This window comes from Schistocerca piceifrons, chromosome 3 (assembly GCF_021461385.2).
Source record: "Schistocerca piceifrons isolate TAMUIC-IGC-003096 chromosome 3, iqSchPice1.1, whole genome shotgun sequence".
NCBI lineage: Eukaryota > Metazoa > Arthropoda > Insecta > Orthoptera > Acrididae > Schistocerca > Schistocerca piceifrons.
The window spans coordinates 710,212,985-710,285,073 of record NC_060140.1 but is presented as its reverse complement, the minus strand read 5'-3'; the positions used below and the strand labels follow the sequence as shown (position 1 = coordinate 710,285,073).

General features: G+C 45.6%; 1 protein-coding gene across 1 annotated transcript; it reads right to left on the bottom strand.

The window, feature by feature from the left end:
* Positions 1-38,360: 38,360 nt before the first annotated feature.
* LOC124788982 (spore wall protein 2-like) lies at positions 38,361-60,955 on the bottom strand. Its single transcript, XM_047256270.1, has 3 exons — positions 60,898-60,955; positions 53,767-54,708; positions 38,361-38,398 (listed from the first exon to the last, which is right to left on the bottom strand). Exons 1-3 carry the CDS (start codon positions 60,953-60,955, stop codon positions 38,361-38,363), a joined length of 1,038 nt encoding a protein of 345 aa, XP_047112226.1.
* Between the last annotated feature and the right edge of the window lie 11,134 nt (positions 60,956-72,089).

The following is a 72,089-nucleotide window of genomic DNA, read 5'->3' as shown; positions in this document are numbered from 1 at the left end:
ATGTGAACAGCGCGTAGCGTTGCGCAGTTGGAGGTCAGCCGCCAGCAGTGGTGGATGTGAGGAGAGAGATGGCAGAGTTTTGAGAGCGGATGAACTGGACGTGTGTCCACCAGAAAAAGGAAACTTGTAAAGATGGATGTCATGAAGACTTTTGAACATTATTAAGGTAAATACACTGTTTGTTCCCTATGAGAATCTTTCATTTGTTAACTATGCCTATCAGTAGTTAGTGGCTTCAGTAGTTAGAACCTATTACTTAGCTGGCAGTATTGACGCTCGCTGTATTGCAGTAGTTCGAGTAACGAAGATTTTTGTGAGGCGAGTGATTCATGAAAGGTACAGGTTATTGTTAGTCAGGGCAATTCTTTTGTAGGTATTATTGAAAGTCAGATGGCGTTGCGCTAAAAATATTGTGTGTCAGTTTAGTGATGATCAGAATAAGTAAAGAGAGAAATGTCTGAGTACGTTCAGTTCTGCTCAGCTGTCTCTATATCAAATAACTTAGAAGTTTACCAGCACAGTCATTCATAATTTTTCTAAGGGGACGTTTCATATGTCGACTTTTAGCTGAGGATACCTCACCGGAATCTTCTGAATCTTTCTTGAGGTTTGTGTATTTAGTGCAGTTACTGTTTATTGCTAGCGCGTAATTGTAGAGAGAATCTCTTTTGTAGTTGTAGTTTTTCATTGCTGTACAGTAAAACAGTTGTGGCATGCATGTAGATTTGCACCAAATATTTCGCAGCTGTGCTTGCAATTAATTAAATATTATTTTCCGTGCTATTTTAATGTGTTTTCTTATTTTACTCTTCAAATTCTGCTTTTCTGTGTTATCGTGTGAAATATTGCGACAATTGTGGCGTGTGAAAAACGTAATACTAGGCTCCAAAGTAAACTGAGAAATGACACTGAAGACGAGAGTAGTGTGTTAGCGCCACCGTGTAATGAATTAACTACTGTTCAACATAGTAATTTGGTAATTGTGCATAGGGGAATGGACCAGGCAATAAATAATCGTGTAGACAGTGAAACAGCTAGTGAACAGGGTAGTATTATCGATCGATCAGTCGGCAACAGCTCATATCAGGAACCCGAAATGACAGGACACAATCTTGCAAATACCGTAGATAAACGTTTTGCGTCCTCACCTTTTTCTCAATTAAGTAAAGACACATTTTCTGCTTTTCAAAATGCGAATTTTTCCGGTGCAAATGCACTGCCAGAAAGCATAGAGGAACAGATTCCAGACACCAATACATTATTATTGCAATTAATGCAACACATGAAACAAAATCAAAAACAAATAGAACAAAATCAGAGACAAACACAGCAACAGCTTCAAAAGTTAGACACAATGGAACGCAATCAAAAACAGTCATATCAATAAATGGAACAAAATCAGAAACAAATAGAAGCACTTCAACAAACACGTGAAGATTTAACTACTGAGATACATAACATGGAATCGAAATGTCAAAAAGTCTGTAATGACGTAAAAACACAAATTTGTTAGCATTTTCAACCAATTTTTTCGCGGCATGAAGATGCATTAGAGAATCAGAAAGCAGCCATAAAAGAACTGCAAACCATTGTTCATGAAAATCACGATACCTTGCGGGTTAAAATTGCATCTACCGATTCGATTACGCAACATGCAAAAACTCAGGAAAACTTAAAGGACACAGTAGATACTCTGAAATTTGGTTCAGAAAGACATATGGATGAAATAAAGTTCATTATCAGAGAAAGTAGTCGAAGTTTCAGAACAGGTAAATAATTTATCTAGGAAGGTAGATGATAATCTGAATGACGCAAGACCGGTAGTCTTTAATGACACAGAAGAGTACGAACAAATTAGGAAATTCAAACAAAATCAGAATCAAATTAATACGCAACACAAAAGAGAAATCCGGGAAGTACAAGATCAGTTGGCACAAGTAATACAAGAATTACATACTTCAGAGGAGACTCGCGCTCCAACACGGGAAGAAGGACATAGAAATACGGAAAAGCCACAAAATAATAACACAGAGCATTTTGGAAATTTTGAAAGAAATTGGCAAGGTGTACCGAATTTTGAGATGGAACCGCAGACACGACGTAACAATGACCGATATGCGACTCGCCGTCACGATGACTTTGACTATAAGCTGTTCATTACTACACGTAAGTTCAAAACATTTAAAAATGCCGGCAACGACATTCATCCACAAGCATGGCTCCATCAATTCTCTCATTGTTTTCCTCCCAACTGGTTATTAGAGCACAGATTAGAATGTGTGTGGGGCTCATCGGAGAATGAACCAGCTGTAAGAATTCGATGGGTCATTCACGATCGTCAGAGTGAAGGAGAATTTTAGCATGCCTTCCTCTCTCCATATTGGTCTCAAGCTACTCAAGACCGAGTAAAACATAGCATCACAACGATGAAACACTTTGAACAATCTGAATTTTCCAGTCTTGTCAAATATTTTGAATATACACTCCTGGAAATTGAAATAAGAACACCGTGAATTCATTGTCCCAGGAAGGGGAAACTTTATTGACACATTCCTGGGGTCAGATACATCACATGATCACACTGACAGAACCACAGGCACATAGACACAGGCAACAGAGCATGCACAATGTCGGCACTAGTACAGTGTATATCCACCTTTCGCAGCAATGCAGGCTGCTATTCTCCCATGGAGACGATCGTAGAGATGCAGGATGTAGTCCTGTGGAACGGCTTGCCATGCCATTTCCACCTGGCGCCTCAGTTGGACCAGCGTTCGAGCTGGACGTGCAGACCGCGTGAGACGACGCTTCGTCCAGTCCCAAACATGCTCAATGGGGGACAGATCCGGAGATCTTGCTGGCCAGGGTAGTTGACTTACACCTTCTAGAGCACGTTGGGTGGCACGGGATACATGCGGACGTGCATTGTCCTGTTGGAACAGCAAGTTCCCTTGCCAGTCTAGGAATGGTAGAACGATGGGTTCGATGACGGTTTGGATGTACCGTGCACTATTCAGTGTCCCCTCGACGATCACCAGTGGTGTACGGCCAGTGTAGGAGATCGCTCCCCACACCATGATGCCGGGTGTTGGCCCTGTGTGCCTCGGTCGTATGCAGTCCTGATTGTGGCGCTCACCTGCACGGCGCCAAACACGCATACGACCATCATTGGCACCAAGGCAGAAGCGACTCTCATCGCTGAAGACGACACGTCTCCATTCGTCCCTCCATTCACGCCTGTCGCGACACCACTGGAGGCGGGCTGCACGATGTTGGGGCGTGAGCGGAAGACGGCCTAACGGTGTGCGGGACCGTAGCCCAGCTTCATGGAGACGGTTGCGAATGGTCCTCGCCGATACCCCAGGAGCAACAGTGTCCCTAATTTGCTGGGAAGTGGCGGTGCGGTCCCCTACGGCACTGCGTAGGATCCTACGGTCTTGGCGTGTATCCGTGCGTCGCTGCGGTCCGGTCCCAGGTCGACGGGCACGTGCACCTTCCGCCGACCACTGGCGACAACATCGATGTACTGTGGAGACCTCACGCCCCACGTGTTGAGCAATTCGGCGGTATGTCCACCCGGCCTCCCGCATGCCCACTATACGCCCTCGCTCAAAGTCCGTCAACTGCACATGCGGTTCACGTCCACGCTGTCGCGTCATGCTACCAGTGTTAAAGACAGCGATGGAGCTCCGTATGCCACGGCAAACTGGCTGACACTGACGGCGGCGGTGCACAAATGCTGCGCTGCTAGCGCCATTCGACGGCCAACACCGCGGCTCCTGGTGTGTCCGCTGTACCGTGCGTGTGATCATTGCTTGTACAGCCCTCTCGCAGTGTCCGGAGCAAGTATGGTGGGTCTGACACACCGGTGTCAATGTGTTCTTTTTTCCATTTCCAGGAGTGTATGTTGCACAAGAATCAGTACCTGTCAAACCCATACAGCCCCTTAGAACTCATCCGCATTTGCTTAATCAAATTGCCTGCACACTTACGACATATTATTTTGTCAGTACTTCCCACCGAGAAAGTGTTTTCAAGTAGCACAATACATTCCAAAAGTATTGTATGTGCTCAGCGTTACTTGTGCAGCCGGTCACTCTCCTACAAGCTCAATATCATTATGCATCCAGTAGAGGTCACTTGAAGATACGACTAGCTTTATATTACTTTTCGCGTTCCTTTTATGGCGTATAAAATATAAATGGAAGCTGATCATTCTGCTATGTTCAGCGTGAAATAATTTAATATCTTTCTTTCTTTCTTTCTTTCACTACCGCCTTTATCCCGCATTGTGCGCACGGTCGGCAGGCTTAAGTATGGAATTGGCATGGTTAATTTTAAGGGGTGGCCAGATGCCCTTCCTGCTGCCCTCCCATACCCCCCAGGAGGGAAGTAGTGTACCCCATCTGTCTGCGTCTAGCGTAAATCGGAAATAGTGTGAATCTGTTGCAAATGTCTGCGAGTCGTGTAACGGAGGCATGACGTGGGGACCAGCCCGGTATTCATCTAGTAGGATGTGGAAAACCACCTAAAAACACATCCAGTCTGGCCAGCACACCGGCCGTCGTCGGTAATCCGCCGGGCGGATTCGATCCGGGGTCGGCGCGCCTACCCGAGTCCAGGAAGCAGCGCGTTAGCGCTCTCGGGCTACCCTGGCAGCTAATGTAATATCAGTCTGGAAACTGTGTAAAATTGTACATAGCTTGTGTCCGAAATACCTAAAGATTGTAAAATATATAAGCGTAAGGATGATGGTGTACTTCCAAGAATGCTCACTTAAGTACAGTGGTCTGCAACCTGACGAAGTCTTTAAATAAGTGAGCAGATGTGTGTGTGCCAAAATCCTCTACATTCCAGACGCTACATTCTTTTTATTGCCAAGGACAATTATGTTCCCCATCAATTATAGCGAACTGGAAAGCTACATTATAATTTTTTTTGTTTCAAAACACTTATTTTGTTGCCAATAATTACATTAGAATATTTTGAGTAAAGATTCGATCGGTGATAGTCAACCTGGACCTCACTGCCCACTAGTGAGCGTTCTAGCTTTCATAGCAGGCGGCAGGCGATGATTACTTTAAAAACATTTTCATTTTCATTGGATTTTCGTAAAATTTTAACATAGTATTTGGTAAGCAGTTATTTATTTTAACCTGCTGTGACTCTGCTTTATAAACGTTGTATAGTTACTTCCCTTCTTTTCATGTCACTATTACTGTGGAACCGGTGGGAGGTTCGAAAATTTTATTACTTTGTGGATGTTAGGTAAAAAAAGAATGACTATCCCTATTTTTGTTATTACAAAATGACATCTTGCCAATAATATTCCACTCATTAGCGAAGTAGGTAGCAAATTTTTCTCTAATGTCCTTTGCTGCAGTACTCACATTCAGAATTCGTCTCCCAATTGCGAAAGATGTCTGTGCTCACTCCATCTCTACCTGTTGTGATACTGCCAGTTGTAATGTTTCAGTGTCTGCCAATTCTTGCGGGTAATTTGCGGATTATCGTGGATAATGTAGTTGCGCAGAAGACAAGCCGTTGTGAAAATGTTCTCCTTACGTGGTTACAACATGTCTTTATGGACTATTCCAAATTTACAAACTAGGATACCAAACACATTCTCTACTACTCTGAATGCCCTTGCCAGTCGATGATTAAAAACAAGTTTCGTGTTGTCCAGTCCATCCATACCGTAGTGCTCCATGAAATTTGTCTGCAATGGAAATGCACCGTCGCTTACAAAAACGAACTTCTCTGCACCTTGTGGTGTGAAATCGGTCAGGAATATTTGTTTTCATTCTGAAACAGATCCTCAACCTCGCTGTGGTGAACGACACCACGACTTGAAATTCTGCTATTGATCCCAGAATCAACAGACAAACCTGTAATGAGCATCAACTACAGCCCTTAATACTCCATTGAAGCAATCCTTGTAACTGCGGTAAACGGAACCTGCGTTCATTGGTTTTCTGATTCTTTTATATTTACCATATACAACAACGATTAAGTTGTGAAAATTCCATCCGATGCCCAACTCATAAGCAACATCCCTCCGTTGGTCATCTGTTTTTGGTTCCTGAAACAAAATTAATAGTTACTAATGCAACACACCTGTATATTAGTGAAATTCCTTTCTTATCTCTTTCTACAGGTATTTGAATTAGGCGAAGATTTGGTAAAAATTCCATCACCATCACCAGGCTGCAGGAGCCATGCCATTACATGGTAAACCAATGAAGAGACCAGGAAGCAACAAAACTCTTTGATAACATTAACGAGGTCTACGAGTTCCTACGGGAAACACAGGAGGCAATGTATTTTGTGTGGAGCTTAAAACTAAAGTATTGTGAAGACTATGCACAAAATCATGTATCAGATATACTACATTCATGGAAATTGAAATAAGAACACCGTGAATTCATTGTCCCAGGAAGGGGAAACTTTATTGACACATTCCTGGGGTCAGATACATCACATGATCACACTGACAGAACCACAGGCACATAGACACAGGCAACAGAGCATGCACAATGTCGGCACTAGTACAGTGTATATCCACCTTTCGCAGCAATGCAGGCAGCTATTCTCCCATGGAGACGATCGTAGAGATGCTGGGTGTAGTCCTGTGGAACGGCTTGCCATGCCATTTCCACCTGGCGCCTCAGTTGGACCAGCGTTCGTGCTGGACGTGCAGACCGCGTGAGACGACGCTTCATCCAGTCCCAAACATGCTCAATGGGGGACAGATCCGGAGATCTTGCTGGCCAGGGTAGTTGACTTACACCTTCTAGAGCACGTTGGGTGGCACAGGATACATGCGGACGTGCACTGTCCTGTTGGAACAGCAAGTTCCCTTGCCGGTCTAGGAATGGTAGAACGATGGGTTCGATGACGGTTTGGATGTACCGTGCACTATTCAGTGTCCCCTCGACGATCACCAGTGGTGTACGGCCAGTGTAGGAGATCTCTCCCCACACCATGATGCCGGGTGTTGGCCCTGTGTGCCTCGGTCGCATGTAGTCCTGATTGTGGCGCTCACCTGCACGGCGCCAAACACGCATACGACCATCATTGGCACCAAGGCAGAAGCGACTCTCATCGCTGAAGACGACACGTCTCCATTCGTCCCTCCATTCACGCCTGTCGCGACACCACTGGAGGCGGGCTGCACGATGTTGGGGCGTGAGCGGAAGACGGCCTAACGGTGTGCGGGACCGTAGCCCAGCTTCATGGAGACGGTTGCGAATGGTCCTCGCCGATACCCCAGGAGCAACAGTGTCCCTAATTTGCTGGGAAGTGGCGGTGCGGTCCCCTACGGCACTGCGTAGGATCCTACGGTCTTGGCGTGCATCCGTGCGTAGCTGCGGTCCGGTCCCAGGTCGACGGGCACGTGCACCTTCCGCCGACCACTGGCGACAACATCGATGTACTGTGGAGACCTCACGCCCCTCGTGTTGAGCAATTCGGCGGTACGTCCACCCGGCCTCCCGCATGCCCACTATACGCCCTCGCTCAAAGTCCGTCAACTGCACATACGGTTCATGTCCACGCTGTCGCGGCATGCTACCAGTGTTAAAGACTGCGAGGGAGCTCCGTATGCCACGGCAAACTGGCTGACACTGACGGCGGCGGTGCACAAATGCTGCACAGCTAGCGCCATGCGACGGCCAACACCGCGGTTCCTGGTGTGTCCGCTGTGCCGTGCGTGTGATCATTGCTTGTACAGCCCTCTCGCAGTGTCCGGAGCAAGTTTGGTGGGTCTGACACACCGGTGTCAATGTGTTCTTTTTTCCATTTCCAGGAGTGTAGTAGCAGGGCAAATTTCCACTCTGCGGAGGATTTACACTTCCCCAGAACGGACGAGCTCAGGACATAAAATGATGTTCAGTATTCTATGTTACGTAGTTGTTCAACGTCCAGAACATGTTCAGTATCTCAATATGTGCCAGTCATAGTTGTCTACGCATTCTGGCGCATACTGCAACACAAATTTCTTACATTCTTTTGTTTGTGTCACCAGTTTAGCGAGTGGTTTGAGGCCACAAATTCCTCTCTATTGCCAAACATCATCTCAGAGTAGCACTTGCAACCTACGTTCTCAACTATTTGCTGGATGTATTCCAATCCTTGTCTACCTCTATATTTTTAACCTTCTACAGCCCCCTGTAATACCATGGAAGTCGTTCCCTTATGTTTTGACGGATGCACTACCACCATGTCCCTTTTCCTGTGTTTTCCACATATTCCTTTCTACCCCGATTCTGTGCAGAACATCCTCATTCCTTACCTTATCAGTCCATCTGATTTTCAACATTCGTCCGTAGCGCCTCATCTCAAATGCTTCGATCCTCTGGTGTCCCGGTTTCCCCGCAGTCCATGGTTCACTACCACACAATGCTGTGTTCCAAACGTACATACTCAGCAATTTCTTACTCAAATGAAGCTTATGTTTGATACCACTAGACTTCTCTTGGCCAGGAATGCCCTTTTTTCCAAGTACTACTGTACTTTTAATGTTCTCCTTGCTCCATCCATCATTGGTTATTTTGCTGCCTAGGTAGAAGAATAGTACCAGAATTCCTCAACTTCGTCTACCTCGTCGCCATCAGTCGTAAGTTTATCGTTAATCTCATTTCTGCTGTTTCTCTTTACTTTCGCCTTTCTTCGATTTACTCTCAGCCCATACTCTGTACACATTCGACTGTTCATTCCACTCAGCAGATCACGTAATTCTTTTCACTTTCACTCTGGATAACGTCATCAGCGAATCTTGTCACACTGGCCTTCTTTCACCTTGAATTTTAGTTTCAATCGTGATCATTTCTTTTCATCATTGCTTCTTCGATGTGTAGGTTGAACAGTAGAGGAGAAGTACAATACCCCTGTCATACACCATTTATAATCCGAGCCCTTCATTCTTTGTCTTCCACTCCTATTATCCCCTCTTGGTTCTTGTACATGTTTTATATCCATCTCTCCCTACAACTTAGCACGATTTTCCACAGAATTTCGAACGTCTTGCACCATTTCAGATTGTCGAACGCTTTTCCAGATCGACAAATCCTATGAAAGTTCCTCGATTTTTTTTTAGTCTTGCTTCCATTATTAACCGCAACGTCAGAATTGCCTCTCTCGTGCCTTTACTTTTCCTAAAGCCAAACTGAACATCATCAAGCGCATCCTCAATTTTCTTTTCCATTCTTCCGTGTATTATTCTTGTAAGCAACTTGGTTGCATGAGCTGTTAAGCTGATTGTGCGATAATTATTGCGCTCTTCAGCTCTTCCAGTCTTCCGAACTGCATGGATGATATTTTTCCGGAATGTCTCCAGACGCATACCCTCTTCATACCTACGGGAATAGTAGTTTTGTTACCACTTCTCCCTATAACTGTAGAAATTCTGATGGAACGTTCTCTATCCTTTCTGCCTTATTTGATATCAAGTTTTCCAAGGCTCTTTTAAATTCTGATTCTAATACTACATCCCGTATGTCTTCCATATCGACTCCTGTTTTGCCAGCCGCGGTGGTCTAGCGGTTCTAGGCGCTCAGTCCGGAACCGCGCGACTGCTACGGTCGCAGGTTCGAATCCTGCCTCGGGCATGGATGTGTGTGATGTCCTTAGGTTAGTTAGGTTTAAGTAGTTCTAAGTTCTAGGGGACTGATGACCCCAAATGTTAAGTCCCATAGTGCTCAGAGCCATTTTTTTGACTCCTGTTTGATCTATCACATCAGACAAATATATGCCCTCATATAGGTCTTCGGTGTACTCTTTCTACTGCTGTCCGCTCTATCTCTTCTGCATTTAACCGTGGAATTCCGTTTGCACTATTAATGTTGCTACCCTTACGTTTAATTTCACCCAAGAGAGCTTTGAATTTCCCCTATGCTGAGTCAGTCCTTCCAATAATCATTCCTTTTCGAATTATTCGCATTTTTCATGCAGGCATTTCATCTTAGCTTCCCTGCTCTTGCTATTTATTTCATTCCAAAGCATCTTGTAATTCTCTATTTCTGAATTTCTCTGAACATTCACGTACTTCTTGCATCGGTCGTTTGAAGTATTTCTTCTGTTACCCATGGTTTCTTCGCAGTTACTTTCTTTGTAACAATGTTTTTCTTTCTAACTTCTGTTATTGCGCATTTTAGAGAGGTACTTTCCTCTTCAACTGTACTGCCTACAGCGCTATTCCTTATTGCTCTATCTATAGCCCTAGAGAGCTTCAAGCGTACCTCGTAATTCCTTAGCGCTTCCGTATCCCATGTCTTTGCGTACTTACTCTTCCTCACTAATCGCTTAAACTTCAGCCTAATCTTCATCATTACTAGATTGTGATCTGTCTATATCTGCTACTGGGTACGCCTTACAATCCAGTATCTGATTTCGGAATCTGTCTGACCATGGTATAATCTAACTGAAATCTTCCCGTATTACCCGGCCTTTTCTAAGTGTACCTCCTCCACTTCTGATTCTTCAGCAGAGTATTCGTTATTAATAGCTGAAATTTATTACAGAACTCAATTAGTCTTTCTCCTCTCTCACTCCTCCTCCTAAGCCCATATTCTCCTGTAGCTTTTTCTTCTACTCCTTCCCCTACAACTGCATTCTAGTCCCCCATAACTATTAGATTTTTTATCCCACTTTATTTACTGTATTATCCTATCTCTTCATCTGCAGCTTGCGACGTTGGCATGTACACATGAACTATCGTTATCGGTGTTGGTTTGTTGTTGATTCTGATAAGAATAACCCAATAACTGAACTGTTCATAGTAACACACACTCTGCCCCGCCTTCCTATTTGTAAAGAATCCTATGGCCTTTATACTATTTTCTGTCGATGTTATCCTATACTCTTCTAACCAGAAACCTTGTCTTCCCATTTCACTTCATTGACACCCACTAAACCTACACTGAGACTTTGCATTTACGTTTTCAGATTTTTTGACCTCCCTACCACGTTCAAACTTAAACATTTCACGCCCCACGCATAGAACATTATCTTTTCGTTGGTTATTCAATCTTTTTCTCATGGTCACTTCTCCTTTGGCAGTCTCCTCCAGGAGATCCGAATGGCGTACTATTTCAGTACCTTTCGTCAATTGAGCGATCATCCTGACACTTTCAATTACAGCCCCCAAATCCTGTAAATATAGGTTGTGTGTCTTTAATGCAGTGGTTTCCAGAGCCTTCTGTATCCTCATGCCGTTGATCATTGTTTATTCTTCAGTCTTTTGCGACAGGTTCCCACCCCAATGGGCAAGAGTGTACCCTGAACCTCTGTCCGCTGCTTCGTCCTTTTTGACAATGCGTTTGGCCGAATGACTTCTTAGGCCGAACGTCTTCTGCCGCCAATGTTGATTATCAATCAAAATTTAAGCGGTGACAAGTTCGAACCCTGAACCGAGGGTGTTTTCATTACTATTCAAAGCCGCTACTCCTACACCACGGGTACCTTAATAGAGAACAAACTGCCACGCTTAGGAATATTTTCTATTCATAGCACCTGAAGACCCACGATGTATTTTGTGTTGTATAAACTCAGTTCATGAAGTGTGCTATGACATCCAAGATTCGTGTACAGTGTGTCCCACGGGGAATGGTCAGTGTTCAAGAATATGACAGAAACGATCATTCGAAGCAATGAAGTGTAATGAACATGGGCTCTAAAATTCATACCTTAAAAGTTGTGAGTAGTTGTTCAGTAAGAGAGATGTTTCACAGTAGCGACGATGAAGGCATGTATTTTAAAACCTTCATTTACCTGACTGTTTTGCTTCGAATGATCATCACTCTTATCTCCCTGATTATTGACCATTCCTTCTGGAACAGCCTGCGGTTAGTACTAGTTTTCACCGTTGAAAGGAATATGATTTTTTTCTAAAAATTTTAGTTAGTTCCATCCTATTGTGTCGTCGTGCCTTCATAACGAAAGGAAAATTCAGCAGAGAAGTTGTTTATGAGAAGATGTGTTTCTCAATGTACCGTAGAATACAAGTGACATAACTTTTAATTAACGTTGTTAAATATAAACAGCACCCTGCTGTTTGAGAGTGAGAGTCAGCTTGCAGCAGAGTACTATGTTACATTTAGAGGGTTTACATCTTTGAAAAACTCTGCAGAAGCAGAAACCTGACTGGACTGCATTACCGCCAGCGACAGGTTCATTACCATTAATACTACAACTATGAGATCACTGCGTCCAAGCAGAAGATGAAAGAGTCGGGGAGGAGGCGCCTTTAGGGGGGAAGGGTAAGCGTTGGGGCATACACAACTTTTGCTGCCGGTGAGGGAGAACAGCCGGAGCCGGAGTTGGAGGAGGTGACGGCAGTGAGCTGCAGTGGGAGCACCCAGACTGTGGATTGGTTGGTTGGTTTGGGGCATAAAGGGACCGAAATACAGGGTCATCAGTCTCTTTTTCCTGACGCAAGCAAGGCTCAAGGTACAAAACCACGTAACACCACACCTAAACAGAAAACGAATGGAACTAACGAATACGGGAAAAACATACAAGGAAAAGTAGAAGACGGTATTAAAAACATAGAGCGTTTGGTCTGGGCTGGCTGATCACAATAATAAGAGGAAGAGTCACTCTGCAACAGATTAAAATCTCCATCCCAAAAAGACGAGGAGGGATGAACACATGCAGGGAAAAGACGACCACCAAGACAAACAAATGTAAAGAAAGTGCGACAGAGTTAAAATGGAGGGACGGTGGCGACCTCAGAGAGAAGGCTAAATGCCCACCCTAGATTGTACGATGAAATCCCCCTCACGAATAACATGTAAAACTGAATCTGCTGTTGAGGCATTGTCCCCCAACACCGAAGGTAAGGTGCTGGGAAGGTTAAAAGTCCGCCGCAAAAGCGGTTAAAAGTGGGCAGTCCAGCAAGATATGGACGACAGTCATATGCGAGCCACAGTGACAGAGGTGTGGGTCCTCGCGACGGAGGAGGTAGCCACGTGTTAGCCACGTGTGGCCAATGTGGAGTCGGCAGAGAATCACAGGCTCCCTGCGAGAGGCCCCTATGGAGGTCTTCCACACATTCTTAGTCTCCAGAAGGGCTCGCAATTTGTTGTTCGTACTGAGATTAAGCCATTCCGTCTCCCAAAGCTGAAAAACCTTGCGGCGTAATAATGACAGGGATGCCGATCTCCAGAAGCGTTTTCCGTGTAGCCTGTTTGGCCTGCCTGTCGGCAAGTTCACTTCTTGGGATACCGACGTGGCCTGGGGTCCACACAAACACCACGGAACGACTGGACCGTTCCAGGGCATATATGGACTCCTGGATGGTCGCTACCAAAGGATGGCGGCGATAGCACTGATCGATAGCTTGTAGGCTGTTCAAGGAGTCAGTACAGAGAAGAGACGACTCGCCAGGGCATGAGCAGATGCGCTCAAGAACATGAGAAATAGCCGCCAGCTCTGCAGTGAAAACACTGCAGCCATCTGGCAAGTAGTGCTGTTCAATATGTCCTCCATGAACATACGAGACGATCAGCCATCGAGCCGTCAGTGTAAACCACTTCATGGTCCCGGTACATGTAAAGAATCGAGAGGATGTGACAGCAGATAACTGTGGGGTTAACTGAGTCCTTAGGACCATGTGAAAGGTCGAGGCGAAGCTTCGGCCTAAGTCTACACCTTGGAGATGTACGTGAATGGACCTCGAGTATAGGTGGTAAACGCAAGTACGCCACTTCAGACAGAAGAAATTGTACGCGAACCCCTATCTCAAGCCCTCAGCTGGCCGTCCAATGCGGGATATGAACCGCCGTGGACGAGGAAAAGGAGACGGTAATTCAGATGCTCGGGAGAACTATGTACGTATGCAACGTAACTGGCGAGCCGTTGTGCACGCCTAACGTTCAATGGATGGACTCCGACATCCACCAGGACGCTGGTCACCAGACTCGTCCTAAAAGCTCCTGTAGCCAGTCGAACGCCACAGTGGTGCACTGGATCGAGTAAACGCAACGCTAAGGGCGCCGCCGAACCATAAATCAGACTCCCATATCCAAGGCGGGATTGAACAAGGACTATGTAGAGCTGCAGCAGCGTAGAGCTCCAGTTGGTGTTGCTCAGGCAGCCGAGGGCATTGACGTGCTGCCAGCACTTACGCTTCAGCTGACGAAGATGAGAAAGCCATATCAATTGGGCGTCGAAAACCAATCCTAAGACTCGATATGTCTCCACTAATTAGTGGATAGTCATTAAGTTCTGGTTCCTGGTGAACGGTACGATGCAGACAGAAATACGTGGCACACGACCTCGCGGCTGAAAACTGGAAGCCGTGGGCTAGAGCCCGTGACTGTGCCTTGTGGATGGCTCCCTGTAGGTGCCGCTCGACAACACCAGTACTGGAGGAGCGGTACGAAATGCAGAAGTCGTCTGCATACAGAGAAGGTGAAACTGACGGCCCGACAGCTGCTACTAGAACGTTAATGGCCACTAAAAATAGAGATACAATCAACATAGAGCCCTATGGGACCCCATTCTACTGGATATGGGGAACTATGGGAAGAACCAACTTGGACACGACACTACCCTGCGATAGGAAATTTTCGATAAATATCGGGAGCGGGCCCCAGAGACCCCGCTCATATAATTTGTCAAGTATGTGATGTCGTCAGGTCGTGTTGTAAGCTATTCGAAAGTCAAAAAAGATGGCCACCAGGTGTTGGCGTCTGGAAAAGTCTGTTCAGATGGTACAATCGAGGGTAACTAGATTATCAATGGTGGATCGACCCTGGTGAAAACCGCCCTGGTATGGAGCCAGTAGGCCACATGACTCCAGGACCCAACACAACCGCTGACTTACCATACATTCTAACCGCTTACAAAGAACGTTGGTGAGGCTGATGGGCCAATAGCTATCTACATCAACCGGATTTTTACTCGGGACACTGGAATGATGGTGCCCTCCCACCACTGCGATGGAAAGACGCCATCGCACCAGATCCAGTTGAAGATGACGAGGAGATGTCGCTTGTAGGCGGACGAGTGATGTTTAATTATCTGACTGTGGATCCGATCTGGCCCAGGAGCTGTGTCGGACGCTGAGGAGCTCCCACTCTGTAAGTGGAGCATTGTAGGGTTCATTGCAACGTTCAGTGAACGAGAGTGCTTTCCTTTCCATCTGCCATTTGAGGGTGCGAAATGCTGGGGAATAGTTCTCTGATGCCGAGGCCCGAGCACAGTGCTCAGCAAAGTGCTCAGCAAAGTGCTCAGCAAAGTGCTCGTCAATTGCGTTTCCGTCGGTAGATACCACGCCATTGATGTAAATGCAAGTAACGCCAGTCAGGGTCTGGCACCCACAAACACGTCTGATCTTCGTCCTTCTTGGGAAAGTGACGTATGACACCCAATGGTCGAGATGTACCTCTATCAACACGCCTGTTTCCGTCTTTTTATAAGCTGGCGAACGTAGGCAAGGAGCCGTTAAAAAGTCATTAGATGCTCTAGGAAAGGGTGCCGCTTATGTCGCTGTAGAGCTCGCCGACGCTCTTTAACGGCCTCAGCGATATCCGGCGACCACCAAGGTACTTTCGCTGGGGGCACCCTAAAGAACAATGGATCCTGCTTTCCGCCGCAGAAACGATTGTTCTATTGACCTGCTCAACCACCACATTGATGGTACCATGTGGGGGAGATTCGACACTAACAGCACGGGTGAAAGCTTCAAGTGTGCCTTGTTTAAAGCCCATCTTGGTAGTCGTCTAGGGGAATGACGCTGGGGAGTGACAGGAAGAAGGGTGGGTGGGTTGGTTGGTTGGAGAAGGGACCAAACTATACGGTCATCAATCCCTCCGACCTGAGATGAACTAAAACTGATAAAATCCCACATTAAGAGTGGGAATTGTCACTACTGGGTGCATTATTCTCTTTGATAACACTGGTATGAAAATAAAGTTCTCAGGGTCTCATATTATCGATATTATTCTGGGTTCGAATCTGTCAATCTGACAGTTATACATATATATCTATAATAGAAAAGATTGTACCAAGAAATATTTCAAGTTTGACACATATAGAATATTATGCAGTACACAAACTAATCACTACTAAAATGTTCCTCCTGACTGAACTCCGTCACAATTTAACACTACAAATAATTGTACTAATCAGGTTATCTGTCCAGACATTTAGAGCATGTTTAAGCTAACACTAATTAAAAGAAGACATAACACAAATATTCATAAACAAAAGAGAAAGTCAATCATATTCTTATAACTAAATACTTCTACACTAGTACATTATCTCTACAGATCACACATCATTAATGTTCATTCATTTTCAAGAGAATGGTGTCCCGTTTTTTACACATAACACTTAGGACTATTAGTCATTTACTGTAGGAATATTTTCACATCCTTACGCGGATACAATCCCCCTACTCTCCCTGAATGGGATCTGCTAAGAGATAGCTACACTCATGTGGCACACTTACTAATCGAAAAGGTCCATTGTACACCAATTGCCACTTGCTATTCTGTTTCAAGGATGCCAAGGACTTAGGATGATTGCGTAAGAGCACCAAGTCCCCAACACTAAGTTTTTGATTATTCGTCACGTGTCGATTATATTTTTCTTTCCTTTTCTGAGCGCAACTGGTAAGGTTGCACCCTGCTTTCCTTATCTTCTCTTCCTTAGGCTCAGGAATGACTGGGACCTTAGGCAAAGGTGCCAGCCACTCATTCAGAACTCTATTATTATTCATTATAATCTCGTTTGGTGGATACCCCGTAGAAGCATGCGGGGTTGCGTTGTGAATTTCCAAAAACTTAGGTATCAGATCTGGCCATCTTATGTGCTTACATGCAATGTATAACCTGAAAAATTTATTTAACTCTCCAAATGTTCTCTCTACTAAACTTGCTTGTGGGTGGAAACGGGATATTAGTATGTGCTTTATATCTTTTTCATGTAAATAGTTCTTCCAGGTATGACCTGTAAAATAGGAAGCATTATCCGACATTATCGCTTCAGGCTTACCCACCTGTGTAAAATATTCTTTCCCTAACCATTTAACTATTCCACGAGCGGTGGCTGATTTAAGGCAGCATATTTTTAAGTATTTAGAGAAAAGGTCATATACCGCTAAAATGTACTTTAATCCACCCCTGGCTCGAGGGCAGGGTCCTGCTATGTCTATAGATACTAACTGAAGTGGCCGATGAGGCACTATAGGATGCAGTTCAAACCTTGTGGACTTATTTTGAAACTTAGCTTTTTGGCACAGAGGACAAGTCCTGATAATGGGGCGAGTCTGCTGGCTTATACCTTTAAAGTAACAGTATCTGGATAAAATCCTTATTGTTTTGCCTATCCCAGCGTGACCCAATGCTAAATGCGTGTGCCACACTACAGCTGGGATAGCCTGTTGCGGTATACACACGACTCCATGGTCATTTGACACACCTGTTTTATAATACAGAATATTATCTACTATTTTGAAATTCTGAACACTTTTAAGATTGGTTCCTTCTTTAATTTTGCTAATGACATCTCGCCAAATCGGATCAGTTTCCTGCAATATAGACATATTCTTACACATATGTAAAAAGTCCCTCCTATGTACCTTATCTTGTACTAAGAGTATTCGATATTCCTCCGATTGTTCCAAAATCTTTGACACTGAGGATTGCCCTAGTGGGAACCTCGACAAGGCGTCAGCTACAACATTATCTTGTCCTTTTAGGTACATAATCTTAATTTTATATTCCTGCAATGCTAACCTCCATCTTAGCAAGCGGGTATGGTATAATTTGCAAGACATTAAATAGCTCTGAGCCTGGTGGTCACTGAATACTTTGATTTCTTTGCCATAAATGTAATAATTGAATTTCTTTACCGCCCAAACCACTGCAAGAGCCTCTAACTCGGTAGCGGAATATGCTCTCTCACAGCTGTTTAGTGTGCGGCTGGCAAATCCGATTACATTGATTGTTGTGGGGTCGTTTCTCCTGTCCCACTGAAACAAACAAGCGCCCAGACCGTATGAACACGAATCTGTCGCTATGCAAAAATCTTCTGTCATGTCTGGGTGTCGCAGTATGTTTGCATTCACCAAGGCGTTTTTGATAGCGTCAAATGCGCGTTGACATTCTTCTGTCTACACCCAGTGCGCATTGTTACGCAACAGGCTCAAAGTTCTCGGGCTAGGAAACCCACGAATTGCGTCAAGTTTTTTGCTGTCAGGTTTGATGCCTTGTGGTGTTGTTATGTGACCTAGAAATTTAATCTGATTACGTCCAAATTTGGATTTGTCAAGATTCGCTGTTACTCCCGCTTGCTTAAACCTTTCTAAGACTCTACCCAGTAGTTCTACGTGCTCCTCACAGGTAGCAGTAGCAATCACCAGATCGTCTACATACACTGTTACCCTTTGCAGCAAATCCGGACCTAAAACCGCGTCGAGGGCTGTTATGAAAACTCCTGCACTTACATTTAGGCCAAAAGGTAGTATCCTAAATTGGTAGCTCCTTCCCCTAAATATTAATGCAGTATATTTCCTCGATTCGGGTGTGATCAGGATTTGCCAGAATGAACTTTTCATATCAACAGATGTCAAATATTGCACTCCATGGAATTTTTGAATTTGCTCATCTAAGTTTTCCGGATGAGTCCTGACAGGTACAATAATTTCGTTTATGTCTCTCGCATCTAATACTAACCGTATCTGTCCATCTGCTTTTGCTACCGCCACCAAGGGACTACTTTAAGGGGACAAAGACGGTTCTATTATTCCCCACTCGATCAGTTTTCTAATTTCTTTAGCTACTATTTCCTTCTTGGACCAAGGAATGGAGTATGAGGCTCGGCAGTAGGTTTTGTGAGGCTTCACCTCGATATTGTATTGGTATCCCTTAACAATTCCTGGTCGTTCTGAAAATACATCTGCATAGTTAGATAATAACTGTACCAAATCCTGCCGTTGCGTTGAGTTCAAATTTTCGGACTGTGATACTTTGTTCACAAGTGCGTCCACATTTGCTTTTAATTGATCACTTTGTACGTCTGGATAATAGAGACTTTGTACTAGAGAATGATTGTCTAAATGTAGTATCCACTGATTCCTACATTGTATGTTAATAGCATTACAATTAGGCACAAGTACCTCTTCAGATCTGAGCATGGACAATTCTATCCTCCTACCCGCGTTCATCAAACTTAATTTTCCCCGAGAAAGGTCGATTACTGCGTCCCTTTCTCTCAAAAAATCTACCCCCAAAATGCAGGCTACCTTTAAACCCTTTACTACCAGGAATGAGCACGCTATGGCTTCTCCCCCTATATACATCTCTACCTCTATTCCCGTTTTGTACATAATCTTGTCTCCTATTGTTACCTCCGCCGTTTCCATTATTTGGGGGAGGCGTGTTATTTCGACCATTTCTGTAACCGTTTCCGTTACTTCTAGCCTGTTCAGAGGCTGCCTTAACATCCTCCTGAATCAGGTCAATTGAGTCCAGAACAGACAAGAAATGTTCCAGGTCGTTCTCCGGTACGTGTATAAGTTTTTCCCTTACGTGTATCGGCAAGTGTGATTTCAAAAGTCTGATCAAATCCCGGGATGAAATCTACTCGTCCCAGTAACGAGTCTTATTAATGTATTTCTCAAAATATTTTCGCAAATTGCCTAATCGTGGAGAATACGGCTCTGGATTATATACCTCTTTCCGTAATCTCTCCTGAATACATGTTGACCAATATTTGGCCAAGAACGCCTTTTCAAATTGCTCATATGTGTCGCAACTGTCAGCTGCTTCGGTTGCCCATAATGCAGCATCTCCTTGTATGTAAGACATAACGAACTGTATTTTCTGTGTATGACTCCAAACGCTAGGCAAAATGTTTCTAAATCCCTTGATAAACACTACAGGATGAACAGATTTCTTCTCCGTTGTAAAGATCTGAAACTGTCGGTTTCTAATCAGGCTTTCTTCAATCACTATTTTGGAGTGACATTTGTTTGTTTCGCTAACATTGCTTGCCTGTTCTGTCTCGCAGTCGCAATTTTTCACTGCTGTACTTATATGTCTATCATTGTTGGACCTGGCTGGCGTGACACACGCCTGTGCATCGCTGTGCAGCAAGCTGCTTTCCAGCTCCGCAAGACGACGGTTGACATTCCGGAATGTCAGTGTGCACCGCCTTTTTTAGGTCGTACATTTCCGCATTGGAGTCCACGTCTTGGGCCTCAATCGCGACGTGCACCTTCTCGTCTAATTTTTTTATACATGCGTTTTCAATTTTGTGCACTTATTCGGACATTTTCTGATCAATTACTTGACTTGTGTCAATTTCTAATTGTTCTTTCCTGTTAGCCAGTACACTAATTTCATCTAAGATACTGGCGTTAGCCACTTGGATACTATCTACTCATTCGCTCAGTTCTTGCACCGCTTTGGGTATGGTTTCATAGTTTTGTCTCAAACTAACAATCTCACTTTGCATAGCTTCCAAAGATTGCATTAACTGCAAGTCTCTCTCATGCAGGCGTCGATCACGCTCTACTTGTTTAGCATCACGTTCTCTATCGCGTTCTGCTTGCATACGTGCAAATTCAGCTTGGAAATTGAGCATGCGCTCGAACATAACCCTTAATGACTGCATTTCTGACACCTCACCACTCTCTGGTCCGTGTCTAGTGCTTGTGGGTGGCACAGTATTTCTACTATCAACTGAATCACTGACTGGCAGTGGCAACATTTCTTGCCCTTTTGCCCCCAGATTCTCACATTGTACTTCCTGAACTACGCCACTAACATTACTTTGTGCCTCACTTTCTACCTCGGTATCACTACTTGCTAACTGTTGTTCATTATCCATGTTTATATCTTTCTGACTACGCAATCTAACCACAGTCAACAAAAGAAACAAAATCTGAACTAAATATCCTAACACTCAGGTTTCACTGACATAATCACACAAGAAATGGTCATTTATTGAAACACACTTATTATATACTACAATGACTAACTACTCAAATGTCCTGTTATTTTAAAAAAAAGAACACTAACAACAAGCACACCACTAATGATCCGAGAACACTGCACTGAGGCTATTTTACTACCCACAGGACAACTACACTGTAGCTTTACCTTATGGTGATCTATCTTGGGTGCAGCTGCCCCCTGGTATTGTGGTAGGTAATTAATTTTTCGATATAATGAGCTCTCTTCTTCAGCTTGCCTCTGGGTATATAGTGTTCTCATGCAAAAAATCATATACAGGTATTATCACACAATATTGGTTAGGCAATACATACAATACATGAAAAAAATATTAGTTGTTCTCCAACAAAGTTCGACTACAATAATTCCCTAGTTATCTCATGGGTATTTTGTGGCCACTGCATATTCGTGCCCCACATTGGGCGCCAATTTAATGAAATTTCATTAAAGAAGAAAAATAAAATAATCATAATCATAATCAACAGTTACCTTTTCTTTAAATATTTGTTTTTTAGTTAATTTAGTTAATTTGCCTTTCTTTCCTTCTGTACGTACGAACTTTGTTGTAGGACCTCTTATTTACGTGTGGTAATAAAAATTCATTTACACTGAATTAAGTACATTTAAAATTACGTGAATTCATATTAACTGATTAAGAATAGTTGAGAATTAAATCCTTTATATAATTCGGCCTTGGCACACATTTTCTAAATGCAGTGGTTTTTTTTAAAATATTTACTGAATTCTTTCCCGGCGTTAGCTATGGAACACAAGACTGTCTCTATTAGCAGAAAATGGTTAAATATTGCCAAGCCGACGTTTAATTATCACTGATAAAACACACTTCTCTATACATTTAAGTTATTTGAAAGAACCAAAATTGTTAAATTTCAACGTTAACTATCCGCCTATGAAAGCCCAAATGTGAAACTAGTAATAAATTCAATCAGTCTCAGGATCGCTGTAAAATAAAAACATTTTCTTAATTCACTGCTAATTTTTATCTGCTCCCGATTTACGGGTTTGGTTAATTTTTCTTAGCGGAACAATTTTTTAAATGTGCCGCCGCTGCAAATCGTTCGGTCGCGGCACAGCCCAGCAACACCGCTAAAAATGCTGAAAATTCTTTAAAGAAATTTTATAGATGACATGGGCAAGCTAATTTACATTAATAATACACACTTTTGATAAATTATAAAGGATTTAGACCACAACAATAATTCAACTTACATTAGTTTGTAATTTCTCCTCTAATGGCGGCTAAACCTAGATACAGACAAAAGAAGTCTACCCATTCATAAAATGTTACGTCACAGGTTCCTCTCACTCTCAGCTCTACAGGGAGACGACAAAGAATACACACTACGTGGTGGTTTTTATACTACTGCTGACCATTAACATCTCTTTGTAATCTTACAACATTATTTTCCTCTGTGGCTGAATTTTACTTTTTGTCATCGCAGATATTGACCCATTTCGCAATTACATTATGAGTATAGAAATATTACCATTCTAAATACATCGAGAATATTACTACAGAAAATATTACAATAATAACGAATGTCCTTTACACAAAATTAAATAATTTTTTATTAAATAATTACAGTATATATAAATTGCTTCATAGCGGCGTATGTGGTACAATTAAATTTTAGTTTATTAATAATGTGAGTTTGCCAGGAAACGTTACAGTTAGTTGGTTGGTTGGTTGGTTGGTTGGTTCGTTCGTTGGAGAAGGGACCAAAGTATACGCTCATCAATCCCTCTGACCTGAGATGAACTAAAACTGAAAATCCCACATTAAGAGTGGGAATTACAACTTCCCTCCACACACCAGTAAGGTGGAAGACCCTTCCCTTACATAAAGCGATAAAAACCCCTATCTTGAATAAAACGTAAAACGAGATGTGCTGCTGACGCATCATCAGCCAACACCAGGGGTAGAGATTCTGGAAAGCTAAAAGTCCGTCGTAAAGTGGTTAAGTGAGGGCAATCCAATAAGATGTGAGCCACAGTCAACATTGATCCACAGTAACAGAGACGGGGGGTCCTCACGATGGAGGTGATAAACCTGAGTCAAAAAAGTATGGCCAATGCGGAGCCAGCAGACGACGACAGAGGCCCTATGTGAGGCCCATAAGGAGGACCGCCATGGAGTTCATTAGTAGAATCATTAATTGCCCTGAGCTTGTTCGGCGAAGGAAGAGTGCTCCATTCTGCATCCCACAGGTCCAAAACCTGACGATGTAATGTCTAGCGAAGGTCTATTTCTGGAATTCCAATAGCAAGAGATGGCCTGATAGTACCTAATTTAGCCAGTCAATCGGCAAGTTCATTGCTAGGAATCCCAACATGGCCTGGGGTCCAAATGAAAACCACTGAGCATCCACATTGAGCGAGGAGAGAAAGAGAATCCTGGATAGTGATGACCAATGGGTGGTAAGGAAAGCACTGGCCGATAGCGTGCAAACTGCTCAATGAGTCACTACAGATAGTGAAGTATAGTCCTGAGCAGGAGCAGATATGGTCCAGTGCATGCAAGATGGCTACCAATTCTGCAGCCATCTGGCAAGAAGTGAAGTTCCATGCATCGCGCACAGGTGTAAGCAAAACCAGTGCAGCCGGCGACCACGGAGCCATCAGTATAGATCACTTCTGATCCTTGAAAGGAACTGAGGAGACAGGAGAACTGGTGGCAAAGAGCCATCGGAGGGACAGAATCCTTTGACTCGATTGAGAGAGTTGGGGCCAAGAGACACACCATGGAGGGGTATGTGCATGAGAGGAGGAGAGAGAAGGTAAAGGTAAGTGCTGGAGCTCAGAAAAGAGCGACTGAATGTGGACAGGCATGGTAAGCCCACATCATGTCCGCCGCTGTGGCAGGGTGATCTCCGTGGCTGGATATAGACCACAATTAGGGTGCTTTGGGGTGCAGCGAATGTGGAGTGCATAAGGTATCAGCTGCTGCTAGTGCAAAACTCGCAGTGGCAGAATCCCCGTCTCTGCAAGAAGGCTAAGTACGGGTGTAGACCGGAAGGCACCAGTCGCAAGTTGAACCACACAGTGGTGGATTTTATGTTTTGGTTTTATTTTGGTTTTAGGGCGCAAAACTGCTATGGTCATTAGCGCCCGGTCCGTGACTTAGGAAACAGTAAAAAACCGAAAATGGAAACCAGCAGCAATGGGAACGAAAGTCATAAAATTGGAGAAGCTAAAAGCAGAAGGAAGGCTTAAAAATCCACTACAGAAAGGGGTTGGTTGTCCCCAAAAAAAGCTTCAAATGACTGACGTCATTTCACTGGCACTAATAAACTTGAGAACGCGGTCGGCTGAGCGCGTGTCACCTGCTAAAAGTGACGATATATCAGGCGATAGCTGTACACGGGAGCGTAACGGATTAATATAGGGGCACTCAATTAAAAGGTGTCTTACCGTCCACAGCTGAGAGCAGTGGGGACAGAGTGGGGGAGGATCGCCGCTTAAAAGATGTCGATGGCTAAAAAGACAGTGCCCTATCCGGAGTCTAGTTAAAATTACCTCCTCCCGACGACGCGTTAGGGAGGAAGAGGTCCAGGCACAAGGAAGAGCTTTCACGTCCCGCAATTTATTATGGGGAAGTGTCGACCAATGCGCATGCCACAAATGAACAACACGACGACATAAAACGCTCCGTAGATCGGTGAAGGGAATCGATTGAATAGCTGGCCGAAGAAGAGAGACTGCAGCCTTGGCTGCAATATCGGCCGCCTCATTTCCACAGATACCAACCTGTCCCGGGAGCCAGAGGAACGCCACCGAGACGCCCCCCAGGTGGAGCAAGCGCAGACAGTCCTGAATCCGGAGGACCAGAGGGTGCACAGGATAAAGAGCTTGGAGACTGAGGAGAGAGCTGAGAGAATCTGAGCAGATAACGTATTGTATCCGCTGATGGCGGCGGATGTAGTGGACAGCCTGGAGAACAGCGTAAAGCTCCGCAGTATAAACCGAACACTGGTCGGGAAGCCGAAAGTGATTTGGGGTGTCGCCAACGATATAGGCACTCCCCACACGTAACGATGTTTTCGAGCCGTCGGTGTAAATAAATGTGGCGTCCGTCATTTGTGCACATAGAGCAGCAAATGCCCGACGATAAACAAGTGAAGGGGTACCACCCTTGGGAAATCGACAAAGGTCACGGAGCAGGCAGATCCGGGGACGGAGCCAAGGCGGTGCTGTACCCCAAGTTGTCAAGGAGGTTTTAGGAAAGCGGAAGGAAAGAGAATGGAGCAGTTGACGGAAGCGGACTCCCAGTGGTAGTAGGGAGGAGGGGCGGCCTGCATACCCTACATCAAAGGAGGCGTCGAAAAAAATGTCATGGGCTGGATTAGCAGGCATGGAAGACAGATGGCTAGCATAACGACTCAGAAGGACTGCTCGCCGATTGGACAGCGGAGGTTCAGCAGTCTCAGCATAAAGGCTTTCCACAGGGCTGGTGTAAAAAGCTCCAGACACTAAACATAATCCACGGTGGTGGATAGAGTCGAGACGCCGAAGAATAGACGGCCGAGCAGAGGAGTACACTATGCTTCCATAGTCCAATTTCGAGCGCACTAAGGCGCGATAGAGGCGGAGAAGGACCACTCGGTCCGCTCCCCAAGAGGTACCATTCAGGACACGGAGGGTGTTGAGGGATCGCAAACAGCGAGCCGAAAGATAGGTAACGTGGGAGGACCAGCACAGTTTTCTGTCAAACATAAGATCCAAGAATTTAGCGACGTCTGAAAACGGAAGGTTGACAGGACCTAGATGTAAGGAGGGCGGAAGAAACTCCTTACGTCGCCAAAAATTAACACAAACGGTCTTACTGGGAGAAAAACGGAAGCCGGTTTCGATGCTCCAAGAGTGGAGGCGATCGAGACATCCTTGAAGACGTCGTTCAAGAAGTCTGGTCCGTTGAGAGCTGTAGTAGATCGTAAAATCGTCCACAAAGAGAGAGCCCGAGACATCAGGAAGGAGACAATCCATAATTGGATTTATGGCAATGGCAAACAGTACAACACTCAGCACGGAGCCCTGAGGTACTCCGTTTTCTTGGGAGAAAGTACGGGAGAGAGTAGTGTTCACCCGCACCCTAAATGTGCGCTCTGCCATAAATTCGCGAAGAAAAAGGAGCAGCCGACCTCGAAAGCCCCAAGAGAACAGTGTGCGGAGGATGCCTGTCCTCCAACAGGTATCGTATGCTCTCTCCAGATCAAAAAATATTGCTACTGTTTGGCTTTTCCGGAGAAAATTGTCCATGATATAAGTGGAGAGAGCAACAAGATGGTCAACTGCAGAACGATGCTTTCGGAATCCGCATTGGGCAGGTGTTAAAAGACTGCGGGATTCCAGCCACCACGCTAAACGGTAATTCTCCATACGCTCCACAACCTTACAGACACTACTCGTGAGAGAAATGGGGCGATTGCTAGAGGGGAGATGTTTGTCCTTTCCAGGTTTCGGAACAGGAACGACGATAGCTTCCCGCTATCGTCTGGGAAAAGTACTGTCGGCCCAAATTCGATTATAAAGGCGAAGGAGGTAACGCACACTATGGGTTGATAAATGCAGCAACATTTGGACGTGGATACCATCCGGTCCTGGGGCGGAGGAGCGAGAAGAACAGAGTGCATGTTGTAGTTCCCGCATGGAGAAAACAGTACTGTAGCTTTCGCGATTTTGAGAGGAGAAAGCAAGAGGTCGCACTTCCGCTGCACGTTTCTTCGGGAGAAACGCTGGCGAGTAATTTGAAGAGCTCGAAATCTCAGCAAATTGCGACGGGGTCCACTAATGTATCATGCGCGACAGTGAGCCCAGAGACCGGGGAGAAACTAGGCGCGCCTGAGAACCGTCGAAGCCGACACCGAACTTCTGAGGAGGGAGTAAAGGTGTTACATGAGCTGATAAAGAATTTCCAGCTTGCCTTCTTGCTATCGCGGATGACACGACGGCATCGCGCACGGAACTGCTTATAGCGGATACAGTTGGCCAAAGTAGGATGGTGGCGGAAAACGCGGAGAGCACGTCGCCGCTCACGTATTGGATCACGGCATGCCTCGTTCCACCATGGAACTGGGGGGCGCCGGGGCAATTCGGGGGTGCGTGGTATTGAACGTTCCGCAGCTGTAAGAATAACCGCGGTAATATGTGTGACCTCATCGTCGACGCTGGGAACGTGACGGTCATCGAATGTCGCTAGAGACGAAAAAAGTGTCCAATCAGCTTGGGCAAACTTCCAGCGTCGCGGGCGCATATATGGCAGTTGAGGCTGCAGTCTAAGGACACATGGAAAGTGGTCACTCGAGTGTGTATCATCAAGGGCGAACCATTCGAAGCGCCGAGCTAGCGGAACAGTACCGACTGCAAGGTCCAAATGAGATAAATTTGTCGTGGAGGCAGACAAAAATGTAGGGACCCCAGTGTTGAGGAAACTAGATCCACTTGGTGGAAGACGTCTAGCAATAGTGAGCCACGTGGACAAGGATGTGGAGATCCCCAAAGCGGGTGGTGGGCATTGAAGTCCCCAACCAGCAAATAGGGGGGTGGAAGGTGACCAAGAAGATGAAGGAGATCAGCTCGTGCAATTGGTGTGGACGATGGAATGTATACAGTACAAAGAGAGAACGTGTATCCGGAAAGGGAAAGACGGATGGCGACAGCTTGGAAGGAAGTGTTTAAGTGGATTGGGTGATAATGGAGAGTATCATGGAGAAGAATCATGAGTCCTCCATGTGCTGGAGTGCCTTCAACAGAGGGGAGATCATATCGGACGGACTGAAAATGAGGGAGAACAAAGCGATCATGGGGACGCAGCTTTGTTTCCTGAAGACAGAAGATGACTGGCGAGTAGGATCGTAAGATGATCGACAATTCATCCCGATTGGCTCGAATACCGCGGATATTCCAGTGGATAATGGACATAGGGTGAACAGAAAATGGAGGAATGTGACCAAGGTTGCTGTCAACTCAACGACTGCTCAGAGCTTGTGACCGACAGCATGGAATGGGATTCAGCCGAAGGCAGAAGATCCTGATCCATAGGTTGTTCAGGAGCAGCTCCTGCCACCAGCGATCGGCCGGTTGATCGGCCGCCAGCAGTGCACCTCGGCGACACAGAAGACAGCCGAGGGCGATTTCCGCCAGGTGGTGTCGTAAATGGGACACGCCTTGGTGGAGAAGGAGAGGAACTGGGTTTCTTTGTAGCCTTCTTGGAAGTATGTTTAGATGAAGGAGGAACCGATGGTTGGGAGGTTGCGGTGCGTAAAAACTCTTCACGAGTATGCTCTTTTTTCGAAGTCTTGGTGTCTGACTTTTGGGCTCGAGATTTAGCAGAAACCGACGAAGGGTGAGCCAGAGAGTGGGCAGATGTAAGTGGTGAGGTTGAACGGGCGATCTTTGCGCTGGCCGATCTGACGACCGTGGCACTAAAGGTGAGGTCGCAAGTCTGCGTGGCCGCCTCCTTTGTTGGCCGAGGAGAAGCAAGGACAGTGCTGTATTTTCCTGTCTGGGGCACGGTGGGCTGTCGACTGGCGAATAATTTTCGAGCAGCAAAGGTCGACACCTTTTCCTTCACTCTGATTTCCTGGATGAGCTTTTCGTCCTTAAAAACGGGGCAATCTCGAGAGGAAGCAGCGTGGTCACCCATACAGTTGATGCAGCGAGGGGACAGAGGTGGACAAGCACTCTCATGGGCATCCTTGCCACACGCAACACATTTGGCCAGATAGGAACAGGACTGGTTGGTGTGATTGAACCGCTGACACCGATAGCAACACGTAGGGTTTGGGACGTAAAGGCGAACGGAAATTATCTCATAGCCTGCTTTGATTTTCGATGGGAGTTGAACTTTGTCAAATGTCAAGAAGACAGTGCGGGTTGGAATGATGTTCGTGTCAACCCTTTTCATAACTCTACGAACAGCCGTTACGCCCTGGTCAGACAGGTAGTGCTGAATTTCTTCGTCAGACAATCCATCGAGGGAGCGTGTATAAACGACTCCACGCGAGGAATTTAAAGTACGGTGCGGTTCCACCCGGACAGGGAAGGTGTGTAGTAGTGAGGTACGCAGCAATTTTTGTGCCTGGAGGGCACTGACTGTTTCTAACAACAGGGTGCCATTCCGTAATCTGGAACAAGACTTTACAGGACCTGCAATTGCGTCGACACCTTTCTGAATAATGAAAGGGTTGACCGTGGAGAAGTCGTGACCTTTGTCAGACCGAGAAACAACAAGGAACTGTGGCAACGATGGAAGAACTGTCTGTGGCTGAGAGTGAACTTACGCTTGTGAGCAGACATAGTGGAAGGTGAGGAAACCATTGCTGAAGAATCCCCCATGATTACTGGCGTCTCCGATGGCGCGCTCCTCCCTTGTGGGGGCCCTTTCTGAGGGCACTCCCACCTTAGGTGATTGTTCACACCTCAGGTCACACCTCCTGACAAACGGATGGAGGGACCAATCGGCACTTTCGGAAGGTATCAGCTCGGGTAATCACCCCTCCCTGGGCCTGGCCGTTACCAGGGGGTACGTACATGTCCTACCTGTCTACCCGGAGCGGGGAATTAAGCGTTACCCCGTCACCGGCTACGCATGGAAGTGCGTGGGTCGGCCTGCAGACATGCACAGGGAGGAAAAAAGAGAAAGGGAAAGGAAAGAAGAGGGGTCTCAAACGCCGCAGCGGAGCAAAGGGCAAAGAGAAGAGGGAAGGAAAAGAGAAGGACAGAGGAAGGACGAAGACTTGCAAGTGTAGAAAGCAAGGAATTTGTAACAGTTTCGAGTGTCTGTCTCCGGACGTAGGCACAAACCATACTCCCAGAGGGGGAGAAAGGGAAGGAAAGAGCCAGAGGTGAGGGGAGGCGGGCGAAGATGGGGGACGGGGAAGGATGCAGAAAGGGAGGGTATGCAGCCCGGAAAGGAAGGAGGGCCACAGTAGCTCGAGGTCCCGTGCTCGCTACGCACGTATCCACAAAAGAGTTGTGGACCCCCTGGGGGGGCAGTGGTGGATAGGGTCTAGGATCTGCAGTGTCAAGGCGATGCAGAACCATAGACAGGACTTCCATAGTCCAAACGAGACTGGACCAACGCTTGATACAGTCACAGGAGAACAGAGCAGTCTGCACCCCAGGTGGTACTGCACAGACACCTAAGAACATTGAGATGGGACCAGCATGTCCTCTTCAGCTGGCAAAGGTGAGGGAGCCATGTCAACTGGGCATCAAAGACCAGACCCAAGAAGTGGTGGGTGTCCATCACCGGCGAGGGGCTGGTCATCGAGGGACAGTTCCAAATGGGGATGGACTGTACGGCGACGGCAGAAATACAAGTCTTGGCCAGCGAAAACTGAAAGCTATGGGGGAGAGCCCATGAGTGGGCCCAACAGATTTCCCCCTGTAGGCGGCGTTCGGCAGCGCCCATTATGGAGGAGCCAAGGTAGATACAAAAATCATCAGCGTACAAAGAGGGGGGAACATTGTCGGCCCAACAGCTGTCACGAGACCGTTAATGGCTATGAGAAAGAGAGGGATGCTCAGCAAGGAACCCTGTGGAACCCCATTTTCTTGGGGCTGGGGAGAGCTGTAGGAGGAGCCAACCTGGATCTGGAAAGAGTGATAAGAAAGAAAATGACGGATAAAAACAGGCAGAGCGCCACGAAGTCCCCATTCGTGAAGGGTGGTGAGGATGTGGTGGGGCCAAGTGGTGTCATAGGCTTTATGCAGACCAAAGAAGACTGCATGGAGGTGTTGCCAGTGCGCAAAAGCTGACCGGATAACAGACTGTAGGTGCAAGTTATCCATCATGGAGCGGCCACAGCGAAAAACACTGAGTTGATGACAAAAGGTCGCGGGATTCAAGGATCCAAAACAGCTGCATTCAGGAAGCTTGCAGAGGGTGTTCGTGAGGCTATTTGGGTGGTAGTTATAAACTAAAAAGGCAGCTTCCCTGGCTTCAACACTGGAACAACAATACTTTCATGCCACTGGGTAGGAGATACTCCCTCACTCCACAGACAGTTGAAGAGGGTCAATATATGATGGTGGCCAGTCACCGATAAGTGTTGCAGCATTTGGTTACGTATCCAATGTGGTCCAGGAGCTGTGTCAGGACAAAGGGCGAGGGCAGTGGCAAATTCCCACTCGCTAAATGGGGCATTATATGGATCTGAGCAGTGAGTAACAAAAGACAAAGGCAGTCGTTCTAAACGCTCTTTCAGGAGAGGTAACGTGAGTGGATACTGAGCTGACGCCGAAGTTTGAGCAAAGTGTTCAGTGAAATTTTCTGCCACAAAGTCCGGATTGCTAACGAAAACACTTCAGAAATTCCCGCAACCCCAGTGGGAGGACAATGGCCAGAAATTGGTCAGAGCTTCGCCCAGACTTGTGAAGAGGGAGTGTGGGGTCCAATGGCAGCTACATATCGTTCCCAGCAAATCTGTTTCTGAAATCTGATTAGGTAGCAGGCCCGGGCGCGGAATCGTTGAAAGACCAGAAGTAGAGCATTAGAAGGGTGCCGCTTGAAGTGTTGAAGAGCACGGCGACGGTCTTTTATGGCTGCAGCAATTTCCAAAGTCCACCATGGGACCTGAAGAAAAAGGGATTGCTGAAACAGCTGCTGAAAGGATGGAGGCAGTCAAGGTCTGAGTAGATTCATCAACACTGTCGTGTGACAATACAAGGGGGATGGGAGCAGAGGAGAAGGCACCCTAATCAGCCTTAGATAGGGCCCACCTGGGAGGGTGACAGAGCGAGAGACATTGAAGGAAGGTCAAGACAATTGGGTAATAGTCGCTGTCACATCATCGATGCCCCACTCAATGGACGGAAGAAGGCTGGGACTGCAAATGGAGAGGTCAATGGTTGAGAAACTGCTGTGTGCCACACTAAAATGTATGGGAGCATTTGTGTTTAGTAAACAGAGGTCAAGCCCTGCCAGAACAGCTTCAACTGTCCTGCCCAGGGCAGTAGTCATATGATTACCCCAAAGAGGGTTGTGGGCATTAAAGTCCCCTAATAACAGGAAAGGAGAAGGGAGTTGTTGAAGAAGGGTGGTGAAGGCATGGGATGTGGGCAACTTGTCAGGTGGGAGGTAAAGATTACAGATTGTGATCGGAGTGGCCAGATGGACCCTGACAGCGATGGCTTCCAAAGTGGTATGGAGGAGAACCCATTCACTAACAATGTCCTTGCGGACTAAGGGACAGACATCACCAGAAGCCCGCAAGGGGCCAATTCGGTTCCGACAGAAAGCATGGGATCCACAAAGGGTCGGTGAGTTAAAAATTGACAAAATGGGTCTCCTGGAGTGCAGTACAAGCAGCAGAGAAGAAGGAAAGAAGGGGCGGCAACTCGGGAAGGTGATGCAAATATCCATTACAATTCCACTGGAGGATTCTCAAGCCGGAGTCCAAAGTGGAAGTGATTGGACCGCGGTCGCTCGCGCCACTGAGTCGCTATCTGTAACTGATAAGGATGGGGTAATATCCATATAGATGTGGTCAGACTGTTGGTTCATTGGCGGTAGGAGGGGAAGGCAGCACCTCAGGGGGTACCAGAGGGGCCTTGCCCTTGTTCCTGCGTTTCTGCTTCTTCTCTTGGGAAGGAAGAGAAGGGCTGGCTTCAGTGAGGGCAGGCACAGAATGACACCGGGCAGTCTTGGCGCCCACCGGTCACGCTGCCATTGTGGAGAAGTAGATCGCCTTTCAGGGAGGTGCCGAGAAGAGGAGTCCTGGGAGGGAGCTCCAGTACCAGCGGCCACCAAAGGAGGGGAGCACTTCTCCAGTGGGGGAGAGGGAGCAGCACCCAAAGAGGTGGGTATGGGTACCGAGGGAGAGTGGGGGAGGGGGAGTGGGGGGAGTGGGGTGAGTGGAAGGAGGGGGAAGGGGAGGGGGAGGGGGGGAGGAGTAGTAGTAGTTTGAAGGTATGGGGTGAATGGGGTGGGGCTGGGAAGAGGAGGGGGTAGAAGGGGGAATGGACGTAATTGAAGCAAAAGTAGGACACGGGATGGAGCTGGTCATACCTATGATGAGCCTCAGTGTAGGTGAGGCGGTCTAAGGCCTTGTACTCTTGAATCCTTCTTCCTTTCACAAACACCGGGCAAGTAAGCGCGTGTGGAGAATGCTGTCCATTACAATTTACACAAATTGGCAGAGGAGCCCACAGTCACCACAGAGGGGATAAGTGGAGCAGTGGGAAGACGTGTCTAGACCTTAAGCACTTGAAACATCTCATTGGTGGTGGAATATAAGGTCTGACATTGCACCAATACACCATTACCTCGACCTTCTCTGGGAGGACATCTCTCTCAAAGGCCAGGATAAAAGTGCCCATAGCTATGCAATTGTTTGAAGGGTCTCGCTGCACACCGTGGATAAAACGAACCCCTCGCCGCTCGAGGTTAGCATGGAGCTCCTCGTCAGTCTGCAGAAGAAGATCTCTGTGGAAAATAATGCCCTGTAATGAGTTGAAAGATTGGTGGGTCGTGACACAGACTGGGACATCACCGAGATGGTCACAAGCGAGCAGGGCGTCAGATTGCGCAGCAGAACATGTCTTGATGAGCAAAGCACCGGACCACATTTTACTCATCATTCAACTTCACCATACTTGTCTTCAATCGTCTCCATGAAAAACAAAGGCTTGTTCGTGGCAAAACTACCGCCATCCATCCTGGGACAAACCAGGTACCGAGGGAAAGGTTTCAACCCAAGCTGGCGAGCTTGCCTCTCCTCCCAGGGGGTGGCCAGGGCGGGTAAGGCTGAAGAATCATAGGAAGGAGTGTCACGTGTGCTACCACTCTTAGAGACGGCCACATAATAGCCAGGATGGTGAAGCTTTTGTCACTTCATGCGCAAGGCGTCCACCCTAGTACCACGCACTCCGATCAGGGGCTCGCCCCGTGGGTGCCACGCAGCCACAGCAAGGGCCGTCTGGCACGGTGGCCATTGCCAAGAGTTCTGGTGCCTGAAAGTGATGAGCATCGACTCCTGGGCATACACGAGGCGTTAGCAGCTCAGGTACTAGCAGTGTGATCCCAGTGGTTTTTGGGGACACAGCCAAGTGGGTACTTAACAGCCCCACCACACGGACTGGCTACTGTGCTGATGACCTAGCAGGAGGGGGGGGCAGGGTGCAAAGAGAAAGGGGAGGGGAGGGGGAAGGGGAGATGAACATGCACCATGGAAGCTAGGTAGGGAGTTCATCCCCAAATGGCACACACAGAACGGAAAATTTTTGGAAATGGAGGTCGAACCCCAAAGGGGACCAAAAACGCCGAAAAGGAGATGGAAACAGCAAACTAAATAATAGCACAGACCAAAAGAAAGCCAGGAGGATAGCCAGGTCGACATAAAGAAGTCTGCTAAGAGGGAAAAGAGGGGCAGGGACCAAGTATCAGGGAGGAAGAGGAACAGGGATGGTAATGCAGCCTTCAAAGGACGGAAAGGAGGCTGCAATAGCTCAGGGCCCAGTGCACGCCACACATGTACCCACAAAAGAACTGTGGGCCCCCTCAGGCGAGGAAGATGGGAAAGTGTTCACTACCACACAAGTTATTGTGGGTTCTCCAGTGGACAGATGGGAGAAGTCCTGGACTGCAGAGGGATGAATGAATGGCCGAGTAAGTACCGTGAGCCACACTGAAATGCATGGGGCCCCAGTATGTAAGAGGGAGAGGTCGAGTTGAGACAGGAAAGGTTCAACATCTCTACCTCAGCCAGTAAGCACAGCGCAACCCCACAAGGGGTTATGAGCATTAAAATATCCCAAATGTAGGAAAGGTTTAGGAAGTTGATGAATCAGTGCAGCCAATGCGTTCAGGGGTACTGCACCATCTGGAGGAGGTTATACATTTCAGACAGTTGTTTCCTGTGTTGTCCTTATCCTGACCGCCACAGCATCAAGAGGGGTTTGAAGGGGCACAGGTTCACTGCATAGTGAGTTCAGGACAGACACAAACCCCAACTGACACTATTATAGTCACTATAGTTCTTGTAATATACTCTATAGTCGCAGAGGGCAGGGGTTCACATTGCCAGGAACCAGGTTTCCTGGAGGGTAATGCAGAAAGCAAGTGAAAGCTTAATGGCTGCCATAGTTCAGCCAGGTGGTGGAAAAAACCGCAGCAATTTCACTGGAGGATGACATTATCATGAGGCTGGGAAAGCATGAAGCATACAATGAGGCAGGTTACGCCTTAGGGTCACCTGCTGCCACAGATTGAGTATTTGTATCCATTCCTATTGTGGATGGGGCATCAGCGAGTTCTAGGTCCTTAGGTGATGCTGAGATCTCCACCTCATCCACAGTTGCATAACTGTAGGGAGTGGTGGTGTTGAGGACACCAGTGTGTCCTTTTTCTCAGCAGAATTTTTTGTTGGCTTGCCTTCTCTTTAGGGGCTTGCTGGGATGACTTCCCTAAAGTAGCTTGATGCACAGAGGAAGACCATGAAGCTGTTCGTTCACCATCTGTTGGCTCCTTCAGCTAAGGACACCGGCAAGTGTCTGCGGTGACATTAGCGAAAACCTTGGGAGAGAGGATCTCAAGGGACCCCTTCCACTTGAGAGGAGCCAGAGGAGGCCTTTGCATCTCTGACTGGGGGCGGGTTTGATGTCCCCTGCATTTGGGGGGCCTTGCTCCTGAAGTAGGTACTTCGGGAGCAATGGGAGGAGTTTTTCCCCCTACCGCCAAGGGGGCAGATGTATTCTGGAGGACCCACTGTTCGTGGTGCAGAGCATGGTACGACTGGTACTTGTGATGGCGATGGTAATGTTGCTGCACAGTATGTGAACCTCAACTGAACGGGGTGTAACCGTTCAAATTTATGTTTAGCCTCTTTGTAAGTCAACCGGTCCAGGGTCTTTTACTCCACGATTTCCCGCTACTTTTGGAGTACTGTGCAATCTGGCGAGCAGGGGAAGTGCTGCTCTCTGCAGTTGATACGAGTGAGAGGAGGCGCACAGGGAGTATCTGGATCAGTGGACGTCTTCAGTCTCGACATGTGGCCTTGGAAGTGCAGCATGAAGACATGTTCCCGAATTTCCAGTACTTAAAGCACCGCATAATGGGATGGACATATGGTTTAACCTCACAGCGGTAAACCATCACCTTGACCTTTTCAGGCAATGAATCACCCTCAAAGGCCAAGATGAAGGCACCAGTAGCAACGCTTTTGTCTTTGGGTTCACTGTAAATGTGCCACAAGAAATGAGCACCCCGCCATTCTTGATTGGCGCGGAGCTCATCGTCAGACTGCAAGAGGAGTTGGGGATGGAGAATAATCCCCTGGACCATGTGGAGCTTTTATGGGGAGTGACTGAAACACGAATATCATCCAGCCAGTCACAAGTGAGTAACGCCAAGGACTGGGCTGGGGATGCTGTCTGAATCAAGGCTGCACCACTTCTCATCTTGGACAGTGCTGTCACTTCCCCAAACGTATCCTCAATATGCTCAACAACAAAAAACTGAGGCTTCATAGGTAGAAAGGGAGTCCCCTTCCATTTTGCTACAAGCTAAATACCAGGGTGAATATGTCTTTCTTCTTTCTGTAGCCCTACATTCCTCTCATGGTGTAGCAAGGGAGGAAAACGATTTAGGGTCGTATCTGCTAGCATTGTACTCGATCTTGCCCTCCTTAGAGACTGCTGGCGCCGTACAGTCACCAGCAAGAGATGACAGTCCGCTTCATTGTGGCTCATCCAGATGCCACCCACTCCAACCAGGGGCTCTCCCCATGGGCGCCATCTAGCCACAGCAAAGGCCAACTGGCATGATGGCCGTTGCCAGGAGTTCTGAAGCCCCAGGAAGAAGGCATCTACTCCTTGGCATACATGGGGAGCTTACAGCTCAGGCATCAGTAGTGCGATCCCTATGTTGTCAATGGGCTGCCACCAAATGGGTACATGACGGCCCTGCCACAACCAACTGGCTACTGCGCTGGATATTGGGCTCAGAGAAATCCAATACTATCATAGGGGCGAAAGAGGACAGGAGACAACGGAGGAAGGTGAGATACCCTGGAAAGTATCCTCGCCCAAATAGTTGAATTGCAGGTGGAGATGCAAAACCATGACAAGAGGTTCAGGAGATTAATGTAAGGGCACTATGAATAACTCATGGACCACGTAAGGTATCCTTCCTGATGTGGCTCGCACTTCTGCGGGGTTTGGAATGTGGCAGGTCAAACCATAAAATGGAACTTGAACTTTTAGAGCCAAAAAGTGAGACTGCTTTTAGTCGCCTCTTACGACAGGCAGGGATACCTCGGCCCTCTTCTAACCCCCGGACCCGCAGGGGGGACCAGGCTGTGGAGAGGGTGCTCGTTGATGTTGCTGCATGTTGGTGCGTCTACCATCCCCAGCCTGGGGCTTGGCAGATCGCCAGAGGGTATGCGATGGTGTAGGGCCTGGTACTTCAACAGATGCAGCTGCTTCCACCACCTCTTGGGCGTTAACAAGCTGTGCTTTGCATGATGGTGCATGTTGCTTGGGTGCGTGTTTGGTACTTGCCCCCACAACCAGCACTGTAGGTGCACAAGCCACAGCAATCCGATGTGGGGCATTGTTGGTGGCACCTCTGTAACAAACGAACAGTGGAAAAATTGAGTACAATGCACAAGATTTTTTTGTATATATGCTGTTAAACAACAACAATTAAGTACTTCAGTTTTCCAGAATAATAATTATATGCTGTACTGATGTTGGTGGCGTAATAGTCACTTTTTATCTTCTCATCCCCAGGATTGAGCATTTCATTCTTTCTCCTAGTTCTGCCACCCAATCAAATGTTTCCTCCTCCTCATCATCATCCAAAAACGCGAGACGACACTTCCTTTCAGCAGCCACCATCTCATGCACCCACTCAAGTACTTCACCCTCGCCGGAATTATTGTTATGCAGCCTCAAATCATCTCATGGAAGTAATCTACAAGATATTGATTATAAGAAACAATAAACCTGTACTGAATTTACTTAATGAGGTACTAACTATACATAGCTACGAAAAAAATAAGTTCATACCGGATGGAAGTGGCAAGTACTGGTTGTTATTCTTGGTTCATACCCATGCTAGAGTCTCATCCTCCACTTGCTCCATAGCAACATCTACAACATTGAAGAATATATGCCTCACAACTGAAAACCGTCTAACAGCTATATATTAGGAATGTAGTTATGTTATTGCTGCATGTATGCCTCCAGCAGCCATTCAGTGTCGTTTAGATGCTCTAATGCTGCAAAAGCAAGATAAAAAATTTTCTTCTTGATATTTGAATTCATCAGGAGCTGTTTTCTGAACATGCAAAATATGATTCAGAATTTGGAGAAGTACTTACATGATGATAGAACAACCTCTTCGACTTGCTGGCGACTTTCAGCTTGTAGCTAATATTCTAATTCAGCCAACATTTCGGGAATGAACGCTGCAATATCAAGGAAAAAAACTTATTACCACTTATTACGAGAAAGTATCTCAATCTCGAAAAAATTTGAATAGTTCGCCAGGAAATTTTATAACTGTAGCAATTTGAGCTCCATTTAGTTTTATAAACCCTTACATGGCAATTGCCCCTAGTTTGGCTATTTCCCATCAGCATTGGCACTAGCATAGTTACTGAGTGGCCATTTCATATTGTAAGAATCACACGGACACATACAATCACTGTAAAAGACTGATAATGCTTGTAATGAGGGGTTGCGCTTTATATACTTTCAGACCCCACCCTTTATTTGGGAGGGGATCAATAGGAACTCAGAATCCCATTCCAGCAGGTTATAACTTTCCTTCGTTTTCTTCAGGCAGGCTGAAGTAGGCTTTCTGCATACTTTTGAGGAACACAACGCTGCTATGGAGGAGGAAAAGGAATTGAGGCAAACAGATAGCGGAACCTTCTGAAAAGATATTTTCCTTGCTGCTCAGTGGCTGCACGTGGCTGGAAAACTGGATGCATCTGCTATCTTTAGAAAAACACCCTTTGTTCATTCTGCATTCTCAGTGACAGCTGCATCCCTTGAATTATACATTATTCGTTAGGGCACAGCTGTGGGAAGAAGACGCCAACCTTCGAAACGAACCTATTGTTCGTGGTAGAAGACCATCGTCACATGTCGGGAATTATGGCTTACGTTACTATTCTCTGCCGAGTTCTTTGCATGCTGGCTGCTCTCCAGCACCCTCTGAGGTCCAGCCTGGTGGGAAGGGAAGGCAGGCAGGCTGCTAATATGGGCAAGGGAGGTGAGTCAGTGTGTGTGATCGCCCTAGGCAGATGTTCAACATACCTCACTAGAGAGTTACGAGGGCGCAGTGCATCATGTGCAGCAGCCGACACTGTGTGAAGCAGAGGGCGAGAAGGGATGGAACCCCAAGCACACCACTATGAGAAACGGGGAAGAGTGACATGCAGCTAGTGGCGACTGCACCATGACAAGGCCTATTGACTCTCGAACACTAGTGCTGTGCAGTTACAGTCAGTGAGCTGCTTTCTCGGTACACTCCTGCCTGGCAGCACACCGCTGAACATCTTAATGTGTTTGTGATCACAGTATATGACCTGATCGGAAGTTTAAACAAGAGTATCCCTGTCCTACGAAATGTAAATTATGTCCTCTGCATTGCGTAATTCCCCGATTTCCCGCCCTCTGACTTTTTTTCGGTTTATGCCGCCAACCCCCATTTTATCAATAATTTCCGTTAATATTACGTCCGCGAAATTGACAATTGAAATTCCCGACAAAATCCAAAATTTCCCGCCAATACGGTAGTTGGGGGAGTGTGAGGGTGAGGTGGGGTTGGGTGGGGGAGGGGAGGAAGTGGGGACCCACTTGTTCGCTGGCGAACACACGTCATCAAGGCGTAGGGATAATTAATTGATCAATTTAATTAATTTGCATTTCGATATCGAAATTGGGCTCAGAACCCCCTTACCCTGCTCCTCATGAAGTTATGCGTGGAGCACAGTTGCATGTTTAAGGGCGTGGAATAAGTGCAAGAGGCGTAGCAGCATGTTCATGATTCAAGAGTGATCAGTAGGTATCTGTGAAGCGATTAAGTACGAAACTCTTTTACATTATAAGTTTTCTGACGCAAATTATGTGGAAATCGAAGAACATTGTACACTGTGGCACTGCAGTTATTTGCTCTGACCAGACTTGCTGATTTAGTCTACCGCGGTTTTCCTAAATAATTTCAGGAAAATTGCGGAATGGTTACTTCAAGAGCGCAGTAGACCACGTGCCCTATCCTCGCAAAAGCGTACTTACATATTCTGTATGAGTGTATATTTTCGTTGTATTACGATGTACCCTGTATCATTATGAAATGTTTTATAAATGTAAGGACAATGAAGCTGTAACGCATGAAGTTAAGGGACTTTCATTTGAGTGTGTAGATCACGTAAAAGTGTCTGTGATATACAAAATCACATTCTTTCATATTGTAACACTTGCGTATTGTGAAATACTTGTCTCCTGACTAGGCATTTCCTCGAAACTAGCTACGGAAGAATGGTTCATACAAGAAAAGTGTGGCTGGTTGCAATTGTCGAGTTTATGTTACCTATGTATTACTACTAGCCCGCTCTGCCACTAGCTCGTTCGTCACTAATTTTACTTATCGTGACGTTCAATGGGTGAGGGGGGGGGGGACACTTTCAACGTCCTCGAGGGACGGTGAAATCATTATCTGGTTCCAGATGTTATTTACACATTATCTCCCACTATGTAGTGGAACGAGTCTTTATGTCACGCTAAGGCTGAATAATAGTGTACCGTTTCTCCTTTAGTACTATATTTACGACAGTTTTCGAATAGATAATTGGCGTTTTCATTTACATCGGACTAACACCCCGAATGCCACGTTAAACATGGAGAAGTACTGACAGCTGTCAGTCGTCTGCTTGACAGTGCGTAGGATCGCCTAGAGTTCAACATTTTAGTCTGAGAATTCATCTGGGTATAGTATCCTGCACACACTATCAGGGGAAGAGAGGAGTAATCTACGCTTTTGTCTCGGATTCCAAAGGAGTGAGAAATAATGATGCTAGTGAAAATGGCGAGGCATCAGTCCGAGGTTTTCATATTCGTTTGAATCTTGAGATATTTCTGTAGCACCTTCATTCCCTAACAAATATTTTTTATATCTAAGCGAGAAGTGAAATAATTTTCACAAATTTAGCTTTAAAATACATTAACGTAACGAAATATTTTCATGCCCTATTGCACTCATGTACGAGTTGAATTTCCAGAAACACTGAAACATTTTTATTCTAACCGAGAAATTCAATACCAAATTTCATAGATGTAGACTCATAAATCCTTTAATAATTCTTTAGTGATTATTTTCAAAAGACTTTCACTCACTTTTTTACCCTCTTAGTGGTTGAATTTCCGAAAATGGTGAACCACACAATTTTCACTATGTGACAAACCCAGTACCAGTTTGTGTAGTTCTACCTTCAGAATTCCCTTAATAGCGACGTACTTCCAAAAAGCCTTTCATCACCTATTTCACCCATTTAGGAGTGGCATTTTGACGATCCCTTCTGGAACGTTGCCTACAGCAGAAGACCCACATCTTTTCCCAATTTCCAATTTCTATCAACTGTTTGTGCTGGACGATGAGTCAGTCAGAGCGTTACCTTTCATATACAGAGATTATTCACAAACAAATCTGGAATATGCATGCAACTAAAGGCAACACAAATTGGATAAAGGGGAACATTCGATGACAGCCGTCGCTTTGAGTCGTGACATAAAAAACTTGCAACGAACGTCTCGAAGAGTATATCGGCTTACGTCATGTCGCTATCGACGTGGTGAATGTAATAAAGAGAAAGTTTAGTGTAAAAAAATTTACCACATAACGAAATAAGCGCTTTGAATTATGAATATTGTAATGAATGAAATAAGAACACTATTACAAGGAAATAGGAGTCGAGTACCGCAAAAACACACTATCGTTATACTGTAATGGACGTCGCAACACCCAGCATGTACTGGACAATGTTTCTCGTAAAAACGGAACCTATTCGGAAAATATACTTCAATTACACATACATAAAAGGAATTTACAAATACTGTAGGCATTCTGAGACGTTAGCTAAAATCATAACCGACAGCTATCACTAATTGTTTCAAACTACAAGCACTACCAAATTAAGGACCACACTATCTTTAAGAAATGACAAATTTCGTAAAAAAACTCCAAGTAATTAAACAGTGATGCTCAACGAAAAGTGTCAGGACGGCCATAAAAATAAACTAGAAGCGCACTTTCTGAGTCTAGAACTTCCAGTCTGCTATTGTCAATGACGGCGCCCGCTTTGAGTGATGGGAAGTTAACGAATCACAGATTTTTTGCTTTCCCTTTAAAACTATATTGCATTATATTCATAGCGAAGTATGTCAGAACTGAAACCTCACAAATCCAAAAGTATTCGGAACTAATAACCAAATAAGCGTCACAACCAGCTAACTGAATATCATCAATCGTCAGGGCGCTGTCCTTAACCAATGACAATACTCGTTCGTAAATAACGTGACCTTTTATTTTGTTGTAAGTTTGAACTGAATCACACTGTCCAAACTTCCGATCAAAATCTGAAATAAAAATAGGTTATTACAAAGACGAACATATATCTCGGCGTACGCTATAGGTCGACCAGAGAAATACACTCCTGGAAATGGAAAAAAGAACACATTGACACCGGTGTGTCAGACCCACCATACTTGCTGCGGACACTGCGAGAGGGCTGTACAAGCAATGATCACACGCACGGCACAGCGGGCACACCAGGAACCGCGGTGTTGGCCGTCGAATGGCGCTAGCTGCGCAGCATTTGTGCACCGCCGCCGTCAGTGTCAGCCAGTTTGCCGTGGCATACGGAGCTCCATCGCAGTCTTTAACACTGGTAGCATGCCGCGACAGCGTGGACGTGAGCCGTATGTGCAGTTGACGGACTTTGAGCGAGGGCGTATAGTGGGCATGCGGGAGGCCGGGTGGACGTACCGCCGAATTGCTCAACACGTGGGGCGTGAGGTCTCCACAGTACATCGATGTTGTCGCCAGTGGTCGGCGGAAGGTGCACGTGCCCGTCGACCTGGGACCGGACCGCAGCGACGCACGGATGCACGCCAAGACCGTAGGATCCTACGCAGTGCCGTAGGGGACCGCACCGCCACTTCCCAGCAAATTAGGGACACTGTTGCTCCTGGGGTATCGGCGAGGACCATTCGCAACCGTCTCCATGAAGCTGGGCTACGGTCCCGCACACCGTTAGGCCGTCTTCCGCTCACGCCCCAACATCGTGCAGCCCGCCTCCAGTGGTGTCGCGACAGGCGTGAATGGAGGGACGAATGGAGACGTGTCGTCTTCAGCGATGAGACTCGCTTCTGCCTTGGTGCCAATGATGGTCGTCTGCGTGTTTGGCGCCGTGCAGGTGAGCGCCACAATCAGGACTGCATACGACCGAGGCACACAGGGCCAACACCCAGCATCATGGTGTGGGGAGCGATCTCCTACACTGGCCGTACACCACTGGTGATCGTCGAGGGGACACTGAATAGTGCACGGTACATCCAAACCGTCATCGAACCCATCGTTCTACCATTCCTAGACCGGTAAGGGAACTTGCTGTTCCAACAGGACACTGCACGTCCGCATGTATCCCGTGCCACCCAACGTGCTCTAGAAGGTGTAAGTCAACTACCCTGGCCAGCAAGATCTTCGGATCTGTCTCCCATTGAGCATGTTTGGGACTGGATGAAGCGTCGTCTCACGCGGTCTGCACGTCCAGCACGAACGCTGGTCCAACTGAGGCGCCAGGTGGAAATGGCATGGCAAGCCGTTCCACAGGACTACATCCAGCATCTCTACGATCGTCTCCATGGGAGAATAGCAGCCTGCATTGCTGCGAAAGGTGGATATACACTGTACTAGTGCCGACATTGTGCATGCTCTGTTGCCTGTGTCTATGTGCCTGTGGTTCTGTCAGTGTGATCATGTGATGTATCTGACCCCAGGAATGTGTCAATAAAGTTTCCCCTTCCTGGGACAATGAATTCGCGGTGTTCTTATTTCAATTTCCAGGAGTGTATATTCCGGAAAACGCACTTTCGTGTTGACATTTGTTTCCTTCAACTCACATGTAGATTTTCTCGCATCGTCGAACAAACCTCTAGGTATGCTACAGATGAGTCTCGGTAAATGTTTTATTGGCTTTCACGAATCAACTATTAAATTCCAGCTTAACCTATATCTCGGGCTACGCCACAGTTCAGTGCCTCCACAGACAGCTTATTAGCAGTGGGATTCGTTGGCTTCGCCAACGCAAAACCAGGTAGTCACATTCGAACCGAACCTACATCTGAGGCTAAAGTAGTTCATTATCACATTGTCAAGATGTTCTATTCAGTCACAAGGTAATCACACCTCGGAAAAATACATCTGTAAAGGAAACATTAACAGATTATCAAATACTGCTCTAATTATGTACAAACTGGAACAAATCTTTCTGAATATAAATTTCGGGACTTCTTCCTCAATTTCAAAAAATACATCTTTTCACGCCACCTTTTCAAAACGTACTACAAATTCAAACATCAACCAACAGCAGCACGCAATACAAGAACCACCATACGCCTAGTCCCGTTTAGATGTAACTAGTATGTAAATAAAAAGTACAGCAACAGAATATTTGCCAGTAGTTACAAATAGCAGCTGAATATTCAATAGACTGACAACCAAGAAATCAAAGCTCTGTGAAACCATTGAAAAACTTAACTCTTTAGAACCGAATATGGAACAAAATTAACGAAAGGAAACCGAAACGTTAACCCCAAAAAGCCCCCACCACTTCAAAACATTCAATTAACTTTCTTTGGTACATGTCGGTTGGCTATAATTCTAATATAGTTATTAACATAGGTCCAGTGTGTGCTGTAATTATCTTACGATAGCGGAACTTGGTATATAGGCTTAATTTGGAACACATTCATGCAGGAAAAAGCAGTTCCAGTTTCGACAGCCAGGTGCAAATCTGGAATTGCACAGGATCTCATCGACGTCTCCGGTGCTGATACTGAACAAATTGAGTAAGCGGTGGTTAATAATAAAATGAATATTATGCTTTTCTCACTTGATTGATCTTTTATGCTTATCCATAACATAGGGAAACAGTTCTGTGAGCCTTTCTTGCATTCACAGCGCAGGATTGGCACCTGATGATCAAAATCAGCACTATTTTTTCCAGCGTAAATCTGTTCCACATTTCAATGCATTAAAATGTTTACAAAGTTGCTCTACGATACTATAATTACAGCCCACACGACTCCTTGAGTACCTGTACTTCAGTACTAACTACATGGTGCATTCTTCCCACATCCTCGAGAAAAAAATCAAACACCGATTTTCTGGCTTCATATTCCTCAAAACATACTGACTGGAGCTACGAATTGCTCCTTTTACCCACCCAATAATACTTCAGCCCCCAATACCTTTTGTATCTGTACATGCCGATGTTTTTCTCTAAATTTAACAATGGTTCACAACTAAATGCTTACACCCAAATTCATCTCCTTTTAACTAGCCCACCAGTCTGATATCGACCCATCCGCTGAGGTGTTTTCATTGATTATAACTAAGTGCAGCTCGTCTGGACCTGAAACGACTGCACCCCATGCCGATGTCTCTCTCACTTTTTATTTTGCAAGTTTTGATCATCAATTCCTATAAACCCCCGGCCCACAAATTTTGCCTCTTTTCATCTTAAAATCGGAACAAATTTCCCGGCGAGATGAAACCCGATCGATAACTGTTTTGCGGTCTCACTTTCGTGGATAGAAAGCCAAATATGAGACCTTCAAGTCAGCAAGTAACAGAATTGATTTCATGAATAGCCTTGATTTCTCGAACCAACTTCCAAAAGGAACGGACCGGCAAACACGATGTTTCGAACACCGCCACATACATAAAGCACTGACAACTTTCTTGGAAATCGTTGACAATTTCATATCACAAAGAATACATGAACAATAGTTACGAGGCTGCACTTTCTGCCAAAAGTAATATTCATCGGATCATTCAGTTCATCGAATTTCAAAATAGTCAAGCAAACGTGAGAAACTTTCGGTTCACCGCCTCCGCTTTTTTCACTACAATCAAAATCATGAGCAGAACTAGGCTCAACAACTGCCTCCCTATTTCGCGATGCTACTAATAAATGAAAAACTCTTAAAAATGTCACTTGTAAATAAAGGGCTTCCGTTACTGATAAAGACTAAAAAGTTACTTTCTATGTAAACCAGAGATATAACTATCGAGAGAATTAACGCTACACAAATTTTATTCAAAGTACACACCACAATGTGACGTCACAACAATATTCCTCCAGCACCACGCAAACTAGCCTATACGGTTGCTATCGGTTACTGAAATGTAGTGTAAATGTCAGGCAACGAAACAGGTTTATCACAGAAAGTCATTACCAATTTACAACAGATTGTAAAAAAAAAAAAGGTTTAACATACCGGTTTGATTAATGTTAAGCCGAAATGTATTATATAAAAGTACAGCGACGCATGCTGTTTTGTTAGAAGTTCCCATTCACTAACTATAACGAGCTTTAAAATATTCGTTAGAGTAACAAAACCTTTCCGCCCTGTAATTTATTTTTTTGGCAGTGTCCTGTCTTCGTGTTGCAGATTTTATGACTGATTAGGTCCGGATACACTAAGCACAAAAACAATCACAATAAAGGTGCTAAGATAATAAAAATTTCGAAATAGCTGCTTTCAATGAAGACATGATCGTATTTTTAAGAAGGAAGATTTTTTACATTTTCGTAAATTATGTAACGTAAAATTTACGAACGTAGTATGACTTAGGCTTACGTGACATTCGAAGTTACCACTCAGACATTACTATTACTTTCTGCTTAGCAGCCACGGACGTACTTCTAAAGTAAAAAATTATTTTGCAATATTACCACTTCTAGTACAGTAATTGACAACTTTCCGTTGACGTTCTTGACTAATAGCATACAAATTAATGGTGTTTGAAATCAATTATCAAATCTAAAACTTTTCCTGGTGTAAAGAATTATTATCCCTTTATTCAAACGTGGAACTCGTTAACAGTGGCTTATGATGTCAGACTTACACCTTTCCTTTCCACTGCGTTCCGCGTCGCCGGTAACAGTGAGCCAGATTACGTGACAGTAGCGCCCTCTTTCCTGGCGGCCATTTCGCTTAAGGCCCCTAAACACGCACCAATTTATCGGCCAACCGACCAATTTCTTGGCAGCCTATACACTTCCCAACCGACTGCACTCAGTAATTACAGCGCCGCTGTTTTGTTGTGATTTGTATTACGTTCGTTGAGTTCATATTATACGAGATACCAATTAGGTTTAGCAGAAGCAAAAATTGGGTTTTGCCTTGGTTTTTACAGGTAACATGGCTAAAAAAAGCCGAGAGAAAGCTGAGGGTAAAGCAAAGAAAGAAATTCACCCACATCCTATTACTCAAGGAACTGGGAGCTTACGATTTTCTTAATTATCTAAGAATGAATAAGACATGCATTTTGGAACTGCTGAACATCATGAAAACGTTTGTGATGAAAAAGAATACAGTCATGAGATAGGCTATTAGTTACGTTACGGTTTCTAGCCATTGGCAAAAGTTAAGAAAAACCTCAAATTCAGTGCTGTTATATCCCCATAACTGTATTCTACAATGATTCCTGAAACCTGCATCTTGATTCATAGTTGCCTGAGGAAATACATCATGGTAAAGCAAAATAATTAAAAATAAAATAAGTTCGTGTAAACCTTAGTAATCAGTTTACGAGATCTGTTCAAAAAATTCGGAACTTTGTCCACAAAATTTTTCGGCGCTTGTCTTTTACTTATTGTGTGTGGCCTCTACGCCACAATTGATACACCGCTCTCAACACCGTTTACAATTCCGGAAGCAGTCTTGGTGACACCTCTTCCCGGATCGCGCGAAGAGCCGTCCGCGGATTTTCTTCCATCTCGTCTACCGTTGCAAATCTTCGTCCTTTCAACGGGGTTTTCAACTTCGGAAATAAAAAAAAGTCCGCAGGGGCCAGGTCTGGGGAGTACAGAGGATGAGCCAGCAGAATGATTTCGTTTTTTGTGCAATAGTCACGCACCAACAGGGTACGTGCAAGTACGTTATCGTGATACAAGAGTCATGAATTGTCTCGCCACATTTCAGACTGTTCCCTTCTCACATTTTCACGCACGCGATAGTACCATCGATAAACAATTTGTGTTTGTCCCTGTGGCACGAGTTAATGATGAATTAATCCTTCGTTAAAGAATACATGAGCATCGCTTTGAAATTTGAGCTGACATGACGAGCTTTCTTTGTCCTCGGAAAACCTTTCCTGACCCACTGTGGAGATTGAATCTTGATATCAAAATCATATCCGTAGACCCACGTCTTATCACCATTGATGATTCTCTGAAGAAAAATCCCGTTCTCATTTCCACCATCTGAAAGCTCTTCACAGGTTGCGAGGCGAAGGTCTTCCTGGTCTTGGCTCATGAGCCGTGGGACGAACTTATGGCAACAAGATGCATTTCAGGATGCTGGGCCAGGATTTCATGACACATGATGATGATGATGATGTCCCATACTCCGAGGAGCGTAGGGGACAATATTCGATTGGCACGCACAATTTCGTTGACGTTCCTGTCACGATCGTCGTCGGTAGGCGTCGAAGGGTGTCCGGTCATCCTTAACTTGCGTCCGGCCAATTTTAAACAGCGTGAACCATTCGTAACACAGAGCATGGCTTTAGCACTCGTCACCGTAGGCTTCCTGTATCATTTAGTGCGTCTCTATAAAGGTTTTCTTGAGTTCCACGCAAACGTTAGTGCAGACGCGTTGCTCCTGTAACTCTGCCATCTCGAAATTCGCGACCTATGCGACACAACGTTCTACTCAGTACAGTTCCGAATAATAACTGACAGACATACTCGTACAACAGTGAAACTTCCCGCTACTGCACATTAAACACTGGCGTGTTCAGGGATACGAACCGCATTTCACTCCAAGGGACCATTGGCGCGAAATTATAAATATTCTGGAATTTTTTGAACAGATCTCGTATGTATGTGGGTGAAAAGATGCCCCTGTAAGTTTAAGAAACTCATTTCATATTAGAAGAAGAAAGACTGCAAATGGTAGTTGTGCACATAATCTAGTAAACACAGCAACAGGTTCAAAGGAAATGAAGTGTTTAGAAATTGCTAACTGTTACAAAAAAAGAAAAGAAAAAAGCCAATCTTTGCTTCTTCATAGCAGCAGGCTTAGATATAGCCCAGACTTTCTTTTAAAACTTACAAGAATGAAGAAAATGTATTTCGTCAATAAACCCACTAACTGTCTATAGCCGGCCGGGGTGGCCGAGCGATTGTAGGCGCTACAGTCTGGAACCGCGAGACCGCTACGGTCGCAGGTTCGAATCCTGCCTCGGGCATGGATATGTGTGATGTCCTTAGGTTAGTTAGGTTTAAGTAGTTCTAAGTTCTAGGGGACTGATGACCTGAGAAGTTAAGTCCCATAGTGCTCAGAGCCATTTTGAACTGTCTATATTTCGGGTTTTAGGTTTAACAACCAATATGTATCAGAAATCAAATTTAAGATATAATCTGTCTGTAGTCTATTTCAGAAACCACTATGGATTCGTTAAAAATTTAGAATAGCACTTAATCACGCGCACAGTAACAAAAGACGAACTTTTTTTTTGCGCTCACACGGCACACAGTTCGTTCGGTGGAGTGGTGTGAGGTGCGGGGAGAATGGTCTGTGGGGTGGTCTTATCCGACTGCCATCCGTACAAGAAATGTTAAGCGGTCGGTTGGCTAAATCGCCTACACACGTCCAGTTAGTCGGTCGCTCGGTCGGTTGGTGCGTGTGTAGGGACCTCTATCATTACGCTGGCTTTTGGTATTACAAGATATTATTATTGCTTACGTGCGGACGTTCAGTACTTTGTTACTATGAAATAGCATTACCTGCAGCAAACAGTTTTTAAACGGGACATTTAGGATACTTCTTACACCACATAGTACGCACTGCGCGACAGCAGCGCACCCTGGTGTTCACATCATGCTCTACAGCCTTCGCTGTCTATAAGCTTGAAGGTAAACAAGATTTTCTTTGTAGTCTTGTCGTGGAACGTGACCAATTAAGTCAGTTTATTTAAGCAGTGATTCAACGCTGTAGGTGGTTTACTGTTTCAGTCGTTGTGCATCTTTATTTTTGTGTATTGATATAAATTAAAGTGGAGAAGTGATTTGTGCAATATTATTTATTTGCAGTTAGTCCAAAATGAGTAAAACAAGCTTAGTTGAGCCTGCAGCTGTGGAAGAGAAACTTAATCCTGCTGTCAGCCCAGAGGCATCTGACACTCAAGAGGAATTAGTCCAAAATGTCGTTCCGCAAGACGTGGTAGGCGAGTCCTTCAAAACTTTACAGTTACTGAAGGGATGGCCTCTTGTATTGTTCATTTTGAACAAGGGAGAAGAAACTTATAAATCTGTGAAGCATAGCAGTAAAGTAACTGAAATTGGCCTAAATATTTCCGAGAAAGTGGCGACAGCTGTCACAAATTGCACTGGCAATATAATTCAAAAAATCAAGCCAGTGTTGAAGCTGGTAGATAATCCAGCGAGCGAAGGTCTGGAGCGATTGGAGAAATTCTTTCCTGTTGTCAAAGAATCACCCGAGAAGGTAAGTGTGCGACCAGACACAAGTAAGCATTAAACCTGACAGAAATTCACGTTTAATTCTGTTTCAGATCTACAATAGCGTTGTTGGACGCTTAGTGAGTTTCATTAGCCCAGCAGTAAATACAGCGGTCATAGTAACTGAGGTCGGACGGAAGCAAGTGAAAAGAACTACAAAAACTGTAGTTAAATCCTCTCGCAAGGTGATTGCGCTGGTGGAAAACCGGTTGGCGAGATTTGAGCAATACATGGCTGGAACGAGGCTGGAGATCGGTAAGGTTCAAAAATTCCTGTCATATAACCCACAGTCTTCACGAAGTTTGTGCCTTTAATTCTAGAACTAAAATTTTTAACTTCACCAAATATTACACATTTCATCTCTTGAGAATATTAGGCTTGTATTTTCATTTAACACTTCTTAAATAGTGTGTTCCGGTAGCATAGTAACTTGTTGCTGCGTCGCTTTACACTCCTGCGAATGACAGTGTTAACGCACTGTCATATGATCAAGATTGCATTCAAACAGTGCCAGATCTTACATTGATTGAATGCTTTTTGAGAATGACTAAGTCCGTCAAATTAGTGAGCTTAACGCATTCCAATAGTCCACTTACAGTGGATATCACTATTAGATAAGAATTTTGTTTCGGTAGGAGTCAAATTCTATGTATTTCTTGGTAGGGAAACTCTTTCCAGATAACCGGATGCCAGAGTCATGTGCAGCCTTCATTACAGGCTCGTGGTATGCCATTTTCATCTGTGCTGTATCTAAGCGCGCTCTCTCTCTCTCTCTCTCTCTCTCTCTCTCTCTCTCTTCCCCCCCCCCCCTCCCCTCGCCCCAATTAGGATTCCGATGTGTGCTTTCCTTAAACACTTCTTAAATCTTCAAGAATATAAGTAATTGGGCATTTCACAGCAAAGGATTATTGAAAGTTTGATACGTTCTTTGAACTTCAATTAACACACAAATCAGGGTATTACGGTGGAACAGTAAGCAAGTAGTAGAATTAAGTTTGAATCTGTTCTTACGGCTTGCGCCGTTTTCCGACGGATAGCGGCCGCGAATTCGTGGGTGGTAGCGATGCAAACTTTTCCTCTTCAACGTAGGAGAGTCAGTAACGCCGCTACGTTTTTTTAGTATCTCTAAAAGTTCTGAATTGCTCGCTTGGTAAAGTTAGCCTCCCGTTCTGTCTCACTTTCTTCTAAAATCGCTTCACGGAAAATGACTGATAAAAGGCAAACAGTGCTTTCGCTTTCCGTTTTTTAAATGTGTCGACTCAGTACGTGGTGAGGAGCAAGTGCTCCTATGTCTGAAATTCTTTGGGGCCTCGTTTGTTACTTGGAATTTCAGCCGAAGCGCCTCGAGCAGACTAATGAATCTGAATAGCAGAAACGTTAAGTTGTGCCTCTATGCTGCAGTTATCGCCTTACATTCCATGGCGGAATAGTCGCGCGAGTAAAACAGATACTGTAGTACGTTATGAGTATATACGTTTAAAAGGGGGTCGTTGTAAACAAAGACTAAACCAATGAACTTAAATCCTACAGTGAAATCATTCGGTATGTGGGTGACCATCTATGGGTAGGGCAGTCACCCAAATTCTGGGGACTCTAACCATCTGGGTTCAAACGGCGAATAGAGGGGTTTCTTAGATCAAATGTTGCATACTGTGAACTAAACGTAAACAAACTCTTGACGTATTACAAAAATGAAATGCCTGTTAGGGCTCTACATGTTGAAAGGTAGATTGCTTTTGGGGTTTAGACTATGGACTACCGTCATGCCCCCGTGCAATAAGTGATTAGAATACTGCAAACTGATAGACCCATAGAATCGATTTGGTAGCGCCGCAGGGAGTAACATTAGAACGTTAATTCAATTTTTTTCGTTAGCCTGTTCAATTACAAACAAAGCAGCTATGAAGCAATTTTCACAACTCTGAAGGTTAACATTTCAATCGCATTCTAACGCAGTGAGCGTACGTCATTAGAGGAATGATTTAAATAAACATGGCTTACTAACGTGGCGCCTTCGAATACTAAGCATATCAATGTTAGTAATACTTACTGAGTCAGTTCATGTGCGATCTGCTCAATCCGCATCTAAACAGATTTCACTAAGATGAGTTACAAAACCCATAGCAGTATTACGCGTTTTTTCGCTTTGTATTGCGATAGCGATCTAACGAAATCGCTGCTATTTACCAGTAGTTACGACGGTAGAAACTGGCAAGCGTAATCGAAGATTCCAGTGTACTTGCACTTCACTAACTCTGAGACAAAGCAATTGTAATGTCTCAGCACAAGGTCTCTAACTAAGACCTTCCTGTGTCTGCACCGCATAAGCAGACTGTTGTAGTTTGCACACAATTCACCTGTTTCAAGAAAACTCAATCACGTCATTAAATCTCCAGAAACGGTTAATTTGGCAAGTAAACTGGTTTCCAGTTTCTGTGGGATCGAAGATTCCTTTCGGACTTCGTAGTAAACTATCAAAACGTGTACATAGCTTGAGAATTAAGTGTACTTAAACTTCTGAACGCACCTGTGATAACCCGAAAAATGATTCAGTAATAAGTTTGCCAACCGTAACCTCGTATGTACTGCATAACTAGGCCGGTATCTGCGGAAAAGTAAAGAAAACGCCAGTGCCGGGTCATGGAAGGCCCGCGTCCACAGATTTTTCTCCTCCTGCTGCCCTCTACCCCGCCCTCTTCCTCATTTGTACCTCTCTCTCTCTCTCTCTCTCTCTCTCTCTCTCTCTCTCTCTCTCTCTCTCTGTGTCGCCCCCTCCTCCCTCCCCCTCACCCCCCCTGCGGGTCCGGGGATTAGAATAGGCCCGAGGTATTCCTGCCTGTCGTAAGAGGCGAGTAAAAGGAGTCCCTCCCCCTCAGGGGGGTAGTTGGCGCCTGCGTCCGGAGACGGACGGTTCCACGACCTCTATTTGCAGTCATTTTTGATTTTTCACTTCCCGTTTCTTCCTTCCTTTGGTTGGTTCCTTTCTTTGCTCTTCTCCACCTCACTGTCTTCCTTACTCTTTCCCTTGCCTTCTCCCTCCTTGCCTTCTCCCTCCTTGCCTTCTCCCTCCTTGCCTTCTCCCTCCTTGCCTTCTCCCTCCTTGCCTTCTCCCTCCTTGCCTTCTCCCTCCTTGCCTTCTCCCTCCTTGCCTTCTCCCTCCTTGCCTTCTCCCTCCTTGCCTTCTCCCTCCTTGCCTTCTCCCTCCTTGCCTTCTCCCTCCTTGCCTTCTCCCTCCTTGCCTTCTCCCTCCTTGCCTTCTCCCTCCTTGCCTTCTCCCTCCTTGCCTTCTCCCTCCTTGCCTTCTCCCTCCTTGCCTTCTCCCTCCTTGCCTTCTCCCTCCTTGCCTTCTCCCTCCTTGCCTTCTCCCTCCTTGCCTTCTCCCTCCTTGCCTTCTCCCTCCTTGCCTTCTCCCTCCTTGCCTTCTCCCTCCTTGCCTTCTCCCTCCTTGCCTTCTCCCTCCTTGCCTTCTCCCTCCTTGCCTTCTCCCTCCTTGCCTTCTCCCTCCTTGCCTTCTCCCTCCTTGCCTTCTCCCTCCTTGCCTTCTCCCTCCTTGCCTTCTCCCTCCTTGCCTTCTCCCTCCTTGCCTTCTCCCTCCTTGCCTTCTCCCTCCTTGCCTTCTCCCTCCTTGCCTTCTCCCTCCTTGCCTTCTCCCTCCTTGCCTTCTCCCTCCTTGCCTTCTCCCTCCTTGCCTTCTCCCTCCTTGCCTTCTCCCTCCTTGCCTTCTCCCTCCTTGCCTTCTCCCTCCTTGCCTTCTCCCTCCTTGCCTTCTCCCTCCTTGCCTTCTCCCTCCTTGCCTTCTCCCTCCTTGCCTTCTCCCTCCTTGCCTTCTCCCTCCTTGCCTTCTCCCTCCTTGCCTTCTCCCTCCTTGCCTTCTCCCTCCTTGCCTTCTCCCTCCTTGCCTTCTCCCTCCTTGCCTTCTCCCTCCTTGCCTTCTCCCTCCTTGCCTTCTCCCTCCTTGCCTTCTCCCTCCTTGCCTTCTCCCTCCTTGCCTTCTCCCTCCTTGCCTTCTCCCTCCTTGCCTTCTCCCTCCTTGCCTCGGCGTTCGAGACAGTCTGTCCTCTCTCTCCCTCTCTCTTCTTTTTCCTCTTCTTCCTTCCTCCCTGTGCGCGCCTGAAGGCTGACCCACGCGTTCGCACGCATAGCCGGTGACGGGGTAACGCGTAATTCCCCACCCTGGGTAGACATGTAGGGCACGCACGTACCCCCTGGTAAAGGCCAGGCCCAGGGAGGGGTTGCGTAATGGTACCTTATTACTAGAAACTGAGAGCGCCTTTCAGGCACAAAAACTGCTTCGGGCCACACTCCTGTACACGTTCCTTGTCCGGGTGGAGGCTCACCGAACTTTGAATTCGTCCCGTGGTGTGGTCTATACTAGATCCCTCGACGGATTGACTGACGAGGAGATTCAATCTTTCCTCGCTGAGCAGAGCGTGACGGCTGTCCATAGGGTCATGAAAAAGGTCAACAATGACCTTGTACCGACCCGGACACTTCTTTTGACCTTCGATAGTGTTAAGCTGCCATCGCGCATCAAGGCGGGCTAAGAGGTTTTCTGTTCGCCCCTATGTCCCGACACCTGCGCGCTGCTACCAATGTCAGCGTTTCAATCACACTCGACAGTCTTGTTCCAATGCGGCTAAATGTCACTTGTGGCAGGGATGCCCATGAGGGTGACTGTCCACTTCCGTCTCCTTGTTGTGTGAACTGTCAGGGTGACCCTGCCGCATCCTCCCGCGACTGTCCTGTCTATAAGGAAGAACGCTGTATCCAAGAAATTCGGGTCAAAGAGAAACTGTCCACCTCGGCTGCTCGCAAGCTATTGGCTAGTAGGAAGCCCACGCTGCTTCCAGCGGGGAAATACAGTACTGCCCTCGCCTCTCCTAGGACTACCAGGGAGGTGGCAACCCAGACATGCGATGTGACCTTCAGCACCACGGTCGTCGGTTCGGCCAGTGCTAAGATCGCACGGTCGACGTCTCCTCTTCCTCCCATCACCCCACAGACACCAGCCCATTCATCAGCTTCTGCTAAGACAAAGACCCCGAAGTCAGATGCACGGGCCTTCAAGAAGGAACCGTCCCGTGCAGACTTCTTACGTACCTCTACCTCCCAGCCTTCGACCGGTACTTCCACCAAACGACCTTCCAAGAAGGCTCATAGTAAGCACAGATCTCCTTCTCCGCCACGGCGCATTTCTTCTCCTGCGCCACCCAGCGGTTGCCGCCCCAGGCCGTCATCCGTTTCGCCTGGCCGCACCGCTGGTAGCCGAACATCTGGCCGTTCACCGGCGGAGGAAGCTCCCCCTCCCGGCCATCTTCCCAAGATGGCCGATGAACCTATAGACCCAATGGACGATGACTGTCCGCCTACTGATAGCGGCGGCAGTGCTCGCTGGAAGCCAGGCCCTCAGCGGCCTTCGAGGTGACCCCTTCTTTCGTCTTCCTTTTCTTCTTACGATGGCACTTATTCACTGGAATATTCGTAGCATTCGCTCCAACCGAGAGGACTTGAAGTTGCTGCTCCGCTTGCACCGTCCGCTCGTCGTAGCCCTCCAGGAAACGAAGCTACGCCCATGCGATCAAATTGCCATGGCACACTACACCTCTGTGCGTTTTGACCTACCCCCTGTGGTAGGTATCCCGGCTCATGGAGGGGTTATGTTGCTGGTCTGGGATGATATTTACTACGATCCCATCACGTTGCACACCGGCCTGCAGGCAGTTGCCATCCGCATTACTCCCCCCACTTTCACATTTTCCATCTGTACCTTTCACACTCCGTCGTCTGCCGTTACCAGGGCAGACATGATGCAACTTACTGCTCAGCTACCTGCACCATTTTTGTTAACTGGAGACTTCAATGCCGACCATCCCCTTTGGGGCTCTCCAGCATCCTGCCCGAGGGGCTCCCTGTTAGCAGACCTTTTCAACCAGCTCAATCTTGTCTGCCTCAATACTGGCGCCCCTACTTTTCTTTCGGACACATCTCACACCTATTCCCATTTAGACCTCTCTATATGTACTCCCCAACTTGCATGCCAGTTTGAGTGGTATGCACTTTCTAATACATATTCGAGCGACCACTTCCCGTGTCTTATCCATCTCCTGCAGCATACCCCCTCTCCGTGCTCATCTAGTTGGACAATCTCCAAAGCAGACTGGGGGCTCTTCTCTTCCAGGGCGACCTTTCAGGATCAAACGTTCACAAGCTGCGATCGTCAGGTCGCACACCTCACGGAAGTCATTCTCACTGCTGCTGAATATTCCATCCCTCACCCTACTTCTTCTCCACGTTGTGTACCGGTCCCATGGTGGACCGCAGCATGTAGAGACGCTTTACGTGCTCGTCGACGTGCTTTACGCACCTTTAAACGCCACCCTACAGTGGCGAATTGTATCAATTATAAAAAATTACGTGCACAGGGTCGTATTATTAAAGAAAGCAAGAAAGCCAGCTGGGCTGCTTTCACAAGCACCTTCAACAGTTTTACTCCTTCTGTTGTCTGGGGTAGCTTGCGCCGGCTATCTGGCACTAAGGTCCACTCACCAGTTTCTGGCTTGACGGTCGCGAATGACGTCCTTGTGGCCCCTGAGGCTGTCTCCAATGCCTTCGGCCGCTTTTTCGCAGAGGTTTCGAGCTCCGCTCATTACCACCCTGCCTTCCTCCCCCGCAAACAGGCAGAGGAGGCTAGGCCACCTAACTTCCGCTCCTCGAATCGTGAAAGTTATAATGCCCCATTCACCATGCGGGAACTCGAAAACGCACTTGCCCGGTCACGGTCCTCCGCTCCAGGGCCTGATTCTATTCACATTCAGATGCTGAAGAACCTTTCTCCTGCAGGTAAAGGTTTTCTTCTTCGTACTTACAATCGCATCTGGATTGAGGGACATGTTCCCGCATGCTGGCGCGAGTCTATTGTTGTCCCGATTCCTAAGCCGGGGAAGGACAAGCACTTGCCCTCCAGTTATCGACCCATCTCGCTTACCAGCTGTGTCTGTAAAGTGATGGAGCGAATGGTTAACTCTAGATTGGTTTGGCTGCTCGAGTCTCGACGCCTACTTACCAATGTACAATGTGGATTTCGTAGGCGCCGCTCTGCTGTTGACCATCTAGTTACCTTGTCGACCTTCATTATGAATAACTTCTTGCGGAAGCGCCCGACCGCGGCTGTGTTCTTTGATTTGGAGAAGGCTTACGACACCTGTTGGAGGGCGGGCATTCTCCGCACCATGCTTACATGGGGCCTTCGCGGTCGCCTCCCTCTTTTTATTCGTTCCTTTTTAATGGATCGACAGTTCAGGGTACGTGTGGGTTCTGTCCTGTCAGACACCTTTCGCCAGGAGAATGGGGTGCCACAGGGCTCAGTTTTGAGCGTCGCTCTCTTCGCCATAGCGATCAATCCAATAATGGATTGCCTCCCAGCTGATGTATCAGGCTCCCTTTTCGTGGACGATTTTACCATCTATTGCAGCGCGCAGCGTACGTGTTTCCTGGAGCGCCGTCTTCAGCGTTCTCTTCGCCGTCTTTACTCCTGGAGTGTCGCCAATGGCTTCCGTTTTTCTGCTGAGAAGACGGTCTGTATTAACTTCTGGCGCTACAAAGAGTTTCTCCCACCGTCCTTACGACTCGGTCCCGTTGCTCTCCCATTCGTGGAGACAACAAAATGTTTAGGTCTTACATTTGACAGGAAACTTAGTTGGTCTCCACATGTCATATTTGGCTGCCCGTTGTACGCGTTCTCTAAATGTCCTCCGTGTTCTCAGTGGCATGTCGTGGGGAGCGGATCGAACCGTCCTACTTCGCCTATATCGGTCGATCGTCCGCTCCAAGCTGGATTATGGGAGCTTCGTATACTCCTCTGCACGGCCATCCATCTTACGCCGCCTCAACTCCATACAACATCGGGGTTTACGACTTGCGATCGGAGCGTTTTATACTAGTCCCGTCGAGAGTCTTCATGCTGACGCTGGTGAGTTGCCACTCACCTACCGGCGCGATATATTGCTTTGTCGGTATGCCTGTCGGCTACTGGCAATGCCCGACCACCCGTCTTATCGTTCCTTATTTGATGACTCGCTCGACCGTCAGTACGGGTTGTATGTCTCTCCCCTGCTACCCCCTGGAGTTCGCTTTCGTCGCCTCCTTCAACACCTTAATTTTTCACTCCCTGCAACCTTTCGAGTGGGCGAGAGCCTCACGCCACCTTGGCTCCAGGCTCAGGTTCGCGTCCACCTTGACCTCTGCTCGCTCCCGAAGGAGGTTACCCCCGGTTCAGTCTACCACTCCCGTTTTGTCGAACTTCGTTCGAAGTTCATTAATATGACATTCATTTATACAGATGGCTCTAAGACCAAAGACGGGGTCGGGTGTTCTTTTATTGTCGGGGCACAAAGTTTCAAATACCGGCTCCTTGGCCATTGTTCGGTCTTCACAGCTGAGCTCTTTGCCATCTACCAGGCTGTTCTTTACATCTGCCGCCACCGACATTCTGCATATGTCATCTGCTCCGATTCCCTGAGCGCTATCCAGAGCCTCAGTGATCCATACCCGGTTCACCCTTTCGTGCACCGGATCCAACGCTCTCTTCAGCAGCTGGTGGACGTCGGTCCTCCGGTTAGCTTTATGTGGGTTCCTGGCCATGTTGGTATCCCTGGGAACGAAGCTGCAGATGTCGCGGCCAAGGCTGCGGTCCTCCAGCCTCGGACAGCTTCTTGTTGTGTCCCTTCGTCAGATTGTAGCAGGGTCATTTGTCGGCGCATTTTATCGCTGTGGCATGCCGATTGGGCTGCACTTAGACAACAAGCTTCGGGCCTTGAAACCTCTTCCCGTGGCTCGGACGTCCTCCTCACGCCCTTCTCGGCGGGAGGAGGTAGTTTTGGCCCGGTTACGTATTGGACACTGCCGGTTCAGCCATAGCCATCTGCTGACGGCTGCGCCGGCGCCGTTCTGCCCATGTGGGCAATTGCTGACGGTCCGCCACATTTTAACGTCCTGTCCGGATTTTAACACACTGCGTCTCGATCTTGGCCTGCCATGTACTCTAGAAGCCATTTTAGCGGATGACCCACGAGCAGCTGCTCGCGTTCTTCATTTTATCAATTTGACAACCCTCTCTAAGGACATTTGATTATGCTGTTTCTTTTTTTAATCCTATACCTGTCAGTCTGTCTTTTATCGTGTTTTCCGTTTCGTTGCTGTTTTAAACTTGACTCGCGGTGCATTCCTAACGTAGTCTGGGCGCTAATGACCGTTGAAGTTGTGCGCCCTAAAACCACAAAAAAAAAAATCCCTCCCCCCTCGCCACAATTTCATTACTTCCAGTACCGGCATTTAATTTCTCATTCGAACAAGCAAGCTTTTCCTGCTACAGCTACAACTGTTGCCACTAGTTTCCTAATTCTTCTATTCATGTGATACAATGGAAAGTAACTTGGTGGAGAATGAACTTCCCTCAGTTCACTTGCCTCCGCAACAGATTAGTTGCCTGAAGCAAAAAGATATGCTTACCCTACAAACATTAAGCAAGAAAGGCGTTGACTCAGAGCCCTGTTACTGCTGCTTCCTACTTGGAGGTGGTTGAGGAAATCTAACATAAATTTTCTACTGGAAGTGGTAGGTAAAAAGCTTTGTGCGTAGACACAAGGGTACTGGTTTTAGACAAAAATGTTTACACTTCTACGTGTTTAGATAGGCAGTCGGCTTGCCTGTTAAATGAGTTAAATGTAGAGTTTGTAGACAATATGAGCTTACTATCTATCTAGAGAATTGTAAGAACGTGGCATTGTTACAGAAATATTTCACTGTCCCATTATCTTCATTAATATCACGATCTTCAAAGTCACAGTATAATCGAATTACGGGTGCAGAATTTGTAGTAATTGGTTCTGAATTTCCGGACTTCACCGTGTATAACGATCAATTGTTGGTTCAGCTGGTTCTCCCGTGATAGCGTCTTACACGCACAACGCTTACTTTATCTGTATCTTAACTTAAACGTGCTGAGACATGACTTCAGCTGTTGGTCACGTCTACTTCAATGTATCTTAATTTCGCTGTAAGTCAGTATATGTTTACATGTCACATATTTTTCGTACATAATTCGGTATTCCTCGATCTGCCTTTCAGTGTTCGCGATCTCGCCTTCTAACGCTTGTACACACAGTGGTATTTAAATGGTTTCACTTCTAGAGTGTCCGATGAGCTCATTCCTGTACTACACCTGTGTCTGTTTACGTGCTGTATTCAGCTCGCTTTAAAAGATCCTAACATGATTGTTTGATTCCACTCTTACGCATAAAAGCATCTTCCGCTATACGTCTATCATACCAAAATGAAGAGGTGTATTGAATGTTGTTGACAATCGCTAAGTTCGCGTATTCGATGTGCGGTGAACAAGTCAGTAACTTTAATACGGTAACTAATATTGAAATATAAACGTGCAGTGTGCATGTCGCACTTACGCGTGATAGTACTGATACCTAAAATGAGATTCCTTACGGAAATGTGAGCCATACGCCTTCGGACGGTTAACAGTATCCCTTGAAAATACGGAACGCAGGATCTCATTTTGCGGTTTTTTTTCCCCTCAAACCAAAAGTCGACATTAGTTGACAAAGCCTTCTTGTCTCCTGAATAATTCTGCCTTGCAGACTAATACAAAGTTCATGATTTGGTGGTGTTCTCTCTTTATATCTCCGCATGTTCCGACGATCATCTTGTACGTACGTTATACGTTCTGTCTCCATTTAACGGATGTCGATGGTTCACGTGAAGCACCTTTTCCTGTTCTGCTCAATATTTCTCCTTGCAAGCCTTCACAAGTGACCTTATGAACCTCAAAAGCGTATGCTCTTCATGACTCATTTAAAAATGGATTCGTACCACACGCTTCCCAAATACTTTCGCATCGTACAAAGTCGTGTCGGAAAAGGCAAACGGTTTACAGACAGTACTTACGTGCACGCTTCAGCCGTAGTCGGTAGCTCGTGGTCTAGGGGTTAGCGCTGCTGCTTCTGGATCACGGTATCCCTGCTTAGATTCCCGGCCGGCTTGGGATTTTTTCTGTCCGGGACTGAGTGATAGTTTCCCTCGTCATTTGTGACTGACTACATTGCATTTTGAGAAGAAAATGGATTGTGTAATAAGTTTGAACTCTGAACGGACGCTGATGACAACGCAGTTGAGCGCCACACAAATCATCATCACTTCGGCCGTAGGCCAAAACGAACTCGACTGATAGAAGGCACACAATGAAAATGCATCACAACCAAGCTCGTAGCAGAGAAGCGAGGGCACTGTTCACGGATGAAAGACCGCCGTTTTTAGGGACGAATATGAACAGTGACCGAAGATCGGAAGGATAGGAAAGGCAACGAAAAGAAACCCAAGGTTAAAACGGAAACGGTTTGCTTAAAACATTTAACTGAGTAACAATCTCCATTACGGTCGTTCCAGTTTCCTGTGCTAGGCTTAGGTCACAGGTCGGGAAGTTACAAACAGCTAAGAAAGAACGTACGGTTAGTTCCTAAAAGTATAAGCAAAATTACGTAATTTCACATCGAACATCGTGCAATGCTACTTCGGACGTAGCAAATGGGACGCTAAGTATTGTCAGGTAATAACCTGAGGTTAATAGGATGACGCCGCGTTACTCCTAAAACATACGAGTATTAGTCATTTAGGACTCCAAATTTAAAAGCCGTTAGCTTCAAAATTAGTCAAAGCACAGAACAGCCAAACCTAGAACTTCCAGTATGTCGTAACAGCTATGTAAAATGTGAATGATAGAAGAGATGTAACGGAGTCTAACAACCCTTACCTTATCGAGATACGTCAAATGAAATTAAATTAACGTGACAAATTATGGGATGCCACCTCTTGCTGGCGTGGTGGAGCAACTCTACTTCGCATGGGGATTTTCTGTCAAACTGGCGTCGGTTATGTCACATAAATTTTAGATGCGATTCATATCGGACGGTCTGGGTTGCGAAATAATTAGCTTGAATTGCCCAGGACGCTCTTCAAACATTCGCGGACAGTTGTCTACAATTCATCTTCGCTACGATACGGATCGTTTCTAGGTAGCCGAACAGACCAGTTCAATCCCTGACTGGGTTCACTTGGGCCAGAGGCCCCATTGCATTGCATTTAAACAGTCCACACTGCTATGGAGCAGCCATCAGCATGCATAATGCCTTGTTGACAATCTGGGGCCATGACGACGTTTGGTGTGCGTCACACTCGAACCCTGCCATACAGTATTACAAAGTGAAATCGGGACGCGCCTGACAAAACCAGTTTTTTTTCAGTTGCCTACGTCCAACAGATAGGCTCACGTGCCTGGAACAGGCGCAGCAAATACTGTCAGCAAAGGCACTCGCGTCCGTCGTCTGCCGCCGTAGCCCATTAACGCCAGATTTCGCCTCCCTGTCCTAACGGGTGCGTTCGTATTGATACCACATTTATTTCTGCTGTTACTTCAAACATTGTCGGTTTGTTAGCACTCACTGCACGCAAATACCGCTGCTGTGGGCAACTGTGTTGTCTGTGGTGAGAGGTAATGCATGGAATTTGGAATTCTCGGCACACTTACGGATCTCTGAATTCCCTAACATTCCAAAACGGAATGTAACACGCGTCTAGCTCCAGCTATCGTTCCACATTCAAAACCTGTTAATTTTCGTCGTCCGGCCATAGTCATGTCTGATAGCATTCACATAAATCACTACAGTACAAATTAAAGCTCCTTACATGCACTGTCCTATACATAGAGTACGCGGCATTTCTGTACATGTACATATCGCTTTCCAATGACTTTAGTCACTTCAATGTAAGTGCCGTCGCAAAGCTGCTGTTGCGTCTAGCTCGTGAAATCCACTGTTCCAGCTACAGAGCAGTCAGGTCAAGCGTCCACTTCACAAGAGTCGGAAGCAGTGGTCGGCACGTGCGCTCGTAAGCTGAGAGCAGCGGCCGGCGCCTGTTTGCGCTCAGCGACGTCGCTCTTCATGTTCTGGCTGGGCACCTCGTTCTGGCTGCTCGAGCGCCTGCCGCTGGTTGGCCGCTTCCTGTCTGAAACCCCCGCGTCGCCGTCTCGCTCCAGCGGGATCTCCACGGCCTCGTCCTACTCGTCACTCGCCGATGAGCCGACGGCTGAGGAAGCCCGGGGCAGCCAGCTGCCGCCACAGATCTCGGAGGCGACACAGTGACTACTTCAAATGCAGTTAATTCAAACAAAATAGTTTCACTGTTAAATTGTGAAAATGCGCAACTGTTATGTGTTTTAATGCTCTTAGTAGCTTTTCGTGCTAAACATACGTTGTAAAAAAAAAAAAAAAAAAAAAAAAAAAAAAAAAATTGCTGATAATAAATTTTCAAAGCTAAATTTAAACTGCACTCAATTATCTTCACATATTGGAATTTGATGACCTTTCATCTTCTGAAATGCATGTAGCTGAGTAAACTTAACGACTCAAGTTCTTTCATAAATACTAATGGTTCATTAAGAATTGGACGAATGACGTTCAAACGATTTCTAGCACTACCAAATTTGCTTTAACTAAGTTGTTCAGTAAATGGTAAAAATCATCTCGATCCATCTCTCACGGATAGTAGAATATAGATTTTTGACAGCGATTCATGGCTGGTAATAGTTACATATCGAATACTTTTTACTTCTGGGCAGGCACAATTACTGTGCCTCGTTCATACACGACAAGATTGGAAAATTTTCTTAAGACAACTTACCTTACACGAAAGTGCTAGATCATGCCAGGGAAGTGCACTAGCTTCACTTACAACATCCGTGCTACTAGGCCATCATCAGTGTGGGAATGTTTCTCATAATGTTTCCTTTCGAACTCCAGAAGACGTCATTAGAAGCAAAGCGCTTTACATCAGCAGAGGTCTCCCGCAAACGGAGAGGAAGCGTTAACAAAAATTATTCAAATGGCTTTGAGCACCATGGGACTAAACTTCCAAGGTCATCAGTCCCCTAGAACTGAGAACTACTTAAACCTAACTCAAGGACATCACACACAACCATGCCCGAGGTAGGATTCGAACCTACGACTGCAGTGGTCGCGCGGTTCTACACTGCAGCGCCTAGAACCACTCGGCCACGTCGGCCGACGGAAGCGTTAACACGAAGTGTAACACGTCAGAGTTAAGAAGCCCGGAAGTTTCGAGTGAAATAAACAGGAAATTATTTGAAACGAACACACTCGTGGTAAGTCAACCGGTACCTTAGGGGTTGCGAAGCAACTCAAACGCTTGATACGGGCAAGTCTTCAGGTTCAGATTGTATACCGATTAGGTTCCTTTCAGATTACTCTGATACAATAGCTCCCTACTTAGCAATCATATACAAACGCTCGCTCACAGATCTGTACCTACAGATTGGAAAATTGCGCAGGTAGCACCAGTGTTTAAGAAGGGTAGCAGGAGTAATCCATCTAACTACAGACCTATATCATTGACGTCGGTTTGGAGTAGGGTTTTGGAGCATATACTGTATTCAAACATTATGAATCACCTCGAAGGGAACGATCTATTGATACGTAATCAGCATGGTTTCAGAAAACATCATTCTTGTGCAATGCAGCTAGCTCTTTATTCGCACGAAGTAATGGCCGCTATCGACAGGGGATCTCAAGTTGATTCCGTATTTCTAGATTTCCGGAAAGCTTTTCACACCGTTCCTCGCAAGCGACTTCTAATCGAGCTGCGAGCTTACGGGGTATCGTCTCAGTTGTGCGACTGGATTCGTGATTTCCTGTCAGGAAGGTCGCAGTTCGTAGTAATAGACGGCAAATCATCGAGTAAAACTGAAGTGATATCAGGTGTTCCCCAGGGAAGCGTCGTGGGACCTCTGCTGTTCCTGATCTATATAAATGACCTGGGTGACAATCTGAGCAGTTCTCCTAGGTTGTTAGATGATGCTGTAATTTACCGTCTAGTAAGGACATCCGAAGACCAGTATCAATTGCAAAGCTATTTAGAAAAGATCGCTGTATGGTGTGGCAGTTGACGCTAAATAACGAAAAGTGTGAGGTGATCCACGTGAGTTCCAAAAGAAATCCGTTGGAATTCGATTAATCGATAAATGGTAGAATCCTCAAGGCTGTCAATTCAACTAAGTACCTGGGTGTAAAAATTACGAATAACTTCAGTTGGAAAGACCACATAGATAATACTGTGGGGAAGGCTGGCCAAAGGTTGTTTCATTGGCAGGACACTTAGGACATGCAACAAGTCCACTAAAGAGACAGCTTACACTATCGTCCTCTGTTAGAATATTGCTGCGTAGTGTGGGATCCTTACCAGGTGGGATTGACGGAGGACATCGAAAGGGTGCAAAAAAGGGCAGCTCGTTTTGTATTATCACGTAATAGGGGAGCGAGTGTGGCAGATATGATACGCGAGTTGGGATGGAAGTAATTAAAGCAAAGACATTTTTCGTCGCGGCGAGATCTATTTACGAAATTTGTCACCAACTTTCTCTTCCGAATGCGAAAATAATTTGTTGAGCCCAACCTACATAGGTAGGAATGATCATCAAAATAAAATAAGAGAAATCAGAGCTCGAACAGAAAGGTTTAGGTGTTCGTCTTTCACGCGCGCTGTTCGGGAGTGGAATGGTAGGGAGATAGTATGATTATGGTTCGATGAACCCTCTGCCAAGCACTTAAATGTGAATTGCAGAGTAATCATGTAGATGTGCTAGACACGTGAAGCTTTCTTGTTCCCTGCCACTGTAAATATTTCACATTCACTGCACTGCAGTCAAAACGCACGAGCGCGCGGCACTAGTAGTGATACTGTCTTTCAGTGTTTCTTTGTGGCGCGCTTGGCCCCTGGTTGTGCAACGGTAGAGCACTCTTAATAGACGCATAGCAGGGATCAGTTTTAGGGATGATCTGATATTTGTAAATATTTAATTATGGAGACCAAAACTTGTCTGTGGAGATACTTTCTTGACTCTGAATAGAGATTATTTTTGTAGATATCAAGTGCACGCACGAGAATATTTATCAGAACTACTAATTGAAGGAAATAGTTGTCCCTTAGACAACAAATACTCATCAGTGTTAATTTCATGTCCTTTTTTTTTCACCCTCAGTGATAAATAACGCAAATGGTATAAACGTCTGTAATTTTTCAATTGAATTTATGAAGGTCTTAGGTTTTACAATTTCAGTTCAATAACGCTTTTCTTTAAAGTGAACCCCTCTTCAATCATTCTTAGTGACGTCTTAAATATTTCGTCGTGTGTACGTTGCAGCTTACGTTACATACAGCCATACATTGACAAGCAAGGAAACCTTAGTAGCGTGTAGATTTTTCTCCTTAGCTGCTGCGTCTGCTGATTTGTTTAGCCTCCGAGAATATCAGTATACCCGACAAAATATGCTGAGCATGAGGTAAGTTAACTTCCTTTCAGTGCATCTCACCTCATTCTTGCGAGCAAACAGTACATACTCAAAATGTTCAGGTATTTTGCCAAGGAAACAGCCTAAGTTACACCGAACAGTGCAGGTAATCATGAACACTCACCTTCTTAAGCGTTCAGCAATATTTTATTTCGTGGATATTTAAAGTCAAACGGTGCATGTCTTGCGCGTGGCTTTCATAATGTACGTCAGTACTGAGCTAAACAACTTCAGAGCACACAATTTATTTTGGAATTATTCGTTTTCAGTATTTGAGATTCAGAATTTAGCAAATTTTAGTTTCGTTTTGCGACAAAGTTTACAAGCGCGTTATCGGGCAGTCATTATCTCAGCAGTTGAATATAGTATCCTAGGGACGTACTACACGACGATAGTTTTTGGAAAAAGTATTCATTTTATATATTCCATGGAAACCTTACGAACCATGTAAAGACAAACACCCGATGGCAATCTGTGCTAATCAGATTCTCTACTTAGGGCTGCTGCTACACCGAAAGAACCAGACATACGAACTGAAGCTGAACGCTCGCGAAAGTCGTAGAAGAAAAGAGAATAGGTATCAAGAAAACAGCTTCGTTACGGTGAACTTCATGATTAAAGCATAAATCGCAGTGTTGTCTTTGGTTCGATGACTAATTTATTCTTCACTGACGCGCTTTGGCGTTTCAAAAATAAACGCGTCACATGTGTTGATCCAACGGTGATTCCTTCTTGTGTCACTGGTGGTCCACAAAATCACATTCAACTTGTGGCTGGAGTCACTCGGCAGTACACATTTTCCAGACCATGTTCGGAAATACAGCTCATTGAAAATGCCTGGTGTGGCTGCGCAGTATGAATCTATTGATAGTTACAGAAGGTACAAATCCTGCAGTAGAATTTCTATTTATTGGACCCTGCAATAATACCACTGAAAGTACTGACGTTGAAAATTTGCTCCAAAGACTATTTCAGAATATCAACACGCCAAAGTTGTGCACTGGAGCTAGAATTCCCGTAGAAAACACTGACAGAAGATTGAAGCAACAGTAATTAACGGCAAACGTAAAGAAGGCCCGAGACCGCGCCTTCCCCTGAAAGCCACTGATTTGACACCCTTCACATTCAAACGACTCGCGTCGTGCGTGTCTTACTTTCACGATGACAATCAAGAAAGCTCATGTTTTCCTCACTGCCAACAGTGTGTTGTTTGCGCCAGAGTAGGAACTATTAAAACTCTCTACATCTATATCCCAAATCAGAAAATCAAAACCTTTGTCGACTGACGTTACACCAAATGTTGGCGTTTCTTCAAATTATTTTTCATTCAGCTGTATATCAAACGGAATAGTGAAACATACTTAATTCTCGTTATTAAGTATATAATTAGTTTATACCAATAAAATTAATGGAATCCCTAAAGTATGAGACCCAATTTTTCCACATTTTTCTAAGGTTTACGCAATCAAACTTACATGCATGACCCGTTTCCGTATATGCAGAGGTAAATACATTGGCAAGACGTCTGCCGGGTTTCGGTAGTTGCCTCTATTTTTATAACGCAACCAATCTTCTGAGGCGAGTTTTCAGTGCAAGAATACTACCAACCAATCATTTCTGTTCTGCTGCTTAATCTTAGAGATTCGTAGACTATAAAGCTCTTACCGCTAGGAAACAATCATTCTGTATCTCTTGTAATGTTGGTTCTAGAAGTTAACGCTCTCGCTAAGGTTGCTGCCTGTTTACTACTACTACTACTACTACTACTACTACACTACTACTCTTCTACTACTATTGCTGCTACTGCTACTACAACCACCACCACAGTAAAATCTCACCATCTTTAGCTCCTTCACCAGGTCATGGAAATTTCGAATGTTAGTAAAAATTCTGGAGAAAATTAGACATCTGTTTTTAGTCTAGAATATGGTGGAATGCTTTCCAAAAGAACGCTCTTCAGAGCTGCTATGAAAACATAACTGATGTTACAAAATTTTGAAAAAAATCGCTTACTTCAACATGTGGGAAACAGAACTACTGACATTTGGATTGGAAACAAGTATATGAATTTCCCAAAGTTTATAGAAGCATGTGGTACATATTTTCTTGTGAACACGTGCAAGTGTACCGAGATAAAAACAAAATACCTTAATAGGTGTGAAAGTGTTCCTCCTGTGTAACGAGAAACGTAGTCGCTGATGATGAATTAGTGTTCTGCTGCACCTTGGAGAGACTTCCAGCGAGGAAGTTTAGAAAACTATAAAAAATTTTTGGTAACATCTGAGGCATCATTATATCGTGTCACGTAGGAACGCATGTTATTTGTGGGTGACACCTACGCGAGTACTTGCATGTCGCTGTCAGGATTTTAGTTCCGACGGCTCTCCGTAATACGACCGAGAACGGTTCCCACTTTCAGAGAAAAAAAAAATATTTATACTCTTACTGACCATGTGTCACTGCACCATTCACCCAAACCGCCGATATACACTACAAAAATAACCATAGGCGCGTTAAAGTCAATATTTCCGTTGAAATCGAGCAAAATATATTTGTACCTATTGTTTCCTGCAACCCACGTTTTATCGAAGTGAACTACGAGATTATTGTTCACACCATGCAGTAATTGCACTGCACACAAATCTTAGTTTCTTTCTGCTGAAATGCGTCTGCATTCCTTCAAAAAATTTCGTCCCGTCATTACACTTTCTGAATCAGAAACCATGTCAGCGGAGAAGACAAGGAATGAAAGTTTCTGAGCCAGAGTAATTAATTTTATCACAGAGATAATCCAGTATTTTTCTAACTGTCGGATACTCTCTTGTCGTAGTACCGAAATACAGTTCTACGCAGTAAGTTTTTGTCAAAATCGCCAAATTCCGTAGATTTCCGTTTTCATTAATAACCCTTGGAGAATCAAAACGTGCTCACCTCTAGAGACTTAGAGATTCTGCTGAGGTTACTGCGCTGTTAATACGAACTACAGTCGATTGGGGAATACCAAAAGGCGTTTTTTTCTCTTTTTAAAGAAAAAGCTCTTGATGGCGTTGACCATAGTTTCAATCTCTTCAATGAACTTCACGAGAAAATATCCTCCACCAGCGAACTCGGAAACGAGGCCTGTCAGCTGAATTTTCTTTAATTTACGCTTACGGTAAAAGAAAATAAAATCCCTTTTAATGTTTTTCGTAAAGAAACATATCGATCAGATAGTACGTGCGTCTTCTATGCACCCACTATCTCATAAGAACGCTTTCTTTCACTCTGCTATTCACAGAGCTACTTCTATTCCACTGTCGAAAGAAAAATAAATTCGAGGAAGAAATTAATATAATCAAAATGTTAGCAGTTAATAGCGATTACGAACCTGCCATAGTGGATAACATACTTAAAAAGAAAACTGTAAAAACAGTTACTACACTCGGCACCTCTATCATCGAGTCCAGCCTAAAAACGCAATTTTCTTCTATTCCTTTCTTGGGGCCCATCCCCTATCACATCCAACCGCTTCTTCGTAATAAATACAACTGTAATGTCACCTTCTCAACCAATAATAGTTTGAAAAAAAAATTATTCATAATATAAATTCGAGCCATTCCCCTTTGAACAACTCTGGTGTCTATAAGATTCTTTGCAACACATGCTCTTCTTACTACATAGGATAAATTGGACGTGCCTTTAGAGTCAGATATAAAGAACATCTTTTAAGAAAAAATGCTGCTAACACCCAAAATTCGTCTTTGGTTGACCACCTTCTATGTAATTACAGGTCACGCTCCTAAACCTGTTCACGATATCAACATTCTGCACACTGCGAAGAAAGGGCGTAGATTTCATATTCTCAAAGAATTAGAGATTTTTAAACAATTTTCTCGAAATGATGGCCTCATTCTTAATATGCAGCTACAATTACGTAATAAAAGCTTCTTCAACGGCTGTGACTTGATATTTGATATCGTGTTCCCCCGTGCAGTCACCGAAATATTTCTTCTATCTAAGTCGATTCATAACTGTTGGTTCATTAAATGGTTTATATTAACTACATTTCATGTTATACCGTTTTTCTATTCGCTGAACTATTCAGCTCCTTTTGTAACTTTGTAATGGCGGTTTTCAGTCTTTAAACTGTACTTCTAAGCTCTTGTGTAGACAAATTGTTGCCGTGTATGCTGCTGTCAGATAAAATATTGCCTCTTAGTTCAAGTATTACACATTTCACCTGTCTATATTTGGAATGTTAAGTAGCCGGTTTGTATTTGCGGCTACCAGATGGCACTTTTGGTGTAACGATCATCTGCCCGCTATTGCTAACGCGGGTGCCTCAGTCTGATGCTATCGCAGCCCGACATGTGGTGTAGCTCTTAGTGGCCTGCCTCTATGTTTCCTATATTAATATTTTGTGACTAAAGCGTTATTGCTTCATATTAATTTATACGTGACATGCCAGTTTTAAATGTTTTATTTCTGAGGAAGGCACTCTTAGAAGTGGCCGAAACCTAGGTCAAAAAGACTTCATTTTCGCGACCGAGTGCTGCAATTGTTTTAATTTTTCCACAAGGCTTTGTTGTCATTTTATGAACTTGTGCAAATTTTATATCATTCGTTGCTTCTTCAGTGCTGGGCAGATCAGTACAAAAAGTCAGTACTTTCGATACAATTTTAGATGGTTTTGAAATGTGTTTTCGCCCCTTATACACACCGACCGGAGTAGCACTACACGTAGACACTGGCTCCTGCATTTTGCGCCCTGCCAAACATACGTCATTGCTGCATTACACAGAAGACTGAAACACACGGCCAAGATCTAGCGGAAACACTTAACATCCAGCTGGCATCGACCTACTGCACTGTTAGGCGTATATTTAGCGACAAGGCTATGAGGCGGGCAAATCACAGCATTTAGAGCCTGATTA

Excerpts from the sequence above, each read along its gene's own strand:
- LOC124788982 (XM_047256270.1), bottom strand. The coding sequence starts at position 60,955 with ATGAGCTCATCGGACACTCTAGAAGTGAAACCATTTAAATACCACTGT. Across the intron at positions 54,709-60,897 it reads ATACCACTGTGTGTACAAGC|GCAAGGAGGGAGAAGGCAAG; the intron begins GTTAGAAGGCGA and ends AGGAGGGAGAAG. Across the intron at positions 38,399-53,766 it reads GGGAGAAGGCAAGGGAAAGA|CGTTCATTCCCGAAATGTTG; the intron begins GTAAGGAAGACA and ends TTGATATTGCAG.